Below are 72,089 nucleotides of genomic sequence, written 5' to 3' on the forward strand. Positions count from 1 at the left end.
ACCATGACTCCTTCAATCTCTGCAGTTCTTTGCGATAACGCAGCGAGGGCATTCATGATAGCATCCAACTTGGACTTTGAACTTTTCGTCATACTAATGTCTTGGCCTTCGGCCATTCTAAGAAAAGGACAAAAATGACTCTATAAGGAGACAATATTAGTTTAGAAGAGGGTACTCCGCAACCTCTAAAATGCCTTAAGAGCTTCAAGAAAAGAGATAATCCACTCTCTCCAAGAAGAATAAGACTCCAATATTGTAACAAAAGAAGTATCAGTTTAGAGGAGGGTAATCCGCAACCTCTAAAATGCTAATACACTTCCAAGCAGAGGGATAATCCACACTCTAACGAGGAAGAAACTAACTCTGATATTTGAGGTGAGTGAAGTCTCGACAAACTATCATGGACACCGAAATACAAACTCAAGATCTAACAAGAAATTCAAGAAGAGCTGGCAAGAACTAGATTAATCAGATGAATACAAGAACAACACCAGAGAGGTGAGCTAGAGTTCCAAGAGATGTATTGTCGAGACTGAAGAACTCTTCAACCTCGATTCCAATATATACTCCTATTTAGGAAGCTTCTCAAGCAACTTCTATCAACTAGGAAGCTTGTAGAAGGTTCCAGAGACTTGCTTCTAGAAGGTTTTAGAAACTTATCTCTAGAAGGTTCTAAGGACTATGTCCTTAACATCTTCTACCAACTAAGAAGCTTCTAGAAGGTTCCAGAGACTTGCTTCTAGAAGGTTCTAGAAACTTGTCTCTAAAAGGTTCTAAGGATTATGTCCCTAACATCCGCATTGGTCTTTTGTCGTTCTTGAGCTTCTTTTAATTATATCTTCATTGTTGCATGTAGCTCTAACACATGATTTGCTAAATCTTCCGCTATAGGATTATCAACTTTTGAAAAGTCAAAGGTATCAAGTTGTAGATGATAACCATAATTAGCAAAGGTATTTATTGAGTTGAAGAATATACTGAATTATTGTATACAAATTCTTCTAATGAGAAAAAAATTGTCCAATTATATTAATGATAGTTGATAGTACACTTCAAATACTATTCTAAAATTTGATTCTCTCGTTCCATTTGTCCAATAGTTTGAGGATGAAAAGTCAAAGAAAGCTTTATATCCATCTTAATGACAAGAACTTCATACGCCATTATAAATCTCCAACCAGAGCTCCTATCTTATTTGTAAAGAAGAAAGACGGATTTCTATAGATATGTTTGGATTATCAAGGACTCAACAAGATCACCATCAAGAATAGATATCCTTTGCTTTTAATTTCAAGACTTCTTGACCAACTCAATCAAACAAAGATCTATACCAAAATAGATCTACGAGGAGCATACAATTTAGTTTGTATCAAAGAAAGAGATGAATGGAAGACTACCTTTCGAACTAAGTATAGACATTTTGAATATAATGTCATGCCTTTTTTACTCACAAATGCATCGGTTGCTTTTCAACATCTTATGAATGATATTTTTTGTAAATTTCTAGATCATTTTATCATTTGTTATTACGACAACATTCTAATCTACTCTAAGAGCATAGAAAACATGAACTTTATGTTTGTCGTTTGTTACAAAAACTTAAAGATGCAAGATTATATACCAAGTTGAAAAGTGTATATTCCATACTACTCAAGTTGACTTTTTAGGATACATCATTTCCAACGAAGGGCTTAGGATGGATCCCAAGAAGGTCCAAACTATCATAGATTGGAAGATTTTAAGAATAATACGAGATGTGCAATGTTTTTTAGGCTTTGCTAATTATTATTGAATCTTCATCAAGAACCTTTTACAAGTTGTAACTCCACTTACACATTTGACTTGTAAAGACAAAGTTGAGTGCAATAAAGAAGCAGAAGAATCATTTAATGCTATAAAGAAGGAGTTTACTTCTACACCAATTTTACAAAAATTTAGAGGTATATATCTTAATATATTGAATATTTATTACTAAAAAATAAATTTATAAATTCTTGTGTATATATATATATATATATATATATATATATATTATAATTTTAAAAAATCAAAAAAATAAAATTGATAGAATGTATTATTGATTTGTTCAAAAGAAAAATATAAATTTGTTTTTTAATAATTCAAGTATTTTTTATCATTATTTTGATAACGATGATGTATAAAACGAAATTAAATTTTATTTTTTTAGAATAAATATTACTTTTTTACAACATAATTATACTATTTCTAATATATATATATATATATATATATATATATATATATATATAACTGATATTATTTTAGTAAAAGCTTGTAGTTTTAGGATTAATTGAATGGAAAATAATATAAGTTTTTAGTTGGTTCTACAACCTTTTTAAATTGTTATTTTTTTTAAGTTATTTTTTAAAAAACTAATTAGAATTGAATAGTATTTTTAGAAAGTTTCTATATGTAAGTCAAATTCTAATTAATGAGTAGGAAGATAATACTTAGTATATGTTAATCTATAATGACCTATAAAGTTTCTTTGTATTTTATTTTTATGAATTTTTATTATTAGTAGTAGTAGTATACATCTTTTTTACTAATTAATGTTAGTTTTTGTAAAAAAATATTAATTATTATAATTTCAAAAATTATATATATATATATAAATATATATATTTTTAATATAAAACTATTGAATAAATGAAGTATTTAATTTTTACGGAGAGATATCTATCAATTCGTTTTTTAATAAAAAATATAAAAAATGAGCATTCTCTATAAAAAATTATTAATTTAACAGTTCAATCTTCTACACATGTAATCCTTTTTTTTGTATTTAATTTTTCTTTTTCATTAGTCTTCTTTAGAAATATTTATTTTTATTGATAAATAAAAGTCAGTAAATGTAAGTTAATTGTAAGATATCAAAGGTTATTCTTTATACCCGATAGAATGCAATTGGTTTCTAAAAAATGATATATATTGGAAATAATTATTTTTATGAGATTAATTATTAAAGAGACAATTTCATGTATATATATATATATATATATATATATATATATTATATAAAAATTTTGTATTTTAATATGATTTAGAATTTTAGAAATTTTATAGTTAGTTATATTAAACATGTAGATTGATAAAAGTTATTTATTTTTAAAAAATGATAAAATATATTTGATAAAAAGTTATTTTGATGCTACAATAAGACATTAGAAATTTAACTTATTTGAGTATTAATTTCCTTTAAAAATTTACAATTAAAATTATTACCAATATGTAATACAAGTTAATAGAATTTTATTAGAGAATTTTTTAAATAGATTATCTTGTTAAGTCTAAAAAATATATGTAAAAAATTTTAAATACAACTAATTTAAATTTGAAGATTTAAAAATAAATATTTATATATATAGTAGTCTTTATAATTTAATTTTTTATTTAATTTTTTTTCTATAAGAATTTTTTAGGTAGATATATTAATTCTTTAATGAAATTATATATTATTTTAATTTGTATGTATAAATAGTATCCACTATTAATCAAGATATAAAATAATACATTGATAAAAAATTTAAAGTTGGATTTTTTTTATCAATAAATTGGAATCAAGAAAATATAATAAGATGTTATTTTTTGAGTTCTAATATAAAAAATTTATGCATTGATTAGATACAAAGGATTTTAGAATTTATATTTATATTTTTCCATTTAATCTTATATATATATATATATATATATATATATATATATATATATATATATATATATAAGAATATCAAGTCAATCTCATCAATTGTTAATTTGACCGACCTATCATTAAAATCATCAAAAATTACATCATTATTAGGTTATATTAGCACACATATAAATCAAAAATTAATAAATAAATTGAAAGGTGCACTTTGTTACTATAAACATCATTAGAAGATCAATTGGAACAATCTTAATTAATATGTATATTTATGAATTCTAATAAATAGTTAGATATTCAAAAAAACTCTTTAATCTTTGTATTTTGTAATTAATTAATTTAGAACTATACTTTTAAGAATTCCACCAATTAAGATCTATTGGTAGAACTTAGTATGCTTGTCAATTGGCTTTATAAGAATTACTGACAAAGGATGTTTTAACAACATTTGAAAAGAAAAATAAATAAAAATAAAAATAAATAAATCAATAGCTTATAAATTAATCTTTCATATTAGAGCAAAAACAAATCTAAAGAGTATGCTTTAAAAATATATATTAAATGTTAAAGTAGAATTCATATTAAAAGAGATTTTAGAGATTTCAAGCATTAAAAAAGAAGCAATTAAAGGATAAAGTTGAATTGAGTCATGTTATTATCTCAATGACATACAAAGATGAAGAAGAGATTGGTAATTTTTACAAACAATCAGTAAGTGATTAGAGAGATTATAATCAATAAGTGCACTTTGAAGATTGTAGTAACAAAGAGATAGAGGCTTCAAGCTGTTATATTTGAGAATATTAGGCTAAGACAACTATAAGAGTATTAGTAAAGGTTGGATATATAGAAGAACTAATTATTGCTTGGTTGACTAAAGTTCTGAAATAAATTCTACATTCTAAGTTCTTCACAAAAAGAGAAAGCGGCCAATTGATATAGAGTAGGTATGGGTAATATAAGCAACTAATAATACATGAAGTGAGTTGTATGGTCTATATTCAAATATCAAAATTTAGATTGGTAATGTTATAATTTATTCAAGATACATCATTTTATCCAATGATTTTGGAACAAATATATATTATGGCAATAAAAATGGAAATAAAATTTGTGATAATAATTTAATTTATGTACAAATAAAAACTAAGGATTTAAGAAAGATAATATGATTTATAAATGTGTGTATTAATCATGAGCAAAATTAAGATGGATTGAAAGAAAATTCATTGCTAAGAATTATCAAAGAATTTGATGATTTTAAATAAATACTACTATAAAGCAATATTATTAAGGTCCAAAAAAGAAGATGCTCTTATAAGATGTATATACTTTCGAAACAAGCTTTATTAATATTTTTGAAAATAAAATTAATATATATAATAAATTTGAAGATTTAAAAAGTAAATATATATATATATATATATATATATAATATTGAAAGAAAAATATATAAATTAGAAATATTAAAAGATAATAAAAAATATTATTTATAAAAAAATAGATTGGAAGATTTTTTGAAATTAATTGCATCTATTAGATTAGTATATGACAATAAGGTTGGAAAAATTTATTCAAAAGAGGTTTATTCTATGCTTGAATCTTTTTAAGCAACAAAGATTGTTATAGAAACAAAATATTATTTAATAGTAAAGAAGGTAAAAAATATTGATAGAGCTTTAGCAAAGGATTCTATAAAAAAAAATAGAAGAAGCATCTAGAAAGAAGAATTTAAGAGATTTAAAAGATATTATATATCAATTTATTAAAAATGCTTTTAAATAATTAACAATTAAATGAGATGGTTCTTTATTATAAGAAGAAGTTTAATATTTTTAACAAATACTTGAAAAAAAAGATAAATCATTTATAATTGAAACTCATGAGATAAGTTGTATAGATTCTAGTATTATAGCTCTTATGGTTATCTTCACATTATTGCATGTATCTTGAAACCTGATGCCAATTTTTGTGCCAAGTTAATATTTGCTTAAATTGGTAGATCTATTAAAAAAAAGGTGAAAAAAAGAATTAAGCCATTTTAAGTTTTATATTCTAGTCATTGATTAATAATACCTAAATAAAATAAATTACTAAAATTTATCAAAGATATACAGCCAATGAATATAATAACTAATAGAAACACAAATACAAGATTTTTAATAGATGATTATATTAAAGTGATTGTAGGAAGGATAATTTATTCAATGAATGATATATATTTGGACCATGATTAATTTTAACTTACATATGGAAGTAAAAATTTGACAACAATAAAAATACCACTTACACTATTTAGGATGTATATGCTTCTACAAGGTACTATTAACTTAGTTGCACATATGATAAATAGAATGAATAAGGTGTTGAAAAACTTCATTATTTAAGAAAATATTCCTTTTTCAAATAATTATTTTATCAAAGGATGTATATATATATATATAATTTTAGATGAAAAAGGGTGTTGCACATATTTTATTGATTAAATACAAGATTTTAACTTAACTTACAATAATTCATCTTTTACTATCTAGAATAAAGTCTATATTGGGAATATAATAAGTTGTGATTATTGAACATTTATATAGATTTTGTAGAAGAAAATTAAATCAAAAAAAATTAATGCAATTGAAAGAATAAAGAATATATGTGATTTTTTAAAAGAAGTACAAATGTTTTTAGATGTGTGTATATTATTGCATATAAATTTGTTATTAAATTCATATATAAAATCTATTATATAAATTATTATACAAAAATAGAAGCATATTGAAGCAATACAAAGGCCAAAAGTGTTATTGTTATTACTTCTAATTTTAAGAAGGTATAATGAATAAGTAATTCTTTACTATAGATACTAGTTCTATTACTATTGAATGGATTGTAGATCAAAATGATTCAAGTAGGCGTAGACTTGTAATTTGATTATAGCACACCAAATATTGCAATACTAAAATAGATTGACTATATTAAGTCATTAAATCCAAAATTTAAGCATATTGGTGGAAAAGAAAATTTAGTAGCAAATATATTATCTTAAGTAAGATATGATAGAGAAGACAAGATGGTTGAAGGTATTAATGATGTTGGAACAAAATTCTATTTAGTTTCAAATCTTAATAACTAAGATAAGTTATTTTTTAAAGAGCTTTATAAAAAAAATATTAGAAATTGATTACTTAAATACCTTGAATAAAGCAGCAAATTGATTTATAAAAAAATTTAAACAAACCATACATATATATATATATATATATTTATATTTATATATATTTATATTTATATATATATTTATATTTATATTTATATATATATATATTTATATTTATATTTATATATATATTTATATTTATATTTATATATATATTTATATTTATATTTATATATATATTTATATTTATATATATATATTTATATTTATATATATATATTTATATTTATATATATATATATTTATATTTATATTTATATATATATTTATATTTATATTTATATATATATTTATATTTATATTTATATATATATTTATATTTATATATATATATTTATATTTATATATATATATTTATATTTATATTTATATATATATTTATATTTATATTTATATATATATTTATATTTATATTTATATATATATTTATATTTATATTTATATATTTATATTTATATTTATATTTATATTTATATATATATATTTATATTTATATATATATTTATATTTATATTTATATTTATATTTATATTAATATATATATTTATATTTATATATATATTTATATTTATATATATTTATATTTATATATATATTTATATTTATATATATATTTATATTTATATATATTTATATTTATATTTATATATATTTATATTTATATATATATTTCTATTTATATATATATTTATATTTATATATATATTTATATTTATATATATATTTATATTAATATATATATATTTATATTAATATATATATATTTATATTAATATATATATTTATATTTATATATATATTTATATTTATATATATATTTATATTTATATATATATTTATATTTATATATATATTTATATTTATATATATATTTATATTTATATATATATTTATATTTATATATATATTTATATTTATATATATATTTATATTTATATATATATTTATATTTATATATATATTTATATTAATATATATATTTATATTTATATATATATATTTATATTTATATATATATATTTATATTTATATATATTTATATTTATATTTATATATATTTATATTTATATATATTTATATTTATATTTATATATATTTATATTTATATTTATATATATTTATATTTATATTTATATATATTTATATTTATATTTATATATATTTATATTTATATTTATATATATTTATATTTATATTTATATATATTTATATTTATATTTATATATATTTATATTTATATTTATATATATTTATATTTATATATATTTATATTTATATATATTTATATTTATATTTATATATATTTATATTTATATTTATATATTTATATTTATATTTTTATATATATATATATATATATTTATATTTATATATATATATATTTATATTTATATTTATATATATATATTTATATTTATATTTATATATATATATATATTTATATTTATATTTATATATATATTTATATTTATATTTATATTTATATTTATATATATATTTATATTTATATTTATATTTATATTTATATATATATTTATATTTATATTTATATATTTATATTTATATTTTTATATATATATATATATATATATTTATATTTATATATATATATATTTATATTTATATTTATATATATATATATTTATATTTATATTTATATATATATATTTATATTTATATTTATATATATATATATATATTTATATTTATATTTATATATATATATATATTTATATTTATATTTATATATATATATATTTATATTTATATATATATATATTTATATTTATATTTATATATATATTTATATTTATATTTATATATATATTTATATTTATATTTATATATATATTTATATTTATATTTATATATATATTTATATTTATATTTATATATATATTTATATTTATATTTATATTTATATATATATTTATATTTATATTTATATATATATTTATATTTATATTTATATATATATTTATATTTATATTTATATTTATATATATATTTATATTTATATTTATATTTATATTTATATTCATATTTATATTTATATTTATATATATATTTATATTTATATTTATATATATATTTATATATATATTTATATATATATTTATATTTATATTTATATATATATTTATATTTATATTTATATATATATATTTATATTTATATATATATTTATATTTATATATATATTTATATTTATATATATATTTATATTTATATATATATTTATATTTATATATATATTTATATTTATATTTATATATATATTTATATTTATATTTATATTTATATATATATATATATATAAATTTTTTCTTAAAAAAGATTTTTATAGAAGAAACCAAAGAAATAAATTGAAATGCTACAACAAATGATAAGCAATAAAGAAGAGAAACACAAATATTAATTTTTTTTCAATTAGATTATGATAAATAAGGTATTTAGTGTTAGCTTATAAGGTTTATCAAACTAAGTAGAAGGTAGAGCATTAAAAACAAAGATTACTTGAAGATATTATTTATTGCTATAGATGTGTAGAAAGAATCACTACAAATTATAAAAAATTAAATGTACAGAAAGCTTGTGATTTCTCTGAAAGGCATGGAATTAAGTTTTTATTTATTATTTCTTATAAATTAGCTATAAATACAAAAATTAAACATGGTCATCTACCAATTATAAAAGCATTAATTAAAGCTTCTATTGGGAAGATAAAAAATTGGCTTCGACTTTTTTCATTTGTATGATGGATTGATTGAACAACTCATAGTTCAATAATAAGATATATGCCTATTGAATTCATGAATAGTAAAAAAAATCTATTATGAAAACTAAAAAAAATATATCAATAGAGAATGTATTATCATAGAAAGATAGATTAATAAGAAAAGAGTTTTTAACTATTAAAATTTAGCAACTTAATTAAAAAACAAAAAATATGGAAATTAAATAAAAAGAGTTAAAAATAGAAAGTTTATAAAATAAGACTTAATTTGATAAATAACATTGATTAAGACCTATAGTAATTAAAGAAGGTGATTAAATTCTAATCTATAATAATAGCTTTAAAAATCAATATAATATTTTAAAGAATTTTCTAAAATTTTATTTTGGATTATATATAATTATCATAGACACAAAAATACAGACTCGAGATCTAATAAGAAGTTCAAGAAGAACTGGCAAGAACTAGATTAATCAGATGAGTATAAGAACAACACCAAAGAGGTGAGCTAGAGCTCCAAGAGATGTGTTGTCGAGACTGAAGAACTCTTCAGCCTTGATTCCAATATATACTCCTATTTGGAAAGCTTCTTAAGCAACTTCTACCAACTAGGAAGCTTTTAGAAGGTTCCAGAGACTTACTTCTAGAAGATTCTAGAAACTTGTCTCTAGAAGGTTCTAAGTACTATGTCCCTAACATCACCCCATCTTTTAGCTTCGAGGTCTCTGAGAAGCAATATTATTGTTAATCAGTACCAACGCAAGAAAATGAAGATCTATTGCATAACATCTGTAATGAACTCCAACTGTTCTTCACGAGGCAAGTGGTTCATCGGTCCTTGAAGCCAACGGTAGTGGCCCACTCCTTTGACTTCTGACCAAGCATGAACTTCCATGTCTTCATTTTGGAATTGTCCTGCAAACATGCCTTTTGGCTAACCATCGTAAGTAGGCTCGAACTCAAATACAATCACCAGTGATCAGTTACTCGGTATCCTCCATCGTCGTCGTGGTGTAGGCGGTTCTTCATCTCAAAGTCGCCTTTGTGAGCAGGTCGGTTGAGATAATCTGATTGGCATAGTATCTATCTCTTGGCTATCCATATCAGAAGATCAAACTATGGCTACTGAAAATAATTCTACTTTATCTTAGAGAAAATAATTACATCAACTACAAATTTTGGTGGTGCTCTCTCCCTTTCTTATATTCTTAGGTGAGCAAGCTTCAGAAGGAAGCTATCGTCAAACCGACTTAGGTTTATGAAGATGTTGTTGATAAAACTCCTGTACCTTTTGCGGTGCATTGGCGAGATTTTCAGCTGGTTCCCACGTTCACTCATTAATGTCATAGCCGCACCAATGAACAAGATACTCCAACTTGTCCCACCTTCGCCGTGAATCCAATACCTTTTCAACCTCGTATTCCTCGTGGTTCTCGATCTCAATACTAGGTGGTGGACATTGCACTCTTCCAAGAAAAGACGACTCTCGATAATGCTCCAATTAAGAAACATGAAAGACTGGATGTACCTTCATAGAAGCCGGTAATTCCAGACAGTATGCCACTAGATTGATTTGCTTTTGGATGATAAATGGTCCCAATCTTCGATAGTCCAACTTATCACATGGTCGCTTAGTCTTGATATTATGTCGAAGAAGCCATGCTTAATCTCCAATTTTGAAAGTAGGTGCTAAATTCCAAAATTTATCTGCAGACGCCTTGTAGGATTCTTGAGTGGATTTTAATTGAAGCTTCAACGTACTTTGAAGCTCTGATAGTTGTTTTGTAAATCCTTCAGCTGCTGGATTGTTATTTGTTGACGGACTCAATAAATCAAGCTTCGGATGATACCCATAGTTCGAAAAGAATGATGTGTATTGAGTCGACGCATGGAGGGTGTTGTTATATGCAAACTCGGCTAGCGACAGATATGCGGTCCAATCATCTTATTGATAGTTGATGCTGCATCATAAGTATTGTTCCAAGACTTGGTTCACCCGTTCCGTTTGGCCGTCAGTTTGAGGATGAAAAGCCAAAGAAAGCTTGATATCCACCTTCAGTATCTAAAAGAGAGATCTCCAAAACTTTGATACGAATTGGGTTCTTCGATCTGATACGATATCATCTGGTAGTCTATGATATCGATACACATTATCAAAAAAAAGCCTTGCTGTGACTTCACTAGACGATGTCTTCTTGCAAGGAACAAAGTGTGCCATCTTTGTAAGTCGGTCTACCACGACAAAGATGCTGTCAAATGAATTCGATGATGAAAGGTCCGTCATGAAGTCCATGGAAACTGAAGACCATGGTCGACGTGGAATCGGCAATGGCTGTAAGAATCCATAGGTGATGTCGAGGATTCTTGGATCTTGAATAGATGTCGCAGAAGAGGAAAAAATCTTTCACATCCTTTCACATTTGGGGCCACCAAAAATCTCAAGAAATAAGCTCCAAGGTCTTGTTGAATCCAAAATGTCCCACAGCCAGAAAATCGTGGCGAGATTGAAGAACTCGGAGTCGTGCTAGTCCTTTTGGAATATACAACTGCTCCTCAAAGTATAAAAGATCTCCCTCCACCTTGAACTTGTCATCATTGGCACGCTGCTTGATATCAATGGCTACTGAATCTTTAATGGTCACGGCACGTACCTAATTCAAGAACTCAGTATTAATTGGCATAATAGTAGCACAAAGCCAAAATTGCTCTAGCTTCAACAACGTCCTAGATTGTTGATCAAACGCTGCTTCTCCAGCCTTTGGTACAAGATACGATCTCCTCAATAAGGCATCGGATAGTCCTTGCTACTTTCCAGGTCAATAAGTGATAACAAAATCAAACTTAGATAGCGACATATTCCACCGAGCTTGACGTCGATTTAGAACTCGAGCCGACATGAAATACTCCAAATTCTTGTGATCTATGAATATGATCACTGGGTGTGCAGCTCCTTCAAGAAAGTGATGCCATTCTTAGAAAGAATCCACTATAGCAAGAAGTTCCTTATTGTGGATCTCATATTTGATTTCAGCAGCAAAGAACTTTTGAGAATAGAATGCAACCGGATGGAGCTTCTTGTCTTCTCCCATTTGTGAAAGTACAGCTCCCAAAATAAAATCCGAAGCATCAGTTTCTAAATAAAAGGCCTTTGTAAAGTCTGGATGTACCAAGATTGGAGCCGTAGTAAATGCAGTCTTTAGGTCTTGAAATACCTTCTCCGTTAGAGGTTCCCATTTCAGCTTATCCTTGCATGTCAACCGAGTGAGAGGAGCAACAACTTGAGAGTAATTTTTGATGAAGATCCGATAGAAGTTGAGAATGCCAAGAAAGCATTGTATGTCTCTCACCGTCTTCGGAACCTCCCAGAACACGATTGCTTCCACCTTCTTGGGGTCCATCTTCAAGCCTTCCGTAGTCACAACAAACCCCAAAAACTCCATCTCCATTTGGTGAAATAAACACTTTTCCAACTTGGCATATAGTCCTCGCTCACGTAGTTTCTCCAAGACCAAACGAACATGCTTTTCGTGCTCTTTCTTGTTTTTGGAGAATATCATAATATCATCCAAATAGATGACAACAAAATCATCAAGGTACTCTCAAAAAATGTCATTCATCATATGTTGAAAGACCGCTGGAGCATTGGTAAGACTAAAGGGCATGACATTATACTCAAAATGGCCATACCTTGTATGGAACGCTGTCTTCCACTCATCTCCTTCATTGATTCGTACGAGGTTGTAAACTCCCCTTAGATCAATTTTTGTAAAGATTCTTGCACGTCCAAGTTGTTCTAAGAGACCAAAAATTAAGGGTAATGAATAACGATTCTTCTTTGTTACCTTGTTGAGGCCTTGATAGTCCATGCACATCTGCAACGAGCCATCTTTCTTCTTCACAAATAAGATGGGTGCTCTGACTGACGATTTTGAATGACAAATGAAGTTCTTGGCTAGATTCTCGTCGATGTACTTCCGCAACTCCGCCAACTCCGTCTGCGATAAATTATACATTGGGCCAAAAGGCAGTTGTGCTCCTTCCTGCAAGTCTATGGCACAATCATATGGTCGGTTTTCCAGTAGCATGTCGGCATTTTTCTTTTAAAACACATCTTTAAAATCCTTATATTGCTCCGATATACTTGCTGTCAAGATCTTCTCTCCGATAGTTGGAGTCGCATAAATGATAAACGGTGTACCTTCCTTGGACGATCTTATAAATACTCTTACTCCAATGAATAAGTATTTCTCTATTCAAGGTTTTTTACTAGGCTTGTTCTTGGGTGGTTTTGTGGGAAAGGTCATCTTCCGTAACCCCCAATCTATGGATGGATTATGCTTTTTCAACCAGAAAAGACCAAGAATAATAAGATTTGATGGGGTTCTAATAATATTGAAAATAATATGACTACTATGGCCCTTAAACATCACTTCTATGGATTTTGATTCATGGATAATACTACCAGATAATAAAGGTCGTCCATCTATGACCTCAATGTGAACAAGTTTGGATTTTTGTACTAAAGGGATCTTATGATGCTTCGCAAATTCTTTGTCTAAGAAACAAGCAGATGCTCCTGAATCTAATAATGCTAAGGTTCTCAGTTTTTGAAGGCCAATAAACAAAGGGATTGTAAAGCAAAAGGCACGTTGAGCGGAAAAAAAGGAACCTGGTTGTTGTTGCGATATTTCACTGTCCAATTGAACGGTTCCTATTGTGGCTGGGCATCCTCGTTTTCCTGAATAAACGCGCCCCTAGTCCTGACAATACGTCGATTTTGCTTCTTAGGATAGTTTTCAACTTTGTGGCCTTCTTCACCGCAATATAAACATAGACCTTCCTCCATACGTCGCTTTTTTTCTTCTAGAGTAAGAGATTTGACACGTACCGCATCAATTTGCATGTCTTCTACCTCTGAATGTGAATTCACGCTACTTGTCGACATAGTTGGGGCATGGCGAACTGTATGTTGTCTTGAACGTTGGTCTTGGCGGCGTTGGAATAGGCGGTTATCGTACTTCACAGCTTGGCTAATAGCTTCGTTGAGCATTTGTAGATCACAAAGAGTTAACAGCAAATCCTTCACATCGTCCCTTAAATTCCAATAGAATTGATTCATCAATGCTTCTTCGTCCCAATTGATGTCGCATGCTAATTGCCTGAAGTCCGATGCATAGACTGATTTAGAGCGCATCCCTTATCATAGTGACCGGATCTTTGTTTTAGCCCATCGAATCTTATCATGTTCACCAAATGCTTTTGCAAACGCCTCCAAAAAGGTTTCAAAGTTGTTTAGTATGGACAATCGTTTCTCAAACAAAGGAGCAAACCATGATAGAGCTTGTCTTATAAGTAAGGTTCCAACAAGCCCAACACGTGACTCCTTTGTTGGATAGCGTTCGGGTTGTAAAACTGTTATCAACCTGATTTGGTTGATGAATCCTCAAAACTTAGAATGCGTACCATCGAACTTGTCCGGAAGGCTAACTCGGGACTCCTTATGTTGTAGAACCAGCGGTGCTTATCAAACCTGAGGCAAAGTTACTTCTCCAAGTGCAAAAGTTTGAGGCTGGTGCAACCTAGATTATGCCATCCTAGATGCTCCATCATTATAAAGCCTTACCATGACTCCTTCAATCTCTGCAGTTCTTTGCGATAACGTAGCGAGGGCATTCATGATAGCAATCAACTTGGACTCCGAACTTTCCGTCATACTAATGACTTGGCCTCCGGCCATTCTAAGAGAAGGATCGAAATGACTCTACAAGAAGACAATATTGGTTTAGAGGAGGGTACTCCACAACCTCTAAAATGCCTTAAGAGCTTCAAGAAAAGGGGTAATCCACTCTCTCTAAGAAGAATAAGACTCCAATAATGTAACAAAAGAAGTATCAGTTTAGAGGAGGGTAATCCGCAACCTCTAAAATGCTAGTACACTTCCAAGCAAAGGTATAATCCGCATTCTAACGAGGAAGAAACTCACTCTGATATTTGAGATGAGTGAAGTCTCGACAAACTGTCATAGACACATAAATACAGACTCGAGATCTAACAAGAAGTTCAAGAAGAACTGGCAAGAACTAGATTAATCAGATGAATATAAGAACAATACCAAAGAGGTAAGCTAGAGCTCCAAGAGATGTGTTGTCGAGACTGAAGAACTCTTCAGCCTCGATTCCAATATATACTCCTATTTAGGAAACTTCTCAAGCAACTTCTATCAACTAGGAAGCTTTTAGAAGGTTCCAGAGACTTGCTTCTAAAAGGTTCTAGAAACTTATCTCTAGAAGGTTCTAAGGACTATGTCCCTAACAATAATAATAAATATTCATGAAAATACAACCTTTTTTTTATAAGAGATAGATAGAATAATATTTAAAAAAATAAAATTTATTACAAAATAAGTAAAGATATTCAAATAAAGTCATTTGTAAATCAATATAGAAGAATTTGTGTAAGACTTAAATCTTCTAAGATAAAAAAATTATATTGATTTAGATAATATAAATGATAAAAAAAAATGTTTAAATTAAGGCATAAAAATCATGTGCAATGTCGAGGTAGAGAGAGTTTGCCTCAAGAAAGCACTAGGTTTTTGGCTGCCACTAAATACTCAATCAAGTCTAAGATATAAAAATACAAATTTTATATATATAATATTTTCTTTTTTTAGACAATTACATCAAAATACAAGCCTAGGTACCAAGAAAACACCCAAATATATGATAAAATATCTTAAAACCGTATATATCCTTATGAGAGATGTTTTCCAAACTTCAACAGCTCATATCTCACGATCGGACCATCCAAAAAATCCTAAATTTTAAATAAAGTATTGATATACTTTCAAAAACTTCCACAAAAAAAATCAACTATAAATTTGTTACGGATCTTGAGATATTGCCAAAACTCTCACAGTAGCTTTAAACCCTAGCTTACATACATCCGCATGCTATTTTCTCCATATCTCACAAAATAACTATTCAAATACCATGAAACTTTGATCTATAGTTTTTTAACCTAATAACACACATTTATTGAAATTTTGAGCCAAAAATTCGTCTAGGAGCTCAAGATATGCCTCCGACCATTACTATCAACAAAATGACTCACTTACTGCCTTAGAATTACATGTGTTGTCTTCAAATGTCTATAACTCCTTCATCTAGACTTGGAATTCGTCAATCAGTATATGTAAAGTATAGCCAAGAAAGTATCCTCTCCAATTCTAGTCACCGATCTTTCATTGCTCTCCATATGCATATGTTATGCTTCAAAGAGTGGCAGTAGGTACAAAATTGACACCTTAACTTTGAACACCTATATCTCTTTCACAAAAACTTGAAATCACACAAACTCTTCATCCAAATTATACCCAAAACCCTGAACTTGCTGATCCTAGCCTCCAAAGCTCGAATGACTTCGAAAGAAAAACCCTAATCCCTAATAAGGCCTCGGGCAGCCTCCTTGAAGCCCATTGGGCATGGCCTTCGACCAATAGGAATGAAGTTTTCCATTCCTTGCCTTCCTCCAACCATGCCCTACTTTCATTCCTCCCAATAAGCCTCCTATTAGTTAAGATTTTCTTCTTTAGGCTCTAATCTCCTCTCAAGGCTTTATACTAAACATTTAAGTCTTACAATTGTTTTAAATGTTATAATCAAAAAAGATAAAACTCAAAATAAAGTTTCTTAAATCCACTTTCTTGAAATTAATCTATTAACCATCCTTACATATACCAAGACTTATGAACATATTATATGTTCTAACTAATTTTTACATACTATGAGCAATTACAATACGACAGTGAATTCAATAAGAAGATTTAAATTATTTGGCTCATATTAGATAATGCATAAGTTTAGTGAAGGTGGATATATACAACTATATGGTAATAAAAACAAAAAAAAACTTGGATTTTATAATATAAGATCCTAATTAAAAAAAATATAGTAAAAAAATATAAATAAAAGATAGGAAGGTAGTAAAAACATTTAGTGCTATTATAACCTTTTATACAAAAAAACTTCTATAAATTTTGTATAGATATAAATAAAGAAAAATAAATTAGATTAAAAAAATTAATGATATAAGCATCTTTAAAAAAGAATTAAGAGTATTTTGTAGCAAAAATTAAATTTAAAAATTTGAAATTGATATGAAAAGAGAGATGGTTGTGAATAAGCATCAAAATCAAATTCTAAAGCACAAAATTACACATCTATGACAATTCTAGAATTTTTTTTGTTGATCAAAGAAACAATATAGAAAAGAAATATTATAAGATTTGATAAAGAATTGATTTTAAATAATTTGGATGATTTTTGAGTTGTTAAGAACTTTTCAAAGTTAAAGATGATTTCAATGATTTTTATTTTTGAATTATAAAATATATATATTTAAAAAAATTATAAGTATTATAGCAAATAGATGGGTGAATATTTTTGAAATTATAAATTTTCTTATTTACAATATGTTCTGAAAATCTAAGATTAATTGAGTAATTAGAATTAAACGTATTAGATTTCAATAAGATAAGATATTAGACATTTGATTGTAAAGGTCAATGAGAGTTTTTGTGATCTTGAGCAATTTTTTAGTTGGATTTAAGTATTTTTTTGTATTCAAGTAATAAACTTAGTTTTTAATAGTTAATATAATTTTAAAAAAAATAAAAGATTTAATAAAAAAATATTATCACTAAAAGTTTGATATAAAGGTTTGATAAAGATGACAATTAATACCTAAGAAAATTAAGAGTATTTTTCTAATAAAATTCTATTAAAATATTTAAAATCATTTTTTGTTGCAATTTCTACTTTATCTTCTATAATCATGTATTTGATGTATTTTTAAGTAAGACAATATATTATATAATAATAGAAAAGAGAGCTCAAGGAGGAGTAATGATGAACATGGTGCTCCAAACACAGGGGTGTAAGCAACTAGAAAGAACATGGTAGAACAAGCAACTTTGTAGTTGATGAATTGGAAGCGTACTTGATTGTAATAAGAGAAGATGCAATGAGTCCTAGTCACCTTCTACTTTTGCAATCAGATTCTAACAACTTAAGATAAATGTGATGGACATCCATATGTACTCATATAATTATTTAAATAATAGAAATAGATAAAAATAAATAAATTTGATAATATCTTATAGATAAGTTTATTGTTGAAACCTTTGTAACTTCTTTTAAACAAAATATTTATAACACCATCAGAAGTTGTACCTACTTTTAATGAAATCACCAAACATCAAGAGTCTTTTTCCAATTCATGATATTAAATGCATAGTATCTTATCATTTATTTGATAGAAAACATGTCGTTCTTAAAGATCTTCATTCCTATTATGTCATCTTAAAGGTTGTGACAATTGTAATGTCTCATCAAATAAGTCAACAAATGATTATTCTTCAGTTAAATCTGTTAGCTATCGGTTCTCTACTTTCTTAATGCCATTATTATACAAAAACTATAAACAAGGATAAAAGGTAGAATGCAATCTTTTCTAAATTGTGTTTCTTTTATAGCAAAGTTTTGCTATCCTTGATCTTGGTTTTGAAAAATGTTATTGATGAAAAGCTTTGATCTTCTTTATTGCATTTGTAAGATTTTTTGTTGACTTCCATGTGCATTTACTAATATCATATCCACACCTATAGACAAGATATTTCAAATTGTTTTGGCACTACCTTGAGTTTAGAACTTCTTCTACTTCAAACTCTTCATTATTGTCGACTTTTATAGGAGGAGGTGAGACTTGTCTTCTTTTTAATCATACCTTGTCACTTACATTAATTTGTAGTTGTTCCTTTTGATACACATCCATATTGATTTTTTGTCATTCTTGAACTTCTTTTAATTGCACCTTCATTGTTGCATATAGCTCTAACAAAAAATTTGCCAAATCTTTTGCCATAGGATTATCAACTTTTAAAAAGTCAAAAGTATCAAATTATAGATGATAATCATAAATGGCAAAATAAAATATTTGTTGCATAGAAGATTGCAATGTATTATTATAAGCAAACTTTACTAATGGCAAGACGGTTTTCCAATCATCTTGTTGATAATTAATGCTACAACTTAAGTATTGCTCTAAAACTTAATATATATGCTCTATTTGTCCATCAATTTGAGGGTTAAAAGCCGAAGAAAGCCTTATATCTACTTTTAAAATTTTAAAAAGGATTCTCCAAAATCTTGATATAAATTGAATCTCCTTATCCAATATAATACCTTTTAGTAATCTATGATATTAATAGATATTATCAAGGAAAAGCTTGGCAATTTCTTCACTTGTGATTGATTTTGTGAATAGTATAAAGTGTGTTATTTTGATAAAACAATCTACTATCACAAATATAGAATCACAAAAACTTGAGACTACAAGATCTATAATAAAATCCATAGAAATAAAAGAACATAATTATTTAAGATTAGATAATGGTTGAAAAAGTCCATTAGATCAATAACAAGAATTTTTGACATTAAATAAATGTCACATGATTGAACAAAGACTTTTACAACCTTTTACATTTGTAGCCACCAAAAATCTCTAGATATTAGTTCTATAGTCTTGTTGTATTTAAAATGTCTTACTATTAGAAAGTCATGACATACTTGAAGAAGACACAAACATGTTTTTCCTTCTGGAACATATAGGCGTCCTTTGAAATAAAGTAGGTTGTTTTAAACTCAAACTTAGAAGTATCATAAGACTTAAAAGAAGTATTCTTAATATCGTGAAAAAGAAGATCAGAGGACATATTTAATTAAATTTTCTTAAAAAAAATAGAATCAATAATTAATGTTGATTTCATTACTCGAAGATGAAATTATTTTGGTTGCAATAAAATTGACTTTTACAGATTAAAAGTTGCATCTCATTCTTTTAATATAAGATAAGAATGTTTAGAATGGACATTGGATAAACCTTGTTATTTTTCTAGTAGATAAGTAATATTAAACTCGAATCTTAACAAAGACAAGTTCAAATAAGCTTGGCAATGATTCAAAACATGTGCTGACATGAAATATTTGTGGTTCTTGTAATCTATATATATAATGACTAGATTAAAAGCGTCTTTTATACAATGACGCTATTCTCAAAAAGAATCCATAATTGTAAGACGTTCTTTACCATGGATCTTATAGTTAATCTTGACTGCTAAGAATTTTTTTCAAATAAAAGCTAATAAGTAGAGCTTGTTATCTTTTCCTATTTGTAACAAAACAACACCCATAGAAAAATGTAATGCATTTGTTTCTATAATAAATGCCTTAAAAAAATCAATGCAATATAAGATTAGTGCAGAAACAAATGTAGACTTTAAGGCTTCAAAAGATGCTATAGCTTCTTTATTCCAATCAAGTTTGTCTTTACATATAAGATGTATAAGAAGAGTCGCAACTTAAAAAAAAAAATCTTAATGAAGATTCGACAGTAATTGGCAAAGTCCAAAAAATATTGCACAATTCTTATTATTCTTGAGATCTTGCAATCTATAATAGTTTGAACTTTCTTTGGATCCATCATAAGTCCTTCATTAGCAATGATATATCTTAAGAAGTCAACTTGAATAGTATAGAATATATACTTTTTTAACTTGGCATACAATCTCGCATCTTTAAGTTTTTGTAACACATAACAAACATGAACTTCATACTCTTTTATATTCTTAGAATAGATTAAAATATTTTCTAAGTAACAAACAATAAAATCATTTAGAAACTCACAAAAAACATCATTCATAAGACATTGAAAAGCAGCTAATATATTTGTGAGTCCAAAACACATGATATTATGTTCAAAGTGCCCATGCCTTATTCAAAATGTAGTCTTCCATTAATCTCCTTCTTTAATGTAGATCAAATATATATTGTCCTTATAGATCTATTTTTTTATAGATCTTAGTTTGATTTATTTGATCAAGAAGTCCAAATATCATAAATATAGGATACTTATTCTTGATGATAAACTTGTTGAGTCCTTAATAATCCATGCACATTCCTAGTGATCCATCATTTTTCTTCACAAATAAAATAGGAGTTCATATAGGAGATTTTGAATGGCATATGAAATTTTTTGTCAAATTCTCATCAATATACTTCTTAAGTTTAGCCAACTCATTTTGTGATAAATTGTATATTGGATCAAATGGTGGTTGACTTCTCTCTTTAAGGTCAATTGAACAATCATATGGACTGAATATCTATATTCTTTTTTTCAAAAATACCTTTAAAATCTTGATATTGACTTAAAATATCACTTGAAGTCTTTTATCATTAAAAATGGATGTCGCATAAATAACAAAAAGTGATTCTTCTTTTATAGCATGCAAGAAAGCTTTTGTGCCTACTAGGACGAGTTTGGCTATATTAAACTCATAGCTTTTCACAAAACTCTTAATAATACTCTAAAGAAAGTGAAGTTTATAAAAAAATCTAATCTATTAGAAGGTTATATTTTTCTAGCCACAATGAACCTAAAATGACCAAATTAAAAAGAAAACTAATTATATTAAAAAATAGGCAACTATTATTATTATTTATTGCTATATTTATAAGAAGTGTTTCATAAGTAATATTTACAGAAGATAACGGATGGCCATCTATGACTTTTACATGTACGGATTTAGTTTTTTGTACTAATAGTATTTTATGGCTTTAACAAACTCTTCATTTAAGAAACAAGCTGAGGCTCTTGAATCTATCAAGGCAGAGGCTTTCTAATTATTAGGTCTTAAATGCACATCTATTAGAAAATAAGAAGAGGATTTTGAGGAAAAGATAGGATTTTCAATTGTACAAGATTTCAACTGCATGATCCCTATTGTAGTTGGAAAATTTTGTTTTTTTGACATTTTTTCATCTTTGATAGTCATACTCATCATTTTGTAGTTGTATCATTTCTTTAGATAATATTGAGCAGTGTGCTTAGCTTTTCTACAATTTAAACACAATCCTTTTTAATGATGACAAGTCTTTTTTTGTTCAATAAGAGGTTTAAAACATACTGCATAAATTTACATATCTTTTATTTCCAAATATTTAGATTGAAAGGACATTGGTGTTGTCATTGAATTGTAATAATGTGGATGTTCTCTTGAGCGATTCTTAGATTGAAATTTAAAAATTTGATTGTCATACTTCACAGCAAAGTCAATTTTTTGACTCAATGTTTAAGAATTACATAAATTGAGGATCAATTTCTTTGCCTCATGTTATGATCTATAGAAAAATTGGCTAATAAGGGCAACATCATCTCACTTGACATTAGTTTCTAATTGTCAAAATTATGAAGCATATGATGTCACTAATTGATTTTTTTATCAAAAAATATAAATCTTATTGGTTGCAATACAAATTGCATCATGTTTTCCATAAATAAATCAAAACTTTATCAAAAAAAAATTTAGTTTATTCAATATTGGATCTTGTTGTTTTAAAAAAGATGAAAATCATGATAATATTGAACTTGAAAGAAGTGTACCAATGAATCTAATTTGTGATATTGGCGTTAGATAGCTTTGAGGTTGAAGTTCAATCACAAGTTGTATTTGATTAATAAATCCTCAAAACTTCGATCTTGTGCCATCAAACTCTTTAGATAAGGCAGTTTTGAGTTCTCTAATACTAGAAGGATGTTCTATTATATATATATATATATATATATATATATCATTTGATATAGATGTTGAAGGGACTTCAATCATGTCTGTATCTTCACTTCCTGTCAGGGACAAGAACTCGATGAAAGCTAAAGAGTAAGTGAGACTTTTCTCAAAAAGAAATAGGACAAAATAGAGATATGTATATTAAGAAAGAAACTGGAATGGCTATTGCCAAAATACAAGAAAACTAGAGACCCTTGAAACTAGACTAGAAGCAAGAAAGGAGTTGACAAGAGTGAAGAGGGCTTCACTCTTGCCTCTATATATACTATCTAACTAGAAGCCACGTGGCGATGTTCTATAAGACCTCCAATATATGTTGACTTTCTAGGCCACATGCCTTTGCTTGCAAGGCAAGTTTTCTATGGATGGACCACATAGTTAGCTTGTTCTTTAAGCTTCCAACATGCGTGGCACATGGCTAACTTGTTGACCAAGTTTCTAACCTAAAAGTCAACTATAGACTCCTATAAAGTCAAAGCAGCGTCTATGAAGCTTCTAAGAAGCTTCTCTAGAAGATATTACACAATTAACCTACTTTTACATACTTTTATCTATTCATATAGGTAATTATATGTATGTCCGTGACATTACCCCCCCTTCTAGGGACGAGTTCCACGAGGAGTGGTGATTATATATTGAGAAAATCTAATATGCGGCGAATTGTATTTGCTACATACTCTGATCTTTGTTCTCTTCGAAGATAGTTGATGGGTCCTCTTAGCCATCGATAGTGTCCCATTCCCGGGCGAGAAGACCACCCTGTTATTTGATCACTGTTGAGGCCTTCATAACTTCCTTCAAATAATACATTTGAAACACCATCAGGAGTCGTTCCTATCTCCAATAATATCACCAAACATCGAGAATCTCTTCCAAGGTCGTGATACCAAACGCGTTGTATCTCACCATCTATTCGAGGAAGAACATGTCGTTCTTGAGGGTCTTCATTTCGGTTGCGTCGTCTTGAAGGTTGTGACAATCGTAATGTCTCATCCGGTAAGTCAGCAAACGAAGGTTCTTGAGTTGAATCCGCTGGTTGTTGGCTCTCCATCTAATTAGCGTCACAAAATGCAAAGAAGTTACAAACAAGGATAGGAAATTGAATGTTATCTTGCCTCAATCTTGTCTCTTTTATAAGAGAGGTTTTCATCTTGGTTTTGATGAATGTCGTTGATGAAAAACTTTGACTTTAGCTGATGCATTTGCTAGATTCCTGGATGGCTCCCATGTGCGCTCACTAATATCATATCCGCACCAATGAACAAGATATTCCAGCTTATTTCGGCGCCGCCTTGAGTCTAATATCTCTTCCACCTCAAATTCTTCATTATTATCTACTTCTATAGGAGGCGGTGGCATTTGTCTTCTTCCTTGTATATCCACTGTCTTATATGGTTCAAGAAGAGACACGTGGAATACAGGATGGATCTTCATTGACTCCGGTAGATGTAACCGATATGCAACTGGGTTGATCTGTTCAGAAACAGAAAAAGGGCCAAGCCTACGATAGTCCAATTTGTCACAAGGTCGAGTGGTCTTGATATTGCGACGAAGTAGCCATACCTTATCACCCACGTTGAGTTGTGGTTGCTCTTTACGATATACATCTGCATTTATCTTTTGTCGTTCTTGAGCTTTCTTCAACTGCGCCTTCATTATTGCATGTAACTCTGACAACCGATTTGCCATATCTTCTGCTGCAGGATTATCAACTTTTGAAAAATCAAAAGTATCAAGTCGTGGATGATAGCCATAATTGGCAAAGAAAGGTGTTTGTTGCGTGGAGGAATGTACCGTATTATTATAAGCAAACTCTGCCAATGGCAGAAGGTTTGTCCAATCATCTTGTTGGTAATTGATGGTACACCTTAAATACTGTTCCAAGACTTGGTTTACGCGCTCTGTTTGTCCATCAGTTTGAGGATGGAAAGCTGAAGATAGCTTTATGTCCACTTTTAAAATCTTGAAAAGAGTCCTCCAGAATCTCGACACAAATTGAGTTCCCCTATCCGATATGATATCTTTAGGTAATCCATGATAGCGATAGATATTATCAATGAAAAGCTTAGCTGTTTCTTCACCTGTGATAGATTTTGTACATGGCATAAAATGTGCCATCTTGGTGAAACGATCTACTATCACAAATATAGAATCATAAGATCTTGAGTTTGGAAGATCTGTGATGAAATCCATAGAAACAGAAGACCATGGTTGTTCTGGTATAGGTAATGGCTGAAGAAGTCCGTAAGGTCGATGTCGAGGAATTTTTGATCTTGAACAAATATCACATGATTGTACAAAGTCTTTGACTGACTTCCACATTTGGGGCCACCAAAAATCTCTTGATATGAGTTCCAGAGTCTTATTATATCCAAAGTGCCCTGCTGCTGGAAAGTCATGACGTGCTTGAAGAACACGCAAACGTGCTTTTCCTTCTGGAACATATAGGCGTCCTTCAAAATATAATAGATTATTCTTGAACTCGAACTTAGAAGAATCATGAGACTTGGAAGAATTATTCTCGATATCATGAACAAGAGGGTCTGAGGACATACTGGACTGGATTTGCTTGAGAAAAGTTGAATCAACAGTCAATGTTGATTTCACTGCTCGGAGATGAAATTGCTCCGGTTTCAAGAGGACCGTTCTTTGTTGCTCAAAAGCTGCATCTCCTTCTTTTGGTGCAAAATAAGAACGTCTAGACAGGGCATCGGACAAACCTTGTTGTTTTCCTGGCCGATAAGTGATAATGAAGTCGAATCTTGACAAAGACATACTCCAACGAGCTTGACGACGATTCAACACGCGTGCTGACATGAAATACTCGAGGTTCTTGTGATCTGTATACACAGTGACTGGACTAGAAGCACCTTCTAGATAATGACGCCATTCTTGAAAGGAATCCACGATTACAAGAAGTTCTTTATCGTGGATCTCATAATTGATCTCGGCTACTGAGAATTTTCTTGAATGAAAAGCTATCGGATGAAGTTTGTCATCTGTTCCCATTTGTGATAAAACTGCACCCAAGGCAAAATCCGATGCATCTGTTTCCATAAAAAATGCCTTGGAAAAGTCAACACGATATAAGACTGGTGCAGAGACAAACGATGTCTTCAAGGCTTCAAATGCTGCTTCCGCTTCTTGATTCCATTGGAATTTATCTTTACTAGTCAAGCGTGTAAGTGGAGCTGCAACTCGTGAGAAGTCTTTGATGAAGATCCGATAGTAATTGGCAAATCTCAAGAAACATTGGACATCTCTCACAGTCTTTGGAATCTTCCAATCCATGATTGTTTGGACTTTCTTAGAATCCATCATAAGACCATCATTTGAAATGATGTATCCTAAAAAGTCAACTTGAGTAGTATGAAATACACACTTTTCCATCTTGGCGTACAATCCTGCATCTCTGAGTTTTTGTAATACTTGACGAACATGTATTTCATGTTCTTCAACATTCTTAGAATAAATCAGGATATCGTCTAGGTAGCAGACGACAAAATTGTCTAAGAATTCACGAAATACATCATTCATGAGATGTTGAAAAGCAGCTGGTGCATTCGTGAGTCCAAAAGGCATGACATTATATTCAAAATGTCCGTACCTGGTTCGAAACGCAGTCTTCCATTCATCTCCTTCTTTGATCCGTACTAGATTATATGCTCCTCCTAGATCTATTTTTGTATAGATTTTAGCTTGATTTAACTGGTCAAGGAGTCCTGATATCAAAGGTAATGGATACCTGTTCTTGATTGTGATCTTGTTGAGTCCTTGATAGTCAACACACATTCGTAAAGATCCATCTTTTTTCTTTACGAATAGAATTGGAGCTTCTGCTGGAGATTTTGAATGGCGTATGAAATTCTTCGCTAAATTCTCGTCAATATATGTCTTGAGTTCAGCCAACTCATCTTGCGATAAACTGTAAATTGGTCCAAATGGTGGCTGAGTTCCTTCCTTGAGATCGATTGAACAATCGTATGAGCGATGCTCAGAAAGAATATCTGCATTCTTTTTCTCAAAAACGTCTTGATAATCCTGATATTGACTTGGAATGCCACTTGAAGTCTTTACGCTTTCAGAAATAGGTGCAGCATAAATAGCAAAAGTTGATCCTTCTTTTGCTGCGTGTATAAATGCTTTTGCACCTATCAGTACAAGTTTTACTATACTAGACTCATGGTTTTTTACTTGGTTAATAGAACTGTTACTAATGCTCTGAGGAAAATCAAGTTTACGAGAAATCCAATCTATTCGAGGATTATACTTTTCTAACCATGATAAGCCTAAAATTACTGGATTAGAGGGAGATCTAATTATATTAAAAATTACGCAACTACTATGACCATTTATTACTACATCTACAGGAAGTGTTTCGTGAGTTACATCTCCAGAAGACAACGGACGACCATCTATGACTTCTACGTGTACAGGTTTAGTTTTTTGTATTAATGATATTCTATGACATCTAGCAAATTCTTCATCTATAAAACAAGATGAGGCTCCTGAATCTACCAAGGCAGAGGCTTTGTAATTATTAGGTCCTAAACGCACATCTATTATAAAACAAGGAGATGGTTCTGAGGAGAGGATAGGACCTTTATTAGAAGTTGTACAAGATTCCAGCCGCACGGTCCCTATTGTAGCTGGACGTACTCGTTTTCCGACATACTGTCTTCTTTGACAGCCGTACTCCTCATTTTGTAGTTACGTCGCTTCTTTGGACAATGTTGAGCAGTGTGCTTAGGTTCTCCACAATATAAGCACAATCCTTCTTGTCGACGACGAGACTTTTCTTGCTCAGTAAGAGGTTTGAAACATACCGCATCAATTTGCATATCCTCTACTTCCGAAGGTATGTGTTGAGGAGACGTCGGTGTTGCCATTGAATTGTAGTAACGTTGAGGCCCACTTGTGCGACTCTCGGATCGAAATTCAAAAAGTCGATTGTCGCACTTCACAGCAAAGTCAATTGCTTGACTCAATGTTTGAGAATCAGGTAAATTAAGCATCAATTTCTTTACCTCATATTGTAATCCGTAGAGAAATTGACTCACAAGTGCGGCATCATCCCACTTGATATCAGTTGCAAGTTGTCGAAATTGCGAAGCATATAATGTTACTGATCGATTGCCTTGTCGCAAAATACGGATCTTGTTGGTTGCAACACGAATTGCATCATGTTCTCCAAACATGGATCGAAACTCCGCCAAAAAAGCCTCCAGATTATCCAATATTGGATCTCGTCGTTCAAGAAAAGATGAAAACCATGACAATGCTGAACCTGAAAGAAGTGTACCAATGAATCTAACTTGTGACCTTGGAGTTGGATAGCTCTGAGGTTGAAGTTCAATCACTAGTTGGACCTGATTGATGAATCCTCGAAACTTGGATCTGGTACCATCAAACTTCTCGGGCAAGGCAACTCTCGGTTCTCTAATACTCGAAGGGTGTTCCATTCTGGGAGAAGAGACATGGTTTGGTGCAGATGTTGAAGCAGCCCCAATCATCTCTATATCTTCACTTCCTACCATTCTTGTTGCTCCTTGTGGTGGTAAATTGAGTTGATGCATCGCAAGCATTAACTCCCTCAATTGTTCTTGCATCTGTGTCATTGCACTCTTCATTTCAACAAGCTCTGCCATAGTAGCACTTAGAAAAGAGAAGATGTCTAACAACGCTCAAAACAAATAGAAGAGAGGAATTGATAATAAAGAAAATACTAAGAACAATATCAGTTTAAAAGAGGGTAATCCGCAACTTCTAATGCGCTTATGTCTTATCAAGAAAAAGGGGTAATCCACTCTTAATTAAGAAAAGACAAAGCTCTGATATTGTAAGTGTACTCTTGTCAATCTGTCAGGGACAAGAACTCGATGAAAGCTAAAGAGTAAGTGAGACTTTTCTCAAAAAGAAATAGGACAAAATAGAGATATGTATATTAAGAAAGAAACTGGAATGGCTATTGCCAAAATACAAGAAAACTAGAGACCCTTGAAACTAGACTAGAAGCAAGAAAGGAGTTGACAAGAGTGAAGAGGGCTTCACTCTTGCCTCTATATATACTATCTAACTAGAAGCCACGTGGCGATGTTCTATAAGACCTCCAATATATGTTGACTTTCTAGGCCACATGCCTTTGCTTGCAAGGCAAGTTTTCTATGGATGGACCACGTAGTTAGCTTGTTCTTTAAGCTTCCAACATGCGTGGCACATGGCTAACTTGTTGATCAAGTTTCTAACCTAAAAGTCAACTATAGACTCCTATAAAGTCAAAGCAGCGTCTATGAAGCTTCTAAGAAGCTTCTCTAGAAGATATTACACAATTAACCTACTTTTACATACTTTTATCTATTCATATAGGTAATTATATGTATGTCCGTGACACTTCCTGCCATTTTTGTTGCTCCTAGTAGTGATAAACTGAGTTGATACATTGCAAGCATCAACTTCCACAATTCTTCTTGTATTTGTGTCATTACATTCTTCATTCTAAGAAGCTCTACCATAATAATATTCAGAAAAAAAATGTCTAATATTACTTAAGACAAGCAAAAGAGAGAACTTGAGAATAAACAAAATACTAAGAACAATATTAGTTTAGAAGAGGGTAATCTGCAACTTTTAATATGCTTATGTCTTATCAAAAGAAATAAGTAATTCACTCTTAATTAAGAGAAGACTAAGCTCTAATATTGTAAATACACTCTTATTAAGTTATCAAGAATATGAACAAAAAGAAAATGCATAAACTTCTGAAATTCATATCAAGTCACAATAGAAATTATATATATATATATATTTTTTTTTTATTTATTTATTTATTTATTTATTTATTTATATTAAAAAAATTTAGAATGACTATTTTCAAAAGACAAGGACACTAGAGATTCTTGAATCTAGACTAGAAGCAAAAAAGGATTAACAAGAATGAAGAAGGCTTTATTCTTGCCTCTATATATACTATCTACCTAGGATCTATGAAGTGATGTTCTATAGGATCTCCAAAAACGTATTAACTTTGTATGACATGTATCTTGACTTACAAGGCAAATTTTCTATATGAGCACCATATAGTTAGTTTGTTCCACAAGCTACCAACACATATGGCACGTGGTTAGCTTGTTGATCAAGTCTCTAATCTTTTGATCAACTATGAACATATATAAAGTAAAAACGTCTAAAAAGCTTTTAAGAAGTTTTTCTACAAGATATCATGAAATAAATCTACTTTTATCTACTTCTACCTATTCATATTATTTAAATAACAATTACAGTAGATATATATCTATGACAACAATACCAAGATCTAATAGACTCAAAGTTTTATAATGAAAACAAGAAATTGTTCAAAACAAGTGTATATAAGTAATACTACTTAACATGTACAAAGAATCATATTTAAAGTATTGTGCATATTCTTTATACATATTCTTTATTGAAGTTATCAAATCTAAATGCAAAAATTGCTAATATATGATTGTAAAAAAGATCATAATATAAAACTACACAAGTGATGATGCAATATTGACTCAGATATGGAGTTTTTCTTCAAAGTAATTAGATTTTTATTAAAAGCGTGGATGCTAAACTTAGAGATTCATATAAGAATTTGATTTGATTTTAAAATAATTTGTATGTAGTATTTATTATTATATATAACAAATATTTATTTTATTAGTGGTATTAATGTCTATATTATTAAGATTATAATATTTGTTTTAATTATAAAAATAGTTAGCCATATGAAGTTTGTAAAAAAAAATTAACATTTTTAAAAAAACTAGAAAAAAATGTACATATATAATATTTTATACCAAAATACAATTTCAAACAAAAACTTAATGTAATGAGTTTTCTTAATATTTTTTATTAACATATAATGATATGTTTTTACGATCTCTTCAATAGAGTGTGTATAAATTAAATATTTATTAAAAAATGAGATAAAAAAAATATAAGAATCTAAACTTTATTATTCAATCAAAAAAATAATCATCAATTTATCCTTAATAGCAATATGACTATGCTTAAGAAAAAATTATTGAGTGAATATTATTAGTTGTAAAAAATCTTAATAGACACGAAATTATCATGGACATGAAAAGATGTTGAGTATAAAAACAAAAGAAATATTCTTTGAAACAACATTGCCTCTTAAAAATTGGGATTAAGAGGCGGCCCCAAAACAAACTTCACCACCCATGAAAAAATGGATCGGTGTGGGCCCAATGAGAAGGTAAAATATGGACCATTGCGGGCCCAATGAGAGGGTAAACTATAGATCGTTGCGGGCCCAATGAAGAATGGGTAATGGGTTCCCAACCAGCCCACCCTCCAGAATCCCTTACGTTCCACCCATCGGATCCAAAAAATCCAATCGGCGGTTCAGATTAATACTGGCCGAGAGCAGCAATTTAACGGCCCAAGATTGCGGAGCCATTCGATTGAGTTGAGATTTCTCCGACACAATTCAACGAGTCCAGAGAAAGAAAGGGGCGAGCGCGGGTGGGGATGCGCGGGGATAAGCGAGGAGGAGTCAGCAGAGGGAGAGCAGGGTGGGTGGGGGTCCGTCCACCCGATCTGAAAGAGCTGAGGTGAGCTGGAATGGGGTGCGGAGTTGGAGGAGTGACTGAGTGCAGCACCAGGTGCTAAACCCTAGCCCAGGGGCATTAGCACCGTCGGATGTGCATCTGCGATCTGGTCCTGGCTGCGCGCGAAATTGGGCTCCCAGAACCCCAGGAGGGGAGGCGCGTGGGCCGTCGGATGGAAGGAAGTGGGCGATCGGCGCCGTTCCGGTGGGGAGAGTGCGGCGGGGGCTTTTGGGAATTTGGGAGCAGCAGCAGCGCAGCCAGGGTTGGGAACGGAGGGGCCCTCCACCCAGCACACAAGCAGCCCTGAGGTGTGAGATCTCGGCTTCCTCTTCTCCTTCTCCCTTCAAGTTCTGCTCCATTGTGCCAGGCTGCGGATTTCATTCGTGCGCGGCTGTCGAGTCCGTCTTGCCTTTAGGTCCTTCTTTTTCTTGTTGTTGGGATCCTTTGCGCCGCCCCTGTCGTTTTTCGGAGGCGCCGACCTCGTTTCTTGTGGTACCGCAGAGAGGCGCAGCAGCAGCCATGGCGGAAGAGGGAGCGAGCGTGAATGTTGGCGCGAAGGAGACGGGTAAGGTGAAATGGTTCAACAGCAGCAAGGGGTTCGGGTTCATCACGCCCGACAAGGGTGGGGACGATTTGTTCGTGCACCAGACGAGCATCCACGCCGAGGGGTTCCGTTCGCTTCGTGAGGGCGAGGTGGTGGAGTTCCAGGTGGAGTCGAGCGAGGACGGGAGGACGAAGGCGTTGGCCGTGACGGGTCCCGGGGGTGCGTTCGTTCAGGGCGCGAGCTACAGGCGCGACGGGTACGGTGGTGGAGGCCGCGGCGGAGGTGAGGGAGGAGGTCGAGGGTTCGGCGGGGGTGCTGCGAGAGGCAGGGGCCGCGGTGGGCGAGGCTCGGGAGGGTTTGGCGGTGAGCGCGGCGGCGTGGGTGGGGGCGACCGGTCTTGCTACAACTGCGGCGAGGGAGGTCACATGGCGCGCGACTGCCAGAACGAGTCGACGGGGAATGCGAGGCAGGGGGGCGGCGGCGGCGGTGGCGTAGGGGGGAGCCGGAGCTGCTACACCTGTGGAGAGGCTGGGCATTTTGCGAGGGACTGCACTCCTGCAGCCGCTGCCTAGGCGTTTCCGAGTAGAAGCAATTTTTTAACATCCTCCTGTGTCTAGATGGGAAGGCCGAGCCGGGGCTGAGTGGGTTGGCCGAGGCAGCGCCTCGCGGAGCACACTGTGGCCGCCAGACCGTGGAGCGTTTCGGCGGTGACGCGGTCTGCTTGGTTTGTACCAGGCAGGAGGGTAGTGCTTTGCTTGACTTTGTTTTTTAAACCGCTTCCGGTGTTGGTCGTCGTGGATGTGGCTAGGGTTTCGTCTGCACTGAGGCCTGCATGGCTGCGGGTATGACGTAGTATGCAGAAGATAGGTTTGTGTGTGACGGCGAATTTCTCTGCCATTAGCGGGGCCGGAGAGAAGTCTCCTCGGAAGGGTAGCGGTCGGCAGGGTCCGAGAGCTCCTCCGCGATGGATGGTTTGCGAGGTCCACCTTTGGAGTCAGTTGAAGGAGAGGGGGTGGAATCGGCAGGCACCGGTCGGAGGGGTGCGCGCCGAGAAGGGTTTATGTTGTGTCAGCGGGTCGAAGAATAGGCCGAAGCCTTACGTTTGTCAAGTCAATCTTAAGCTTTGTTCGCTGTTTGAAAGACCCGCGAAATGTAATTGAAGATCACAAGGAAGGCAATTATACGGGTAGATGATTTTTTTCTCTCCAGTGGAGTACCTGCATTGAGCGTGTGAATGTTGCTATTGTCGATGTATGGTGCATGGGTGCGGTGGGTTTGTTGAGACCGTTACATTGGACTGGAATTGCAGTGGATTGTTGGCTTCAATCGTGGTTTGGCTTAATGTTGACCTGCCGACAGGAGAGGTGTGGTGTGAGTTGCTGTTGTTGGCAGCGTGCGATGTGGTTTAGGGTTTAAGTGGTTGTTCTCGCACACACTCATGATGTGTAACGTATCCATTTCGGGGGGTTCGGGGCGGAAGGGGGGGGGGGTTGTTGTTGGCGTGGGGCTCCAAGGGAGCTTCGAGTTCTTCCATGTAGCTTACAGCATGACGCTTGACATCGCGGTGAATGAAGCACGGCTGAATGAACACAACCGCTGTGTGAGCATTGGGATGAAGAGGTGGAGGCAACTGCCGCGGTTCTGTTTGCAGTCGTGCAGGAGTGGATGAGGAAGATTGAGTGGTGTGCTGGTTCTTGTGATGCGAATGGTATGTTACTAGCGTGGCACGGTTGGACACAACCGCTGCATACAGGTCTCGACTCAGAAGTCGTTGCGTGAGTGTTGCGAGGGTTGGAATGCTGTTGTGGGCTGAGGGAGGAGTGGTTGTAGGGGGAGGTGGGAAGAGTGATAAACGTTTGTATCGGAGTGGATCCGAGTCAATGTTGAATCAATAGTTAATGTTCACTTTATTGCGTACAGATGAAATTGCGTTGGGTTGGAAAAAGGGTTTGTTATTGATCAAAATTAGTATACCTTTCATTTGGTGTTGATTGAGGATTCCTTAAAATGGTGACCAATGAACCTTGTTGTTTTCTTAGTCAAATGAAAAAAATTTAAAACTCGACAAGAAAACGCTTCAAAGAACCTGTCAATAACTTAGAATAGTCTTTCTTTTATGGAGTATTTGAAATATTTATGAGGTATACTAACAAATAACAAACCAGATGTGCCTTCCACATAATGGCACTTGATTTTTGGTTGTAACAATAATTCAAGTATTTAACACATTTGATATATAGCAAACTTGGAATGCAAGTAGTTAACATTACGGCAAGCTTGGAATTTGGACATCTCTTTCTTTGTAATGTCTTGGTCTTGATGCAAAACCTTGGTTGTGAAGAATTCAACTGAAATTATTTTATGAGATAGACTAGAACATCACATCGATTAGTACAAAAAGTGAAAGCAAGAGAACAGTTTCAAAGTCAAGTTTGTATCAAATAATTTTGATAGGATACATAATTTAAATAAGATAACTTATAGACCAAAGAAAGAAATAGTCTCATTAATTTGGGATTGATATACTCATTCACTACCATTGTTTATTTATAGCAGCTAGCCATCTATGTTAAGGTGGCTACATTTTTCTTTGGCATTAAATTTTTCAAACTTACATGAGCAATTCTAAAGTTGTATAGGTAATTCCTCCACCTCTTCATCCCAATGCTCACACAGCGGTTGTGTTCATTCAGCCGTGCTTCATTCACCGCGATGTCAAGCGTCATGCTGTAAGCTACATGGAAGAACTCGAAGCTCCCTTGGAGCCCCACGCCAACAACAACCCCCCCCCCCCTTCCGCCCCGAACCCCCCGAAATGGATACGTTACACATCATGAGTGTGTGCGAGAACAACCACTTAAACCCTAAACCACATCGCACGCTGCCAACAACAGCAACTCACACCACACCTCTCCTGTCGGCAGGTCAACATTAAGCCAAACCACGATTGAAGCCAACAATCCACTGCAATTCCAGTCCAATGTAACGGTCTCAACAAACCCACCGCACCCATGCACCATACATCGACAATAGCAACATTCACACGCTCAATGCAGGTACTCCACTGGAGAGAAAAAAATCATCTACCCGTATAATTGCCTTCCTTGTGATCTTCAATTACATTTCGCGGGTCTTTCAAACAGCGAACAAAGCTTAAGATTGACTTGACAAACGTAAGGCTTCGGCCTATTCTTCGACCCGCTGACACAACATAAACCCTTCTCGGCGCGCACCCCTCCGACCGGTGCCTGCCGATTCCACCCCCTCTCCTTCAACTGACTCCAAAGGTGGACCTCGCAAACCATCCATCGCGGAGGAGCTCTCGGACCCTGCCGACCGCTACCCTTCCGAGGAGACTTCTCTCCGGCCCCGCTAATGGCAGAGAAATTCGCCGTCACACACAAACCTATCTTCTGCATACTACGTCATACCCGCAGCCATGCAGGCCTCAGTGCAGACGAAACCCTAGCCACATCCACGACGACCAACACCGGAAGCGGTTTAAAAAACAAAGTCAAGCAAAGCACTACCCTCCTGCCTGGTACAAACCAAGCAGACCGCGTCACCGCCGAAACGCTCCACGGTCTGGCGGCCACAGTGTGCTCCGCGAGGCGCTGCCTCGGCCAACCCACTCAGCCCCGGCTCGGCCTTCCCATCTAGACACAGGAGGATGTTAAAAAATTGCTTCTACTCGGAAACGCCTAGGCAGCGGCTGCAGGAGTGCAGTCCCTCGCAAAATGCCCAGCCTCTCCACAGGTGTAGCAGCTCCGGCTCCCCCCTACGCCACCGCCGCCGCCGCCCCCCTGCCTCGCATTCCCCGTCGACTCGTTCTGGCAGTCGCGCGCCATGTGACCTCCCTCGCCGCAGTTGTAGCAAGACCGGTCGCCCCCACCCACGCCGCCGCGCTCACCGCCAAACCCTCCCGAGCCTCGCCCACCGCGGCCCCTGCCTCTCGCAGCACCCCCGCCGAACCCTCGACCTCCTCCCTCACCTCCGCCGCGGCCTCCACCACCGTACCCGTCGCGCCTGTAGCTCGCGCCCTGAACGAACGCACCCCCGGGACCCGTCACGGCCAACGCCTTCGTCCTCCCGTCCTCGCTCGACTCCACCTGGAACTCCACCACCTCGCCCTCACGAAGCGAACGGAACCCCTCGGCGTGGATGCTCGTCTGGTGCACGAACAAATCGTCCCCACCCTTGTCGGGCGTGATGAACCCGAACCCCTTGCTGCTGTTGAACCATTTCACCTTACCCGTCTCCTTCGCGCCAACATTCACGCTCGCTCCCTCTTCCGCCATGGCTGCTGCTGCGCCTCTCTGCGGTACCACAAGAAACGAGGTCGGCGCCTCCGAAAAACGACAGGGGCGGCGCAAAGGATCCCAACAACAAGAAAAAGAAGGACCTAAAGGCAAGACGGACTCGACAGCCGCGCAGGAATGAAATCCGCAGCCTGGCACAATGGAGCAGAACTTGAAGGGAGAAGGAGAAGAGGAAGCCGAGATCTCACACCTCAGGGCTGCTTGTGTGCTGGGTGGAGGGCCCCTCCGTTCCCAACCCTGGCTGCGCTGCTGCTGCTCCCAAATTCCCAAAAGCCCCCGCCGCACTCTCCCCACCGGAACGGCGCCGATCGCCCACTTCCTTCCATCCGACGGCCCACGCGCCTCCCCTCCTGGGGTTCTGGGAGCCCAATTTCGCGCGCAGCCAGGACCAGATCGCAGATGCACATCCGACGGTGCTAATGCCCCTGGGCTAGGGTTTAGCACCTGGTGCTGCACTCAGTCACTCCTCCAACTCCGCACCCCATTCCAGCTCACCTCAGCTCTTTCAGATCGGGTGGAGTTACCCCCCACCCACCCCGCTCTCCCTCTGCTGACTCCTCGTCGCTTACCCCGAGCTCGCCCCTGTCATGGTCTCTCACTCCCCCTCTCTGTTTCTCTTTCTGCAGCGCGATCGCCGCATTGATTGATGTTTCCGGCTCCCGCCCGCGCCATCCCTATCCTCAAGCAGCAGCCGGCTCCGTTGCGAACTCGTTGGCCGTGCTCTGCATTGCAACAGAGAGCCGCTGGGGAGTGAGTATTTCGTCATTATGTCTCGTATTGCCCCGTGTTCTAGTTTGCTCTGGTGCCGCTCCCGTCCGCCGTTCTGGAGATCCTGCCCCGTCCCCCGCATTACGATCCCTTCATCCGAACCCAGGTCACTGTAATTCCCCCGCCTTTCTAGCTCCCCTGCCCTTTCCCCCTCTGGCTGGCGTTATGGTCGTTGACGCCAGTCGATTCGGCTCTCCGTTCTCACGTTTTCGCTGCCTTTGGTGTGCGTGGCTCAAGATTGAACCTCTTAGTTGTGCAGGTTCTGTTGGCTGCCTTGATGGACTCCAGCATAATATTCAAGAACCAGAATCCTCACCCTAATATGCGGATTTGGAAACCTTCACAATCGGCAGACGCAACTGCGGTTAACGTTATTGGAATCACAAACTCAGATGTCGTACTGTCAGGCACTCCAGGGATTTAGTCTGTGTCCCATAGGCTTCACGTAACAACATACCTTCTATACTTCATCCTTTGTTGGATTAATCCTGATTTTATCGGGATTTACCGTTGGCTTTTCTTACCTTGCGGATCATATTTATTCCTTGTCCTGCTCTTTAATGGCTTATCTTTCGGTCATTAGGGTTGTGTAGGGTGGGCATCGCCATGTTGGTGGGAGTCCGGGGATGGACTTTTGTATTTTAGGGAATCTCGTTATGCTCAGGGAGATGTCCTACATTAATCTTGTAGGACGAGCGCCAAGGTTATTTGAATTATAGTGTACCGTATTCTTTGGAAGACTTGTTAGTGGCAACCTCTTTAGTTTAGTTCACCTCTTTTGTTTCAGAACATCATTATCGGCATTGTACCTTTTTGTTTACCTTTGATCTGGTGTTAATACATTTGAACTCTTGGCTGTATCCGGTTTTCATGATTTTGCGGCATTAGACAATTTGTCCCCTGTCTTCAAGTGTATATCTCTTTTAAACATAAGAGTTATTCAATATATTTTCAGTCCATCAAATGGTCTTTGGTTTGTTAATATCTAACATTGCATATGTTTGTTACAGTTGTTTTCGTTGGTATCTTAGAATGGTTGTATTACGTCCGTGTTACTTGTATATTTTATCTCTTTTGAGTTCCTCACCATTTTTGCATTTAGATTTCTCATATGAGTTCTGACCTCTTTGTAGTCTTGACACCAGAATTTGTTGAATATAGAATGCTTATTTGAGACGTGTTTTAATTTGAGTAGTCTTTTATCTTGTAGACATCTATTAGTTAATCATGCATTCTTTGAAAATAAATAAATGTTCTAACACTTTCATACAATTTTAATAATATTTGCTCTTAAGTTGAACAAGTTAATTTCAAGTTCTTGAGATGCATCTCATTGGGTAACATGCATTTTCTTAGAATCTTTGTAACTGTTATTCTTCTACGACCAAATATTACTCATCAATATCCTGTTAGATTTCTTAATGTCTTGTGATTGATTTCCCTGTTATCTGTTTTGCAACAATGTCTTGATGTAACGTGACCATTATATTACCAAGAGGACCTTATGGCATAGTCTTTTTAGTCCTCACTGCTAGCAATATCATGTATTGTTTTATATTCTTGGTTGACATGTTATGTGTAAAGTTTCATAGATTTCTTAATGTCTTGTGATTGATTTCCCTGTTATCTGTTTTGCAACAATGTCTTGATGTAACGTGACCATTATATTACCAAGAGGACCTTATGGCATAGTCTTTTTAGTCCTCACTGCTAGCAATATCATGTATTGTTTTATATTCTTGGTTGACATGTTATGTGTAAAGTTTCATGTACATTATTATTGTGATAATTTTATTTATCTTGTACACGGTTTTAAATTATCAAAATATAAAGTATGTAATGATTTGTTAACCAAAGAGGATGCAATAACACATATAGGTATTTAGCTCGCAAGAACAAATTAAGTTTAAAATTTATTTTACAAGAAATATTGATGGTGCTGTAAGATGTGTATTAGTAATGATTTTCTTAATACAACTAGATTTAAGACATTGTATGTATTTATGTATTTTGTTCATTTCTTAAACTTAAGTTGTATTAACTTATAATAATTACAAGTCATCTATATAATCAATTTTTCTATAAAAGATCTATATTGCAATTGTAAAATAAAAACAAATAATCTTGTAATGTTTTTATTTCTCACTTTTACATCTTCCAAGTTTATTGAGCTAAGCATAGCAAAAAAACTTATGTTGTTTTAAAACCTTGGTGTTGGTAGCTTAGCCACCTTTTTTTTAATCCTCTATCTTATTACATTGTGGATACATGTTAGAGATCTCAATTGTAGATGCCAATTTCTAGAGGCCAATTTGTAGCCATGATAAACTTCGTTTCTAACTTTTATACTATGTGTTGTCAAATTACAAAATTAAATCTCGTATAATTATAATATCTTTTCAAATTTCACTATATTATTATATATGTATCTGTTATATATACCAAAAATTTCTTAATAATATATATTTATTATTTAATATTTATTTTAGTGTATATCTTTTATTCCCTTTTGTTGTGCATCATATGTAAAAATCAAATGACTAAAAAAACTCTCAAATTTATGTAATCCTGTATTGAATCTATATGTATGTAAATAAATAAACATATATACATTATATTAAATATTATATAAACATATATATAATTTGATTTGACATTAATAATTGACATGTATTTATCTATTGGTAAAGAAGCATCACTTTCGGAATAAGATTATAAGGAAATATTTTTTATACAGTAATCATGAATGTTTTAAAACCACGACGTAGTTGCATAATCAAACTGCTTCAACACAAATAATCTGTTCACACTGTACTGTAGAAACACCCTCACAGAAGAAGTTATAATATAATTTCATTTTTTTGACTTCAAGTTATTTTCTGTTAGGAAAAAAGTAGTCTGTTGCTAATCATTTCCAAGCAAGATGGCCATGGAGGAGGGAGGAGTAATTTGGTTTGTTTGAGTCCCATGACCACGAAAGCCCTATTACCGTTTTCATTGTTACATTATGGGTGAATTACACGAAAGCCAATGGGGGTTTCCGCGATGAACGAGGGGTCCTGAAAAACAAGCTTACTTTATAGATCATGCGAAATGAATGAAGCTGGTAGAAAGCCAGTGGTGATAGGGTGGAGTGGCACGGGGACGGGGGGGGCACGGAGGAAGGGGGAGTGGGATAGGGAGAGAGAGAGAAAGAGAGAGAGCGGTCATAGGACCGAGTTAGTCCAACGTTCGAGGCTGGGAAGCCACAAGTTTCTTGCCTCGTGGAGGCCGAACGACAACGTCGTCGAAACGGGGTTGTGGATAGCGAACGAAGCCAGAGCTAAACGGAGGGAGGGACAGCAGAAGCGTTGTACGCATTCTGGAACTCTCTCCCCCTTCGCTTCGCTGAGCTTAGCTTCGAAGAGCTATGGCGAGCAACATGGCCGCGCTCTCCTCCTCGTATGCCTTCACCATGTCCTCCGCCGCATTGCTGACGAATTCCAAGTCCGTCACGCTCCGGCATGTTGCCCCTGTGACCGTCGTGATCTCAGCCGTGAATTTGTCGGAAAAGCGCGGCGTGTCCAGGCGACAGGTTGCTGTGTCGCTGGCCTCGCTGTCGTTGTTGCTGCTTTCCTCTTCCCAGCAGGCGGCCCATGCTAGGGACATTCCTATCTTTGGATTGAAAAAAGCTAAGAAGATTACTGATGAGGTATGGTCTGTCGAGTCTTGTGGAGTGGAGTTCGGGAATAGTGTATGTTCAATAGTGTTCTTGTGTGAGTGCTTTGACTGTTTCTTTAGTTTTTGAGATTTCGCCACCGTTGAATTGGAAATTCTGTCAGGCTTTGTGATTATGCTGTTGCATTTGGAGATTCTGTTAGTATTTGTGTTTATGCTGTTACATTGTGTGAGGAAGGTCTTATGAATGGCCTGACGGTTACCTCAATTTAGTAGAATTTGAGTTGTGAGGAACTATACATTGGATTTCCTGTTTATTCCCTCAAATAATCGTGAATGCGCGGGTGCTTGTGTTCGTGCCTGAGCACGTGCATATGAGTGTTACCTAGAGTGTCATCTTACGTCGCTTATGCCGAGGTTGGTTTTTGAGGTCATTGATTACTCATTTGCAGCGAATATGATTTCAAGGTTCATCCCGTAGCTTATTCGGTTTTTAACCACATAGTTCTACTTGCAAGGTTCAATCTAATGATCTTTCTGATTTTCTGATTTTAAGGACCTTACAGCATTTCCCCCGGGCAGATTTTGGAGTTGTTTCTGAATAGGCATGTCAGCTTTTCTGGAATCATAGTAACATTGATGAACATTAGGTGGTGTTCACGAATTTCGTGCACATGGCAATAAACTTGTGACTCTGTTTTAGGACCCTTCTATTGATGAAAACGTAAAACAGATGTGTTATTTAGAGTTATCACTATAATTCAAACAAATAATATGCAAGATGACAAAGTCTTGCGGTAATACCTTGCTTCCATGTCAAGTCTATTGCAAGGACTTACGCTTCCTGGTTCGCTATCCTAGAAATGTGTGTAGAATGATACGTTAGGCGATATCGTACGCACCTAAGAAATTATTGCCTTGCTTCCTGGTATCCTTGAAGCTGAATGTGGAACTTGGACGTTCCAGATCGAAAAACTCATTCAATACACCGTAGTATCTCTGAACATGAGTTTCGCTTTGGATTTCAGGTGGTTTCAGAAGTGAAGGAATTGGTTAAAGAAGGAGAGAGTGAGGCTGCAGCAGTGGGAGGAGCCATTTCAAATGCTGTAGCTGAGTTTCCTGGCGCAGCTTCGCGTAACATACCAAGTGTGTCTACCCCAGATGGCGGATTGTCTCCTGCACTACAAGCTGGTGTAGTTGCCGGCGCAGGAGTAGTTGGTGTACTTGTTGCCTCTGCTGTGGTGAATACTCTTGTGAGTCCATCAAAGTAAAATATCGAGGTTTGTGTATATTGAGAACCCCAGCTTTCATCTTGCATACTTTTTACTTTACTGGAGTGCATTGAGTCTAAAGGGGTAGATGCTATTGGTCTTCTATTAATCTTCGGCGGATGCTGCGGAGTGGTGGTTGCTGCTGCTAGAGAAGAGACTCTGGACGTCCCGTAGATCTCAAGGAGTGTACACTTGCTAGCACCGTAGTAGGGTTTTGGCAATGAGGTCATGGGAAAAAGCTCATTCTTCTGAGTATCATTGCTAGGAATTTGTGCAACCGACATGTGTAGTTGAAAAAGGAACAAGTCTATGCATCGATTCTGAATCATTCCACGCACTTTCAAATGCACCTGTGATACGTCACAAGTTGCTAAATACCAGTTCTGATTGGGTAAGTATTCTGTTGGGGACAAGTGTTGCACTTTCCAAATGTTAGCAAATCAGGAAAAACATGAACTGCTCTGAACCTACAAACTTGGGGCCATACCTCAATATCATAGTTGTTAGACAGATACATGAGTTGTCATGCTGAATGAGTTCTCAGAGGCTGCCCTATCTTATTGTATGGGTTATCAGCAGCCCTAACAAAACGGTGACCCAACTTGAAATTAAAGCAAAGATGTCAGTGTCTTGGAATGACTGGTAGCTCTGTGGCGTGTTAATGCAATTCATTTCAATTAAATTTGTAGTGATCTCCACTTGGAAGGTATAGTATCCATTAGTATTCTAAAAATTCAAGTCGTTTATGAAATCACGCACTCTCGAAAAAATCTGTTTACAAATTTTAAGATGCCTGGTTGTACGGAGGGCAACTGTTCCAGATGGCACCAACTGGAACATTATCTGAAACACTTGCAGCCAGATAAAAGATTCTGTTTTGGAAATGTGCATAAATCGGAGTTTTCAAATCACCTGATTAACTTCGCTTTTCCCATACGTCAAAGAAAAAAAAATACATATTTCACAAGAGAATGAAAATTTGTTCACAAGTTTTCAACTCTGTATCAGAACTCCTTGATTTCATCAAATATCTCCATGATTATTGTCAGCTAAAACAAACCTCCACTAATTGGAAGTTTATTCTATTCACAATTGAAGTACTGTACCATAATCTCTACCATAAATTCACACTTACAGTAATAAATCACTCACAACATTCATGCCAAAAGAATTTCCTTCTTATAACTTTACTTTTATTTTCTTCTTATGTACTTTGTTTTTTATTTGTAATTATTGATTTTTTATTATTTAATGAAAGTTTATTCATTGACAAAAAATCATCCATGTATAAGTTATCATTTGCACATAACTTCTCATCTGCAAATAACTCCTCATCCATGCAAAAAACTTCCTCCTTAATTTAAAACTCCATCCAAACCAAAGTTCATCCAATTCTAACCTAACTTCATCCGAATTATAAATTGTCATCCAAGTTCTTCATCAATTACAATTCAATATCTTAACCACAAATTTATTCACCTAGATGAAGTCCAATCAACAAGTGAAATTTTCTTAGTAATCGATTCTAATCAAGATATGCACTCACAACATGAGGAGTAGATAAAAACTGCCCTCTGAACTCTAATCGGAAGCTACCTTCGAAGCTATTGGCACAGGTAAAACCGTTGCCTCTCCTGTTGGTTCGGTTTGCCCCAGCCGAGCTGGACTACTTTGCATGTTTACCCCGCTGATGGAAGAAAAAACAGATCACCACCTACATCTCTCTTGTCATGAGGTGGAAACAATAGAGCCTCGACTACCGGAGGTTGGATTCCTTGCCGCCGGATGGATAAAGGGGTCAAGGTATCCTATGAGAAAGTTGGCCTCTGGATGAGGCCTTAAAAACAGTGATGTATGCTTCAAATATCCTTCACGTCCAACCCCTCCAGCAACGAGTTCCACCAAACGAGTGTGTCGGGTCGAAAATTCCAAGAATCCATAAAACTGCTCCTAAAGGTACCGCCACAACGCCTGGAGCATCAAAACTTCGGAAACCCACCCGAATTTATCACTTCCAATATTGCCGGCAAGGATGCAAGAACAGACCTTAAAATAACCTTTTCTAAAATTTACACTTAATGTTCATGTCATTGCTCAGACGAGCCACATCATCTCATGACCAGGGGTGACAACCCTCCTTCACTCACATACGTTCCTCATTGCAACATATCCACCGCGAAGGTATAACCAACAGCACCTATTCCACAACAATCTACTTGCGGAGTACTGATCTCAACTGATGAACCTCATCAATTGTTTTTTTTTTAAAATTCAAATCAAATCGACTCCAGGCCGTGATTTCGTCGCTATTGTACTCCAATAGCTTCCTGCTTTAGCTCCCCTAGTTTACAAGCCAACTGGCAAGACAATGAGACGTACACCAAACATGAGTATTGCGAAGCAGATCAACACGAAATCTTCTATCACCACGTCTAAAGATGATTCGTCTTGTGCAGCTCACTTGATTGAGCTTAAATATTCACATCTTGCGCTGTGTCAACAAGAACTGAAGCCAACACGCAAGGGCTCCACATCGCCTTCCACACTGGACGCTGTAGTTACACAAAGAACCAGAGAATCCACCTCCTAGTCGTTGTGGACAAAATTGCGCCAACAGTAGTTCCGCTCATAGCAACCCACGCTGCAGCTTCGCCTATGCCGCACCTCCGTACTGTAGGAGTAACTAGAAGAAAAAAAACGAGGTGCCCTAGATCTAATAGCTGTAGTCACACTAAAACCACAAGCAGGTCGCCACTGCAATGCTGGCATTCTTGAATCACACAAAGCCCCCCCTAAAAACGCGACCGCATTGCGGTACCACTGTTGCTTCTGATTTCTTGCTCCACTCTAATCATATAACAAAAGAAGAGGATGCTGCACTGCAGCACCTCAACGGAACGAAAAGAAAATCTCACAGCCACACACACAAGCGATGGAACGCACCAAAATCTTCGGAGCTCTTCCACCGGCTCACAAAAACAAAAGAAAAAAAAAGACCAAAATCCGGGGCGGCCCGTTTCAACGATGAGCCCTCCGAGTTTAGGGGCGACTTCATCGTCTTTTCCCTTCCTTTATCTTTTCTTCTCTCCTTTCTTTTCCTCCTCTGTTTTTCTTCTTTTTTTCTTTTTTTTTTTTTTTTTTTTCTCCTTTTGATTTTGCCTACCTCTATTTTTTTAATTTTATTTATTTATTTATTTATCCCTAGGACTACTGATGAATAATGATTTTTTTATTTTTTATTTGTTCTTTTGAATAGATTTGAATCAACAATTCTTCTTTAACTTTCTATTTTAATTAAAATAATCAACAATAAAAAATTGCTACTATTACACCTACTTCTAATATTGGAAATCCATCATAATAAAAAAAATTGATGAGGTTCATCTTAAAAATCCATCATAATAAATTCTACCTTAAATTGTATTTCTATGACTAATAGTCTATTTTTGCTATTTATTTCAAAATTCCTATATTAGCTCACTAGACTAGTGACTTTAAGCACCATAAGTACATTTTTTATACTAAACACACAAGTAAGTCAATGCCATAACTCACAATTAGAAATATGGAATTAATCATGAAATAATATATATTATTATTTTTTATTTATTTTTGTTTGTTTTTTTAGCTTCTTAAATTTTCTTGTTAAAAATTAATCATGTGGATAACAAAAATAAAGATCCTTTGTAATTATTTAATTTTTTTTATTATAAAATTTAAAAATGAATAAAAAAATTACAAATGTTATCATTGTGTTTCTTAAGATTGACAACTTTAGTTTTTTAAAGTTGATTTAATGCTTCAAAATTGAACTTTTAATGTTCAATTAGTTATTTTTCTTTATTTTGTGTATTTTTATATTTTTATTCTTTAAGATTTATTATCACATTTATCTTGGTTTCTTTTGTTTGTTTATTTATTTATTTTATTCTTGACTATTTATAATAATCAATTAATATTTGCATATTATTATTGATTTAATTTGATTTGATTTGATTTTTAATTATAATTTCAAATATTTTTATTCAACTTATTGATGAATTTAAGTATTTTTAAGAAAAATTTATTTTTTGAATATTTTAGGATTTCTAAAGCTCCTTAATAATTCTTGAAATTCTAAAATGATAAAAAGATGATACTTTTAAATTTATATCTTTGTATCCCAAATTATCTACTTTATTACATATTTAGGATTAAGACTTAGTACTAATTCTAAAACTTAATCAAGTGCTAATCTTATTAAGGCTTGATACACATGCTTCTTATACCTCACATTTATGCAATTAGATAATTGAGAACTTGCACAAGACAATCATGAGGTGTAGTCGAGGAGTCACAGATATATACATTTACCTCAATAATTACTTATATGATTAGGTAGAAGTAGGTAAATATAGATTAATTTCATAAAGTCTTTTAGTGAAGCTTCATAGACACGATTTTGACTTTAGATGTGTTTGTAGGTTGGAAACTTGGCCAACAAGTTAATCACGTGTTTATAGCTTGTAGAACAAGTTAACTCCACATAGTAGCTTATAGAACAAGTTAACTATATGTCGCATACATAGATAACTTGCCTTGCAAGTTAAGACATGTAGCTAGAAAAGTCAACATATTTTGGAGGTTCTATAGGACATCACCACGTAGTTCCTAATTAAGAGTATATATGGAGGTAAGAGTGAAGCCTTCTTCACTCTTGTCAATGCTGTTCTAGTCTTTAGTCTTGTTTCAAGACTTTCTAGTCTTCTTGTTTTTGGCAATAGCCATTCTAGTTAATATTAAATTATCTTTAGAGTGACTTTCTAGTTTTCTTTAGTGACACAAGAGTGTATTGAGGATCTTCTTTCTTTAAGATTCATGTCCCTAACAGTTTGACAAGAGTGCTAACATATTATTTTCGTCTTATTTTAGAAGTGAGTGGATTATCCCACTTCTATTGTTGTATTTTAAAGGTTACAAACTACTTTTTTTTTTTTTTTTTTTAAAAATCTTATTTTCTAAAATTGATCTTTTCTTAAAGAGAGTGAATTATCCCTCTTTATGGAAGTTTTTATTAGAGGTTGTGGATTACCCTCCTCTAATTTAACTTTTTTGGATTTGTTTAAGTTACCTATAGAAGAAAAGATTATGGATGCTACTCCTAGGGAAAGTGAGAATAGATTTGCAACTATTATAGATCTTCATGAGCTTGTCAATACTCTTAGAGTAAAAATCTCATGTATTTCTAACATGAATCATGGAGGTATTATGCCTACGCATATAAAAGAAGTTCAGAGTTTGCGGCAAAAAATTGTGCAATTGAAGAAAGTAAGTAGATCGACCTCACAACCAAATCTAGGAAATTTTGCTTCTATAAGTATGATGGAAGTAAAGATTAATATGCCTAAGAAGTTTGATGGAACAAGATCAAAATTTTGAAATTTTTTGCAATAAATCAAGATATATCTACGGTTGCATCTTTTTGAATATCCTCATGGATTTACTCAAGTTGAATTCATAGGTGCACTTCTATCAAGAAGTATTCTTTTTTGATTTATACTTTTAATGAAAAAAGATTCACAACTCTTTTATTATTTGAATTCATTTGTAGAAGTCTTTACGGCCATATTTGAAAAAAGTTATCAAGAATGAGTAGTAGAAACTTAACTTTTATCTTTATGACTAAGATCAAGATCAGCCACCACATATGCTGCTGAATTCCAAAACCTTGCTTGCAATGTGGACTAGAATGACAAAGCTTTTATCAATCAATTTTGATATGGATTAAAGGATAGTGACAAAGATTTTTTTATTAAAAATGTTAAAAATAAAATCTTTAAAATAATTTATTCCTCAAGCTATTACATGTGATAATCAATTTTTTGAAAGGTGTCAAGAACAAAGACTTGGCTAGAGAGGAACAAATTAAGTAATGGTAATAACTTCTAAGTTTTCTTAAACGTATTCATCAAGGTTGGAACCAATACAAATTAATACAATATGTTTAAAGCTCTCACAAAGTAGGAAAAGACTCAATATCACTAAGAAGGTTTATATTTATATTGAGGATAAGCTAAGTACACTGCTCAATATTGTTCAAAGAAGCAACACAGTTACAAAATAAGGAGCACAATTACCAAAGAAGATAATGTGTTGGAAAACGAGTTTCTCGAGCTACAATAAGGATCATGTGACAGGAATCACGTACAATAACTAGTAAAGATCCTATTTTCTTCTTAGACCCCTCACCTTATTTTATAATAGATGTGTGTTTCGGACCTAAAAATCACAAAGTCTTTATCTTATTAGATTCAAGAGCCTCAACCTGTTCTATAGACGAAGATTTTATCAAAAAATCAAAAAATCAAAAAATACCTTTAGTCCAAAAAACTAACTCCATACATGTAGAAGTCATAGATGGTTATTTGTTGTCTTCTAGAAATGTTATCCATGAGACTGTTCTTTTAGATGTAATAATTAAAGATCATAACAGCTTAGTAGTATTTAATATAATAAGATCTCACTCCAATCCAATTATTTTAGAATTATCATAGCTAGAATAATATAATCCTCAAGTAGATTGGATTTCTTGTAATCTTAACTTTTTTGGTAGTATAATCGAAGATCGGGTTAGTGAAGTAGAAGTACAAAAATCTAGTACATCCAAGCCTTTACTGGTAGGTGTGAGAGCTTTCATGCATATTACAAAAGAAGGATCATCTTGTGCTATATATGCTATGTTCATTTTTAATGGTAAAAAAAGGTCAAGTAGTATTTCTAACCAATATCAAGAATTTCAAGACGTTTTTAAAAAGAAAAATGTAGTTATTCTTCTAGAGCATCAGCCATATGATTCTTCAATTGATTTGTAAGAAGAAGCTCAATGACCATTTGAACCAAATTATAGCTTATCGTAGAATGAGTTGGCTTCATTAAAAGAGTATATTGATGAGAATTTTGCAAAGAACTTCATACACCATTATAAATCTCCAACTTAAGCTTCTATCTTATTTGTGAAGAAGAAAGATGGATCTCTACGGATGTATATGGATTATCAAGGACTCAACAAGATTACCATCAAGAATAGATATCCTTTGCCTTTAATTTCAAGACTTCTTGACCAACTCAATCAAACAAAGATCTATATCAAAATAGATCTACAAGGAGCATACAACTTAGTTTGTATCAAAAAAAGAGATGAATGGAAGACTACCTTTCGAACTAAGTATAGATATTTTAAATATAATGTCATGCCTTTTGGACTTACAAATGCATCGGTTGCTTTTTAATATCTTATGAATGATATTTTTTGTGAGTTTTTAGATGATTTTATCATTTGTTATTTAGACGATATTCTAATCTACTCTAAGAACATAGAAGAACATGAACTTCATGTTTGTCCTGTATTATAGAAACTTAAAGATGCAAGATTATATGCCAAGTTGAAAAAGTGTATATTCCACATTACTCAAGTTAACTTTTTAGGGTACATTATTTCCAACAAAGGCCTTGTGATGGATCTCAAAAAGGTCCAAATTATCATAGATTGGAAGATTTCAAGAATAATACAAGATGAGTAATGCTTGTTAGGCTTTGCTAATTACTACCAAATCTTCATCAAGAAATTTTTTTAAGTTGCAGCTCTATTTATACATTTGACTTGTAAAAACAAACTTGAGTGGAATAAAGAAACAGAAGCATCATTTGATGCTATAAAGAAGAAGTTTACTTCTACACCAATATTCAATTATCTTAATTTGAATATTCAATATATTAAGATATACTCCTCTAAATTTTTGATTAAGTTATTTGGTCAAAAAAATTAATATGTTTAATAATTTTATTTTATTTATCAAATATATAAGATTATTTTTTAGAGATTATATATATAGAACAATATGTATATATATATATATATATATATATAATTATATATAATTAATTTTTCTACCATAAAATAAATCAAATCTTATGATAATTATAAGATAAAATTATGTATTTGAGATAATTTTTTAATAATCTTACTATTTAATATTTCATTAGAAGAAATAAAAATTATACTTTAAATTTTAATATTCATTTAAAATTAAATATTTTTGGTCATATATATATATATATATATATATATATATGTATATGTTATTAGTAAATATGTATTATATATGCTAATAAATAAACTATTTGCTTAATAATCATTGCATAAGTAATAGTTCATTATTTTTTTAATTTAAAGGTTTTAATAGTATTTTTTTAATGGTAATTTTATAATTTCAATTATTATGCATATATCTTAATTTGTTTCTAAGATTTAAATATCAACTAGAGTTTAATAGTTAATATATAAAATTCTTTATTAACTCTATGTTCTTTGCATTGCTATTATTTTTATTTTTTTTATAATCAACCGAATTCATTTTTTATTCTCATTGAGAATATTTTTATTATTAATAAAAAAGATCTGAACCTAATGATATTTATAATTTTTTTGGAAAAAAAATATATCATTATATGAAACTAAATACAAACATACAATGTTTATTTTTGAAAATAATACAAGTGCCAAAAATATTTATATGAAAATACAATAATTTTTATGAATCTTAATTTTTATAGAATTAAATTTAAATTAAATATTACTATTATTATTTAATTTTTCTATTTTTATATTTATTCACTATTTTAAAATTTTTCTTATGTAAGAATATTGATACTTCATAAATATTGTGATAAAATTATATTATTTATTTTTTTAAAGATTTACTAGCTTTTATAAATTTATATATATAAATACACATACATACATGTAATTTAGTCATTTGTATATATGATACTTTGATACAATAGTTATAAGGCTCCATAATAAGAGAAACATTTATACAAGTTTTAAACCGAGATATAATACAATAAATGGATCAACAATATTTGGAATTGAAATATTTATTTTGTTTTAATTTATTGAAATGGAGAGTAATAATTAGTAATAATAATTTTTTTATTAATCTTAACTTAAAATAAAATAATATAGAATAAACATATAAAAAAATTAATTTCAACAAGTTAGAACTTCTAAGTATTTAATAATTAGAAAAAAAACAAGAAATAATGAATAACTTTTGTTTTATTTATAAAACATGAGCATAAAAGACTATTTGAAAATATAATTCAAGATATACCTAAGCATCATTGGTACATACACAAAATCAAAATATATCTAAAATTTGTACAAAGGTATTTGTAATTTCATACAACTTTAATCATAGCATTTATAATACCACAATTTAAAATATGTGTTATAATTCTTTAAGAAAAAATAATACGAAAACAAATTCAAATATGTTTTTTCAAGTCAAACTATAATTTAACATTTAAATGTATGTTTAAATATTTTTTTTGACTTAATAAGTTTCTACAAATATTCTAATTTTTAAGATATATTCAAGTATTATTATGTATCTGATTATTTTTAAAATGATTTAAGTAAGTTTCTTAATATTTATTAAACTATTCTTTGATAATTTGTTTTTGAATACTTAAAATTTAAAATTAGAAATTAGAAAAAGTAATTGTAAAAATTATGTACACTGCAATAATAGATTTTTTTAAATCTAATATATCATTTATTTTTGTAACATCGTAGAAATATCAAAACTCTTTTATATACTAAAAAGATTCTCTTTAGGTTGTTGGTTAGACTAATAAAGGTAGTTATTTGCATCTTAAAATTTAAAAATATAATCTTTAATCATAAGACTTTTTTTTGTGTCTTTTATGCATCATTTGTAAAATCATAAAATAAATGAGCAAGAGTAAATAGACAAAATAATGCTTGCTGCATGTATCTAACTACATGGAGTTTTTGTAGCAATGTTACATCAGGAAGAAATGCTTTTAGCTACTTGCCAAGAACTTTCTAATGCAAGACAGTGTTTCAACTTTTAATTAATTAACATGCATACTCTTCTATATATGCTTGTTGCAATATTCAAAAATAAGAAAAGTCAAATGGTAATATACTTTGATAGATATTGGAACAATTAAATACCTTCTTTTTGCATATCTTGCCTTAATGGATCTTATTTGCTAAACCTTTACTTTCTTACTTGTACATGCTACAAATAAGATCAATTAATATAAGATACATATTGGATGGTAATATCTAATAATATATAGGCTTCATATTGTTGGAATAATGCCATTTAGTACACCTTGAATTATTACACTTGTATTAATATTATAAAAGATATTAGCTTGTATTAAATAGAAGCAAAGAAGATATTTGTACATATTGCTTTATTGAAAGAAAGTTCTATTTTTTTATTGAGAATTATCATTGATTTTCATGTGTTTTATTTCTTTTGTAATAATAACTATCTTTTCATTCATATAATGTATCAGAAAGAATATGTTGAGGAATTAATGATTATAATTTAAACAACATATAATAATTACTTTTTAAAGACAAACATAAAATAAATAAAAAAATAAAAAAATAAAATTGATTTTTTAAAACTTATCAATTTATAAAACATTGAGACCTTTTAACTACAAATTTTATAAGAAGATATAGAAGTCTTATTATCTATTTTTTTCCTTAATACTATAAAATATAATCATAAAAGTTATTAATAATAATTATAGATTAATTTCAAGAAGAAAAAAAATTATATTCCTATTTTTTTTAATCCATGCTTATATTATATAATTTATATATATATATTTTTCATATCACTATTATGAAGTCTCTTCTAATTTCTAAACTTTTATTCTCTTTAAGTAGCAACTAGAAAATCTCAAAAATTATCATTTTAAAAATAATATTAATTAGAATAAAGAACCAAAAAAAAATAAAAAATAAAATAATAATAATAATATTTCAACTAAATTTAAAATAATTAATTAAATATAATTTTAAAATAAATAAAATAATTAAACAATCAACCAAATTCTACATTTTATAAAATATAAAAGACATATCAAAATTTTAATTAATTCTAATATACTATACAAAAAAACTATAACTATCTAAGCAACAAATTTCATATTTCCTATTTTATTAAAATAAATCAGTTTAATAATAAAATCATCAAGAAAGAAGTTGATTTCTTAATTTTATTAATTATGATCAAATTAAATGCATCTAATAAATTATCTTTAAAAAATTATTATATTATTTAGAATTAAAATTAACTACCATATTTATTTTTAAATAATCTAAAAAAATAAAAAAAATTAAAAATATTGTTACAAAATTACTATTATACTTTTGAGATTTTTTTCTTTTTTCCTTTTCAATAGAATAACCTCCATAAAAAGGCTTTGACATCTTTTTCGACCTACTACTAAGTTTAAAAAGATGTAGAAATTATTTTCTATAAAAAAAATTTAATAATTTTTTAATGTAATTAAACTTATCATCTTAATAAAATCTATTTTATTAATATGCATCTAAACTTTTTTGCTATATGCTTATTTTTTACAACAAGAGTGAATTTTTTAACAAAGAAAAATTCTATCATTTCTTTCTACTTTTTCTTTCTTTATAAACTTTTCTATTAATACTTTATTTAAAAAGTTCTTTATAAAGATTCTATTTCATATCCTTTAGCATTAAATTAAAGTATTAGATCTTATAATTGACTTTTTTTAGATGATAATTTTATTTTTGTAGTTTATAGCAATTTTAGAATAATATAAGTGTCACGAACATGCATAGGTATTCTAATAAATACCTATTTGATTAGATAGGAATAGACAAAAGTAGATAAAAGTAGGTTAATTTCATAAGACCTTTTTTAGAAGCTTCCTAGAAGCTTTATAGAAGCTACTTGGCTTTACATGTATTTGTAGTTGATTAATAGCTTAGAAACTTGGTCAACAATCTAACTACATGTTGATAGCTTGCAAAACAAGTTAACTATGTGGCGCACACATAGATAACTTGCCTTGCAAGTTAAGACATGTAGCTAACAAAGTCAACATATTTTGGAGGTCCTATAGGATCTTGCCACATAGCTCCTAGGTAAGAGTATATATAGAGGTAAGAGTGAAGCCTTCTTCATTCTTGTCAATGCCGTTATAGTCTTTAGTCTTGTTTCAATACTCTCTAATCTTCTTGTTTTTGTCAATAGCCATTCTAGTTTATTATTACATCACCTTTTGAATAACTTTTTAGTTCTCTTTAATGACACAAGAGTATATTGAGGATTTTTTTTCTTCAAGATTGATGTCTTTGACAATTTGATAAGATTGCTAATATACTATTTTTATCTTATTTTAGAAGTGAGTGGATTATTCCACTTCTATTGTTGTATTTTAAAGATTACAAACTACTCAGTTTTAAATAATAAATCTTGTTTTTTAATATTATTTTTTATTTTTTATTTTTTATTTTTTATTTTTTATTTTTATTTTTTTTAAAGAGAGTGGATTATCCTTCTTTGTGGATTTTTTTTAGAAGTCATGAGTTACACTCTTCTAAGTTAATTTTTTGGATTTTTTAAAATTATCTATAGAAAAAAAAATTATGGATCCTAACAGAAGTGACATGAGCTTGTCAACATTCTAAGAGTAGAAATCTCATGTATTTTTAATACAAATTATGAAATTACTATGCCTTTGTATATGAAATAAGTTCAGAGTCTGCACCAAGAAGTTGTGTAGTTGAAGGAAGTAAGTAGATTGACTTCACAACTAAATCTAGGGAGTTTTGCTTTTATAAATATGTCAAAGACAAGGATTAATATGCCTGAGAAGTTTAATGGAAGAAGATCAAAATTTCAAGGATTTTTTCAATAAGTCAAGTTCTATTTAAGTTTGCACTCTTTTCAATATCTCGATGGATTTACTCAAGTTGGATTCATAGGTGCACTTCTATCAAGAAGTGTTTTCTCTTGATTTGTACTTTTAATAAAAAAAAGATTTGTGATTCCTTTATGATTTGAATTCATTCCTAGAAGTATTTATGGCCGCATTTGGAGGAAGTAATCAAAGAAGAGTAGTAGAGACCAAACTCTTATCTTTATAGTAAGAATCATGGTCAGCCTCCATATATGCTGCTGAATTCTAAAATCTTACTTGCAACTTGGACTAGAATGATACAATACTTAACAATCAATTTTGATATGGATTGAATAATAATGTCAAAGACTTGTTACTGACAATGCCAAAGAAAGAATCTTTAAAATAATTTATTGTTTAAGCTATTGTATGTGGCAATTGATTATTTAAAAGATATCAAGAATAAAGACAAGGTTAGAGAGCAAGAAATCAAATAATGATGGCAATTCTCAAGTTTTCAAAAACTTATTTATCAAAATCAGAATCAATGCAAATTGATAGAATATATTTTAAATCCCTTACAGAGTAGGAAAAGAATCGACAACATCAAGAGAGCTTATGCTTATATTATAGGAAAGCTAAACATATTGCTTAATATTATCTAAAGAAACAACATAATTACAAAATGAGAAGCACAATTTCCAAAGAAGATAATGTGTTAGAAAATGAGTTGTTCTAGCTACAATAGAGACAAAGTGGTTGGAATCATATGCAACATCTAGCAAAGGTCTTATTTTCTCCTATGATTCATTATCTTATTTTATAATAGAAGTCTATTTAGGACCAAAAAATGATAAAGTCTTAGCCTTGTTGGATTTAAGAGCCTTAGTTTATTTTATAGATGAAGGTTTTATCAAAAAATAAGATATAATTTTTATTAAGAAAATCAAACTTGTACATGTACAAGTAATAGATGGACATTAAATATCTTTTGGGCATGTTGCACAAGAACCTATTCCTATAGAAGTAGCAATTAGTGGTCACAATAGTTTAGTAAAATTTTAATGTGATTAAGTCTCCTTTTAAACTAATCATTTTAGGATTATTGTGATTAGAGAGATATAATCCTCAGATAGACTTGATATCTTATAATTTCAATTTTTTACATAGTTTAGCCTAAGGTCCTACCAGTCAAGTAGAAATCTATAATTCTAGTATATCCAAATGCTTATTAGTAGATGCAAAAACTTTCATGCATGCTACAAATAAAAGACCATCCTTTGTTATATATGCCATGTCCATTGTGGATGGTGAGAAGATATCAAGTAATATTTCTAGCCAATATCAAGATTTCTATGACATTTTTGAAAAGAAAAATGTAGATATTCTTCTAAAGCATTGTCTTTATGATTGTACCATTGATCTTTAAGAAGGAACTCAACCACTATTTGGACCAATCTATAGCCTATAATAAAATAAATTAGCTACATTCAAAAAATTCATTGATAAAAACTTGGCTAAGAACTTTATATACCACTCTAAATCTCCAACCAGGGCTCTTATTTTATTTGTGAAGAAAAAAGATGGATCTTTGCAGATGTGTGTGGATTATTGAGGATTTAATAAGATCACCATCAAGAACAAATATCTTCTATCTTTGATTTTAGGACATCTTGATCAACTAAATCAAATAAAGATCTATACAAAAATAGATCTACAAGGAGCATATAATTTGGTTTGCATCAAAGAAGGAGATGAATAGAAGACTCCTTTCCGAACTAGGTATGGACATTTTGAATATAATGTCATGCCTTTTGGATTCATGAATGCACCAATTGCTTTCCAACATCTAATCAATGATATCTTTTTTGAATTTCTTGATGATTTTATCATCTATTATTTGGACAATATTTTAATTTATTCTAAGAATATAGAAGAAGATAAAGTACATGTTCATTGTGTGTTTTAAAAACTAAAAGATGTAGAATTATATGCAAAGATAGAAAAGTATGTATTCTATACTACTCAAGTTGAATTTTTGGGATACATCATTTCTAATGAAAGCCTTATGATAGATCCAAAGAAAGTCCAAACTATCATAGATTGAAAGATTTCAAGAACAATAAGAGATGTGCAATGTTTTTTAGGCCTTACTAATTATTATTAAATCTTTATCAAGAACTTTTCTCAAATTGTAACTCTACTTACATGTTTGACTTATAAAGACAAACTAGAGTGGAATAAAGAAGCCATAGCATCATTTATTGGTTTATAGAAATAATTTATTTCTACACTAATTTTATATCGCATTGACTTTTTAAATCATTTTTAATTAAAAAAAATCTATCAGACTTTGCCTTCGATGCAATATTATCATAGATAGAAACATATGATAAATTCCATCCAATAGCTTTCTATTCTAAGAAATTTTTAGCAACTAAGATTAATTATAAGATCTACAACAAAGAACTTCTTGCAATTGTGGATTCATTTCAAGAATGGCCTCATTATCCAGAAGGTGCTTCAAGTCTAATCATTGTATATTCAAATCACAAAAATCTCAATTATTTCATGTTGGCATATATCTTGAATTGTCGCCAAGCCCGTTGGAGCATGTCATTATTAAGATTTGATTTCAAGATCATATATCAACTTGAAAAACAACAAGGTTTATCAAATATTCTTTCTAGATGCTCTTATTTTGGACCAAAAGAAGGAGACATATCTTTTGAATAATAAAGAACAATCTTCTTGAAGTTAGAGCATTTTCATCTTTAAGCAATAAAATCAACATTGACAATTGATTTGACCTTTGTCAAATAAATTCAATTAAGTATATTCTTTGATTTTTTATTCATAATATCAAAAAACTTTCATCTAAGTCTCATGATTTTTTAAACTTCGAATTTAAGAACAACCATCTCTAATTCAAAGGATGCCTATATATTTTAAAAAAGAAAGCATATTTACGTTGTGGTATTGCGTGGTTTTTTATTTGGAAATACATTGAGTATCTAGCTGTAGAGAGTTTAGTTTTTAATTATTGGCCAAGCTCCAATAAGTTATTTAACTTCAAAAGTAGAAGACAATTAAATACTATAATATCAAAAAGATATTATATTAATAAATCCTTTTATATTTAAGAAGGTTTGTATATAAGGCTTTTTAAAATATCTAGAAATTTTCTAACATTCTTGACTATACCAAATCATAGCTAACCATTTATTAGTAGATTAGATTTTCAATAACTTCAAAGGAAATCTACAATCTCTTCTCAAAAGCTCATCTTTATACAAAATTTCAACCATAGCTCCATATATCTATCTTCAACATATATATAAAGTCTTGGCTCTCAAAATATTCCTTTACTTTGTATAAAATGCTCAAGTTATAATAAAATCCCTTCAAAATATAATATTCCCACAAAGGATTTTTTCTTCCCAAAATTTAGAATTCATATCTCTTGATCCAACCATTCAGATTTTGCCAAATTCACGGATATTATAGAATTCAATCTTAAGCTTTATCTGAAGAAAATTCAACCGTTAATTTGCTACCAATCGTCTGGTACCTCAAAAATCCTAGCAGATGCTCTAAAATCCTAATTCACAAGCACTTAACTACTATTTTCTTCATATCTTACAAATCCAAAATCCAAATATCACAAAACTTATGTATATAGTTAATCAATATAAAAATACATAATCTTAGAAATTCTTAGCCAAAATCTTGTCAAATTGTACAAGATATAGTTCAAAATATAACTATTAGTAATTTGGAATATTTACTACCCTTAGCTTTGTAAGCATTGTCTTCAAACTCAAATTTCTCCTTCATCCAAACTTAAAATCCATCAAATAATATACCAAAAGTGTAGTCAAAAGAGTGCCCTCTCCAATTCTAGTTGTCAATCATCTATTTCTTTTTGTACACGTGCGTTATATCCAAAAGAGTGATAGTAGATACAAAATCAACACCTTAACTTTGAGTGCATATATTTCTTTTATGTTAACTCCAAATGACTCAAAATTTGCACCAAAACCGTAGCCAAAAATCTAAACGTGCTTCCAAAAAACTAACCCTAATCTATTTTATGGCCTCAAGCAGCCTCTTAGAAGCCCATTGGTCATGATTTTTGACCAATTGTTACGGACATACACATGTAAGCCAGTAATTATATGTATAAATAGATAGAAGTAAATAAAAGTAAGTAAAAGTAAGTTAATTCTATAGTATTTACTATAGAAGCTTCATAGATGCTACTTTGACTTTATAAGTGTCTTTAATTGACTTTTTGGATTAAAAAAGTGGCCAATAAGTTGGCCATGTGCCACATATGTTGTTAGCTTGAAGACCAAGATAATTATAAAAATCCACACAAAGAAAAACTTACCTTGTGAGTCAAAGCATGTATCCTATAAAGTCAACACATATTAGAGATCCTATAGAATGTCGCCACATAGCCCTTAGTTAGACAGTATATATAGAGACAAGAGTGAAGCCTTTTTCACTCTTGTCAACTTCTTTCTTGCTTCTAGTCTAATTTCAAGGGTCTCTGATTTTTTTGGCTTTTGGCAATAGCCATTTTAGTTTCTTTCTTGATATACATATCAAGTCATTTTTATTTTGTCATCTTTCTTTGAGAGAAGTCTCACTTGTTTATTTATTTTTATCATGTTCTAGTTCTTGACGGATTGACAAGAGTACACTTATAATATTAGAACTTTGTCTAATCTTGATCAAAAGTGGATTACTTCTTTCTTTTGATAAGACATAAGCATATTAGAAGTTGCGGATTACCCTCTTCTAAATTGATATTGTCCTTAGTATTTTCTTTGTTCTCAAGTCCTCTCTTCTATTTGTCTTGAGCGATATTAGACATCTTCTCTTTTCTAAGTGTTGTCATGGCAGAACTTGTTGAAATGAAGAGTGCAATGGCATAAATGCAAGAGCAATTTAGGGAGTTAATGCTTGCAATGCATCAACTCAATTTACCACCACAAGGAGCAACAAGATTGATAGAAAGTGAAGATGTAGAAATGATTAGAGTTGTTTCAACATCTGCACCAAATCATGTCTCTTCTCTTATGGTAGAACTTTCTTTCAAAGTTAGAGAAGCAAGAATTGGCCTACCCAAGAAGTTTGATGGCACCAAATTAAAGTTTAGAGGATTTAACAATCAAGTAAAACTTGTGATTGAACTTCAATCCCAAAGCTATCCAACTCCAGGATCGCAAGTTAGATTTATGGATACGCTTCTTTCATGTTCACCACTATCGTGGTTTTCATCTTTTTTTGAATGATGAGATCTAATATTGGATAATCTAGAGGCTTTTCTGGTGGAGTTTTGATCCATGTATGGAGAACATGATGTAATTCGTATTGCAATGAATAAGATCCGTACTTTGCCACAAGACAATCGATCAGTAACATTATGTGCTTCATATTTTTGACAACTTACAACCGATATCAAGTGAAATGATGCTGCACTTATTAGCCAATTTCTCTATGAATTACAATATGAGGTAAAAATATTAATGCTCAACTTATCTGATCCTCAAATATTGAGTCAAGCAATTGACTTTGTTATGAAGTGCGACAATCATCTTTTTGAATTTCGATCTGAGAACCATATAAGTGGACCTCAATATTACTATAATTCAATGGCAACACCAACATCTCTTCAACACATACATTCGAAAGTAAAAGATATGCAAATTGATGCGGTACATTTCAAACCTCTTACTGAGCAAGAAAAGACTCGTCGTCGTGAGGAAGGATTGTGCTTATATTATGGAGAACCTAAGTACACTGCTCAACATTGTTCAAAGAAGTGACGCAACCATAAAATGAGGAATACGGTGATCAAAGAAGATAGCATGTCGAAAAACAAATTTATCCAGCTATAATAGGGACGATGCGGATGGAACCTTGCACAATGCCTACTGAAGGTCCTATCCTCTTTTCAAAACCGTTTCCATATTTTATGATGAATGTCATTCTAGGACCTAAACATCACAAAGCCTCTACCTTATTAGATTTAGGAGCTTCAGCATGTTTTTTAGATGAAGAATTTGCTAAAAGACATAGCATATTTTTATTGAAGAAAACTAAACCTGTTCATGTAGAAGTCATAGATGGTCGTCCGTTGTCTTCACGAGATATTATTCATGAAACTCTTCCTATAGAAATAACAACTAATGGTCATAGTAGCTTTATAATATTTAATATCATTAGATCTCTTTCTAATCTAGTCATTCTAGGTTTATTATGGCTAAAAAAATATAATCCTAAAATAGATTAGACTTCTTGTAGTCTTGACTTTTCTGAAAATATAACCAAGAGTGTAGTTAATCAAGTAGAAAGTCATAAGTCTAGTATAATTGAACCTACATTTGTAGGTGCAAGAGCTTTCTTACATGCTATAAAAGAAGGATCACCTTGTGTTATTTATTCCATACTTATTTCTACTGGTGGAAAGACTTCAAGTAGCATTGCAAGCTAATATCAAGATTTTTAAGATGTATTTGAGAAGAAGAATGCGAATACTCTTTTGGAACATCATTCTTATGATTGTTCAATTGACCTTCAAGAAGGAGTATAACCGCCATTTGGACCAATCTACAATTTATCTCAAAATGAATTAGCTGAACTCAAGGAGTATATTGAAGAGAATTTGGCCAAGAACTTCATATGCCATTCCAAATCACGAGTAGGAGCTCTAATTTTATTTGTGAAGAAAAAAGATGAATCATTACAGATGTGTGTTGATTATCGAGGACTCAACAAAATCACTATCAAAAATAGGTATCTACTACCTTTAATATATGAAATCCTTGATCAATTGAATCAAGCTAAGATCTAAACCAAAATAGATCTATCAGGAGCATACAATCTGATACACATCAGAAAAGGAGATGAATGAAAGACTGCATTTCAAACAAGGTATGGACATTTTGAATATAATGTCATGCCATTTGGACTTATAAATGCACTAGTAGTATTCCAATATCTAATGAATGTTGTCTTTTGAGATTTTTTAGATGATTTTGTTGTCTGTTACCTAGATGACATCTTAATCTATTCTAAAAACATAGAAGAACATGAACTTCATGTTCGTCATGTATTACAAAAACTAAGAGATACGAGACTCTATGCCAAGATAAAAAAGTATGTATTTCACACTACTCAAGTCGACTTCTTAAGATACATCATTTCAAATGATGGACTTATGATGGATCTTTAAAAAATTTAAACTTTTATGGATTGGAAGATCCCAAAAATGATAAGAAGCGTCCAATGCTTTTTGAAATTTACCAACTACTATCGGATCTTCATCAAAGACTTCTCTCAAGTTGTAGTTCTACTTATACGTTTGACTTGTAAAGACAAACTTCAATGGAATCAAGAAGCAGAAGTAGCATTTGAAGCTTTGAAGTCAGTCTTTATTTCTACACCAATCTTATATTGCGTCAATTTTTCTAAGACATTTTTTATGAAAACAAATGCATCAAACTTTACTTTAGATGCCATATTGTCATAAATGGGAACAGATGATAAACTTCATTCAATAGCTTTTCATTCCAAAAAATTTTCTGCAGCCAAGATCAACTACAAGATCCATGATAAAGAACTTCTTGCAATCGTAGATTTGTTTTAAGAATGGCGTAGTTATCTAGAAGGTACTTTTAGCCCAATCATAGTATATACGGATCACAAGAACCTTGAATATTTTTTGTGAGCACATATTTTAGATCGTTGCCAAGCTCGTTGGAGTATATCTTTGTCAAGATTTGAATTCAAGATCACTTATCAACCATGAGAACAACAAGGTTTGTCAGATGCACTCTTTAAATGATCTTACCTTGCATAAAAGGAAGGAGATGTTGCTTTTGATCAACAATGAATAATTTTCTTGAAGCTAGAGCATCTTCATCTTTGAGCAATGAAATCAATATTAACTGTTGATTTAACTTTTATTAAGCAAGTTTAGTGAAGTATGTCTTCTGATCCTCTTATTTGTGATATTAAAGGAAATCCTTCAAAGTCTCATGATACTTCCAAGTTTGAATTTAAGAAGAATCTATTATATTTTGAGGGACACCTATATGTTCCAGAAGGTGAAGCTTGATTATGTGTTCTTCAAGCTCATCATGACTTTCTAACAGCAGGACATTTTGGGTACAATAAAACTTTAGAACTAATATCGAAGGACTTTTTATGGCTTCAAATGTGAAAAACAGTAAAAGATTTTGTATAATCTTGTGATGTTTGCTCGAGATCAAAAACTCCTCGTCATCGATCTTATCGACTTCTTCAGCCATTACCCATTCTAAAACAACCATGATCATCTGTTTCTATGGATTTTATCACGGATCTTTCAATCTCAAGTTCTTATGACTCTATATTCGTGATAGTAGATTGTTTTACCAAGATGGCTCATTTGGTACCATGTAAAAAATCTATCATAGGTGAAGAAATAGCTAAGCACTTTTTTGACAATATCTATCGCTATCATGGATTATCCAAGGATATTATATGAGATAGGAGAATTCAATTTGTATGAAGATTTTGGTAGATTCTTTTGAAGATTCTAAAAGTGGATATAAAACTATCTTCGACATTCCATCTTCAAATTGATGGACAAACAGAGCATGTTAATCAAGTTTTGGAGGAGTATTTAAGATGTATCATTAACTACCAATAAGATGATTGGACAACTCTTTTACTATTGACATAGTTTGCTTATAATAACATGGTACATTTTTCTACAAAACAAACATCTTTCTTTGCCAATTATGGTTATCATCTATGATTTGATACTTTTGACTTTTCAAAAGTTGATAATCCTACTTTAAAGATTTTACAATTCATTTGTCAAAGCTATATGCAATAATGAAGACGTAGTTAAAAGAAGTTCAAGAATAACAAAAGATTAATGTGGATGTCTATTAAAAGGAACAACCACCATTCCACATAGATGACAATGTATGGTTACTTTATGACAATATCAAGACCACTTGTCTTTGTGATAAGTTGGACTATCAAAAACTTAGACCATTTTCTATTTCTCTACAAATCAATCCAGTTGTATATCATTTATACCTATCGGAGTCAATGAAAATCCATCTAGTATTCCACATGTCTCTTCTTGAACCATATAAGATAGTTGACATACCAAGAAGAAGACAAGCTCCACCTCCTCTTATAGAAGTGGATAATAATGAAGAATTTGAAGTGGAAGAAGTTTTAGATTCAAGGCGGCACCAAAATAAATTAGAATATCTTGTCTATTGGCGTAGATATGATATGAGTGAATGTACATAGGAGCTACTAAAAAATCTTACAAATGCAGCAAAGGTGGTGGAGACTTTTCATCGACGACATCCATCAAAATCAAGATAAAAATCTTTTTTTATAAAAGAAACAAGATCTAAACAAGATAATATTCTACTTTCAATCTTTTTTTGTAGCTTCTTTGTAGTTGTGATGCTAAGGAGATGGAGAACCAACAACCAGCAGATTCGACTCTATAGCCTTCATTTACTGACTTGCTAGATGAGAGATTACGATTGTCACAACCTTTAAGATGACGCAATCGAGATGAAGATCTTAAAAAATGACATGTTCTTCTTTGAATAGATGGCGAGATACAATGCGTTTGATATCACAACTTGGGAAGGGACTTCTGATGTTTGGTGATTTTACTAGAGGTAGGAACAATTCTTGATGGTGTTCTAAATGTTCTATTCGAAGGAAGTTATGAAGACCTCAATAATGATTAAATAACTGGATGGTCTTCCCACCTTAGTATAGGACACTATCGATGGTTGAGAGGCCCTATCAATCATCTTTGAAGAGAATAAAGATCAGAGTTTGTAGTAAATATAATTTGTCACATCATACTTTTTTTCAACACATGATGACTGCTCTTCGTGAAACTCGTCTCTAGAAGGAGAGGTAATGTCACGGACATATGCATGTTGTCACGGACACAGAAATATAAGCTCGAGATTTAACAAGAAGTTCAAGAAGAACTGGCAAGAACTAGATTAATCAGATGAATACAAGAACAATATCAGAGAGGTGAGCTAGAGCTCCAAGAGATGTGTTGTCGGGACTGAAGAACTCTTGAGCCTCCATTCCAATATATAACCTATTTAGGAAGCTTCTCAAGCAACTTTTACCAACTAGGAAGCTTTTCAAGCAACTTCTACTAATTAGGAAGCTTCTCAAGCAACTTCTACCAATTAGGAAGCTTCTAAAATAACTTCCACCAACTAAGAAGCTTCTAGAAGGTTCCAGAGACTTGCTTCTAGAAGGTTCTAATGATTATGTCCCTAACATCATCTCCTTCTTTAGCTTCGAGGTCTCTGAGAAGCAATATTATTATTAATCAGTACCAACGTAAGAAAATGAAGATTTGTCGCATAACGTCTGCTATGAACTCCAACTGTTGTTCACGAGGCAAGTGGTTCATTGACCCTTGAAGCCAATGGTAGTGGCCCACGCCTTCGACTTCTGACCAAGCATGAACTTCCATGTCCTCATTGTGAAATTGTCCTACAAATATGCCTTTTGGCTGACTATTGTAAGCAGGCTCGAACTCAAATACAATCACCAGTGATCGGTTACTTGATATCCTCTGTCATCGTCATGGTATAGGTGGTTCTTCATCTCGGGATCGCCTTCGTGAGCTAGTTGGTTGAGATAATCTCATTGGCATAGTATCTATCTCTTAGCTATCCATATCAGAAGACTATTGAAAAAATTCTACTTTATCAACTAAGAGTTTTGGTGGTGCTCTCCCCCTTTCTTATATTCTTGGATGAGTAAGCTTCAGAAGGAAATTATCATCAAACCGACTTAGGTTTATGAAGATGTCGTTGATGAAACTCCTATACTTTTTGTGGCGCATTGGCAAGATTTTCAGCTGGTTCCCACATTCGCTCATTAATATCGTAACCGCACCAATGAACAAGATATTCCAACTTGCCCCACCTTTGCCGTGAATCCAACACCTTTTCGACCTCATATTCCTCGTGGTTCTCGATCTCAATACTAGGTGGTGGATATTGCACTCTTTCAGGAAAGGATGACTCTCGATAAGGCTCCAACAAAGAAACATGAAAGACTGGATGTACCTTCATAGAAGCCGATAATTCCAGACGGTACGCCACTGGATTGATTTGCTTCTAGATGATAAATGGTTCCAATCTTCGATAGTCCAACTTATGACATGGTTGCTTGGTCTTGATATTTCGTCAAAGAACCCTTCTTTATCTCCAATTTTGAAAGTAGGTGCTTGATTTCGAAATCTATCTATAAATGCCTTGTAGGATTCTTGAGTGGATTGTAATTGAAGCTTCAAGATAGTTTGAAGCTTTGATAGTTGCTTCGCAAGTTCTTCAACTGCTGGATTGTTATTTATTGACGGACTCAATAAATCAAGCTTCAGATGATATCCATAGTTAGCAAAGAATGGTGTGTATTGAGTCGAGGCATGGAGGGTGTTGTTATATGCAAACTCGGTTAGTGACAGATATGCAGTCCAATCATCTTGTTGATAGTTGATGCTGCATTGTAAGTATTGTTCTAAGACTTAGTTCACCCATTCCGTTTGGCCATCAATTTGAGGATGGAAAGCCGAAGAAAGCTTGATATCTACCTTCAGTATCTCAAAATGAGATCTCCAAAACTTTGATACGAACTGGGTTCCTCGATTTGATACGATATCATCTTGTAGTCCATGATATCGATACACATTATCGAGAAAGAGCCTTGTTGTGACTTCACTGGACGATGTCTTCTTGCAAAGAACAAAGTGCGCCTTCTTTATAAGCCGATCTACCATGACAAAGATGCTATCAAATGAGTTCGATGATGGCAGATCCGTGATGAAGTCCATGGAAACTGAAGACCATGGTCGACATGGAATCGACAATGGTTGTAGAAGTCCATAAGGGTGATGTCGAGGATTTTTGGATCTTGAACAAATATCAAAGGAGAAGACAAAATCTTTCACATCCTTCCACATTTGAGGCCACCAAAAATCTCGAGAAATAAGCTCTAAGGTCTTGTTGAATCCAAAATTTCCCGCAGCCAGAAAATCGTGGCGAGATTGAAGAACTTGGAGTCGTGCTAGTCCTTTTGGAATATACAACCGCTCCTCAAAGTATAAAAGATCTCCCTCCACCTTGAACTTATCGTCATTGGTATGCTGCTAGATATCTATGGCTATTGGATCTTCAATGGTTACGACACGTACTTGGTTCAGGAAGTCAACATCAATTGGCACAATAGTAGCGCAAAGCCAAAATTGCTCTGGCTTCAACAACGTCGTATATTGTTGATCAAACGCTGCTTCTCCAGCCTTTGGTACAAGATAAGATCTCCTCGATAAGGCATCGGATAGTCCTTGCTTCTTTCCAGGTCGAAATTGGGTGTGTGGATCCAAATATTATAACACCTATGGTTATCTTCACTGTACCGCATGTACCTTGGAATCTAAGACCAATTTCAGTATCGAGGACACATTTACCTAAATTGGTGGAACTATTAAAAGAAAAGATAAAAATAAAAATATTGAAACCCTCGTTTGCACCATATTCTAGTCGATGGTTTACGATACCTAAGAAGAATGGGTCACTATGGTTTATTCAAGATATACAACCGGTGAATGCAGTAATTGTTAAGAATGCAGGAATTGGACCTATTCTGGATGAATTTGCTGAGGCGTTTGTTGGAAGGGCGATCTATTCAATGGGTGACTTGTATTCAAGTTATGATCAATTCCAACTTGCCGAAGGAAGTAGAGATATGACAACAATGAGGACACTACTTGGATTGGTTAAAATGTACACTCTTCTTCAAGGCGCGACCAACTCAGTTGCGCATATGATGAATGGGATGAATAAGGTATTGAGAGATTTTATTCCGGAAAAGACTATGCCTTTTCTGGATGATGTTCATATAAAAGGGTGCAGAGAAGGAGACAAGGATGAAACTTTAGATACGAGGGGGTGTTGCAAATATGTTGTTGATCATATACAAGATTGTGAAAAGATTTTAACTCGGCTTGGAGAAGTTCATCTTACATTATCGAGTATGAAGTCCGTATTTGGAGTACGAGAGGTTGTGATTGTTGGACATTTATGTGGATCTTACGGAAGAAAACTAGATCCGACTAAAGTTGATGCAATTGGAAGGATGAAAGAGGATTGTGATTCTTTAACAGAGGTTCGCAGGTTTTTAGGTGCATGTATATTTTATCGAATCTGGATCCCTCATTTTGCTCACATAGCGGATCCATTATATGAACTGTTACGCAAGGGTTACCGATTTAAATGGAAAGAAAGGCATATTCAGGCAATGCAAAGATTGAAGAAATTATTGATGTCACCTCCAATATTGAGGAAGGTTGATTATAAGTGCAATAGACCAGTGATTCTTACTGTGGACGCTAGTCCAATTGCCATTGGATGGACTGTGGGTCAAGATGATTCCAGTGGGAATAGATTTGCAGTTCGATTTGGAGCTAAAGTTTTAAGTATTCGTCAGCGTGCATATTCGCAAGTCAAAAGAGAACTTTGGGGAGTTGTTTTGGCTATAAAAGCTGAAAAGGACTATTTGATTGGAGCAGTAGTAGTAATTGAAACAGATTGCTTGCCATTGCTTGGAATGATTATTAACTGTTCACTACCAGATATTACAATGTTGAGATGGATTGCTTATATTAAGTCACTAAATCTGGAATTTAAGCATGTTATTGGGAAGAAAAATTTAGTAGTAGACATGCTATCTCAAGTAAGATATGAGAGGGAGGACGAAATGGTTGAAGACATTGATGACGTCGGATTGAAATTCTATTAAATATCAAATCTCAACAGGGAAGACAAGCTATTTCTTGAAGAAACTTATGAAGGAGAATTATTGGATATTGGTCATTACTTGAATACCTTGACTAAGTAGGGGAATTGATCTATAGAAAAATTCAAATAAATAAAAAAAAAACATATGGATTTTTACTTCGAGATGGATTCTTTTGGAGGAGACCAAAGAAAGGAATTGGGATGCCACAACGAGTGATAGGCAAAAGGGAAGAAAAATTAAAATTATTAAAGGAGTTTCATGATAGTTTATGGGCAGGGCATAGAGGAATCTGGGCTACTTTTGTTAAACTCAAGGAACGATATTGGTGGAAAAATATGTATCGAGATGTGCTCTCATTTGTAGATTCATGTGAAATCTGTCAATCGTATTCTAATATCCGACATCGAGATGGTCTTCATCTTACGTATCCTCTGGCTATTCATTTTAAATGGGTTGTTGATTTGGTTATTATGCTAATTGGATTATGACAAATGAGGTATTTGATCTTAGCTCGTGAAGATTTATCAAATCAAGTAGAAGGAAGAACATTGAGGACAAAATCTATAGAGGGAATTTGTAGGTTTTTGCTTGAAGATGTCATTTGCCGCTACGGATGCGTAGGAAAAATCACTGCAGATCGTGGAGAATTAAATGCACAAGAAGCTCGTAAGTTCTTTGAAAGATGTGGAGTTAAGCTATCACTGACTACTGCTTATAATCCGGAAGGGAATGCAAAAAACGAATGCGATCACCCACCGATTGTGAAAGCATTAGTTAAAGTTTGTAATGGGAAAGTTAGAGAGTGGCCACGGCTTTTGTCATTTGCATTATGGGCTGATCGAACAACACATAGTTCGGTGACAGGATATATGCCAGTAGAACTTATGACAGGTCGAAAACCAATTATGCCGATTGAAGAAAAGGTACTTACTTGGAGTATGCTACCATGGGAAGATGGACTGACAAAAGAAGAACTTCTGGCTGTTAGGATTCGACAATTGGAGCAAAGATCAGAAGATGTGCAGATAGCACTGGAAAGGTTAAAAAGAGCAAGGTTACAAAATAAGGCACGATTCGATAAGCAACATCGATTGAGACCTAAAGTAATCGAAGAAGGTGACTGGATACTTGTTTATGACAATAGTCTGGATAATCAATATAGTACCTTGCGGAAATTTTCAAAACGTTGGTTTGGACCATATGTAGTAACAACTGTTCATGATAATGTGACTTACTCATTACGAGAGTTAGATGGTACAAAATTGAAAATACCAATTGCTAGGAAGCGAGTAAGAATATTTAAATGAAGAAATGCGGAGATGAATATGGAAGACCTTAATGAAGGTATAGAGATTCTGCAGCAAGAAGATGAAAGCGATTTGAATAATGAAGGTGACGAAGACGAACTGGACAAAGATGTAGAGGATATATTCTAAATCAAACAGCAATTGTGTAAATTGGTGCATACCGGAGGATGCACAAGTTCAGAGGGAGTAGATGTCGTATTGTAAGACGAGTATACTGTAAAAATATAAAGAAAGGGGACTTTTATTAATGTTCAGTTATCTCGAATATTGGGAGTAACGACCAATTTCAATACAAATACTGAGTGGCCAGGTTCAGTCACCCCGTTACAGTTAGCCGATGCATATTGAAATGCTCCATTCGATTCCAATAACGGAAGTCAGCACGAAGAGAAAGGACCAATTCACACGATGGGTGAGCCTGGTTCGAAGAGCCAATTGGATCCAATTTCAAGAATCCAATCCGGGTCCTCTTACCCTATATGAGACCTGAATTGGTCGGGCAACCCAATGCAGTCTAATTACGGGAAAATCTAGGTCTTACTACGGGCCTCAACCAATCTGACGTGAAGGACCAATTTGATCCAATTACGGGAACATCCGGGTCTTACTACTAGACTCTTAGCCAATATGAGACCTGAATTGGTGAGGTGAGTCAATGTGGTCCCGATTACGGGGTTTTGATTGTGTTTCAGGCTGTCTTGTTCTCTGTGCCATTTCAGGGAACGTTGTTTTTGGTAAAAAGATCTCTTAAAGGTAAAAATGGAGGAGAAAGCTCTGACGGCGAGAGCCAATTTTGGATCCAAGCTTTGTCGGTGGGAGCCAATTCGAGATCCAAGATGGAGGATTGAAGAAATTCAGAATTAAGGTTAAGAAATGAGAGGGGAAAGAATAAGGTTTTTTTTTGGGGGTTTTTGAAGGATTGAGAGAGCTAGCTTTATGCTTCGGGCGGAGAAAGAAGACAGAGAATTGGATTTTTTTTCTTCATAGGGTTTTGGGAAGATTGAGGCAATCGTTGCTGAAGTCAGTGTTGTAATGGTGAATCGGGATTTTTAATGAAGTGGATTTGATTACTCTTGACTATTTTGTGAAATCGAGTTACGTCTGTGATGAAGAATTAAAAGGGTGTCTATAGGATTGAGTATGCGAAGTGAATAAAAATTATTGAATTAATCTAACAAGACAGTCAGTGGATACAAGATCGTGAGTATAAAGTGGTATCGAAGATTAGCAGATTGAGTTGTTCGGGGTTCTCTGTAATGTCTAGATACCTACCGGCTAGGGCAAAAAGGACTTTGGCGAGCAGTCGAAGGATATTCGTATAGATTTACGGTGTATTCTTGCAGTCGCTTATATTCCAATAGTCAAAAACTGATAGACTACTTGACTATTGGCGAATCTCCATACTACCTTCTACAGGCAGACGCTCGACACGTTCTCGAGCAGGAAAGCACGTAATATGACATTGTGTATATGGTCACTGGGTGTGTAGCTCCTTCAAGAAAGTGACGCCATTCTTAGAAAGAATCCACTATAGCAAGAAGTTCTTTATCATGAATCTCATAATTGATTTCAACAGCAGAGAACTTTCGAGAATAAAATGCAACCAGATGGAGCTTCTTGTCTTCTCCCATTTATAAAAGTATAGCTCCCAAAGCAAAATCCAAAGCATCAGTTTCTAAATAGAAGGCCTTTGTAAAGT

General features: G+C 32.7%; 4 protein-coding genes across 4 annotated transcripts; 3 read left to right on the forward strand and 1 right to left on the reverse strand.

Annotated features, from left to right (window-relative positions):
* Positions 1 to 32,221: 32,221 nt before the first annotated feature.
* LOC112282970 (cold shock domain-containing protein 4) lies at positions 32,222 to 33,648 on the forward strand. Its single transcript, XM_024521228.3, has one exon. The coding sequence runs from the start codon at positions 32,416 to 32,418 to the stop codon at positions 33,010 to 33,012; it is 597 nt and encodes a 198-aa protein (XP_024376996.2). The 5' UTR covers positions 32,222 to 32,415; the 3' UTR covers positions 33,013 to 33,648.
* Positions 33,649 to 35,505: 1,857 nt separating this feature from the next.
* On the reverse strand, positions 35,506 to 36,846 carry LOC112282656 (cold shock domain-containing protein 4). Its single transcript, XM_024520567.3, has one exon. The coding sequence runs from the start codon at positions 36,736 to 36,738 to the stop codon at positions 36,142 to 36,144; it is 597 nt and encodes a 198-aa protein (XP_024376335.1). The 5' UTR covers positions 36,739 to 36,846; the 3' UTR covers positions 35,506 to 36,141.
* A 52-nt stretch (positions 36,847 to 36,898) lies between these two features.
* Positions 36,899 to 38,387, forward strand: LOC149989245 (uncharacterized). The gene is made up of 2 exons (XM_090250334.1): positions 36,899 to 37,633; positions 37,787 to 38,387. The coding sequence occupies exon 1, from the start codon at positions 36,899 to 36,901 to the stop codon at positions 37,400 to 37,402; it is 504 nt and encodes a 167-aa protein (XP_090106460.1). The 3' UTR covers positions 37,403 to 37,633; positions 37,787 to 38,387.
* Positions 38,388 to 40,879: 2,492 nt separating this feature from the next.
* On the forward strand, positions 40,880 to 42,783 carry LOC112282972 (uncharacterized). Its single transcript, XM_024521229.3, has 2 exons — positions 40,880 to 41,218; positions 42,213 to 42,783. Exons 1-2 carry the CDS (start codon positions 40,937 to 40,939, stop codon positions 42,453 to 42,455), a joined length of 525 nt encoding a protein of 174 aa, XP_024376997.1. The 5' UTR covers positions 40,880 to 40,936; the 3' UTR covers positions 42,456 to 42,783.
* Positions 42,784 to 72,089: the final 29,306 nt, after the last annotated feature.

This window comes from Physcomitrium patens, chromosome 5 (genome assembly GCF_059467195.1).
Source record: "Physcomitrium patens ecotype Gransden chromosome 5, ASM5946719v1, whole genome shotgun sequence".
In the NCBI taxonomy this organism is placed as follows: Eukaryota; Viridiplantae; Streptophyta; class Bryopsida; order Funariales; family Funariaceae; genus Physcomitrium; species Physcomitrium patens.

Coding starts and splice junctions, on each gene's coding strand:
- LOC112282972 (XM_024521229.3), top strand. CDS start 40,937: ATGGCGAGCAACATGGCCGCGCTCTCCTCCTCGTATGCCTTCACCATG. Junction 41,219..42,212: donor CTAAGAAGATTACTGATGAG/GTATGGTCTGTC, acceptor TTTGGATTTCAG/GTGGTTTCAGAAGTGAAGGA.
- LOC112282656 (XM_024520567.3), bottom strand. CDS start 36,738: ATGGCGGAAGAGGGAGCGAGCGTGAATGTTGGCGCGAAGGAGACGGGT.
- LOC112282970 (XM_024521228.3), top strand. CDS start 32,416: ATGGCGGAAGAGGGAGCGAGCGTGAATGTTGGCGCGAAGGAGACGGGT.
- LOC149989245 (XM_090250334.1), top strand. CDS start 36,899: ATGGAGCAGAACTTGAAGGGAGAAGGAGAAGAGGAAGCCGAGATCTCA.